The sequence below is a fragment of the Mauremys reevesii genome, linkage group 5, assembly GCF_016161935.1.
Source record: "Mauremys reevesii isolate NIE-2019 linkage group 5, ASM1616193v1, whole genome shotgun sequence".
Classification (NCBI taxonomy): Eukaryota; Metazoa; Chordata; order Testudines; family Geoemydidae; genus Mauremys; species Mauremys reevesii.
This window is the reverse complement of record NC_052627.1, coordinates 102,582,084-102,654,172: the sequence shown is the minus strand read 5'-3', so window position 1 is coordinate 102,654,172 and position 72,089 is coordinate 102,582,084. Positions and strand designations below refer to the sequence as shown.

At 40.2% G+C, this 72,089-nt stretch overlaps 1 long non-coding RNA gene across 2 annotated transcripts; it reads left to right on the top strand.

Moving 5' to 3' along the window:
- The first annotated feature begins 31,175 nt into the window (after window positions 1-31,175).
- Window positions 31,176-42,408, top strand: LOC120405759. Of its 2 annotated transcripts, none has more exons than XR_005598831.1 (3): window positions 31,176-31,232; window positions 41,061-41,147; window positions 42,289-42,408. It is a non-coding gene; the product is annotated as an uncharacterized LOC120405759 (long non-coding RNA). The 2 variants fall into 2 exon arrangements; XR_005598830.1 differs by having other exon boundaries at window positions 31,182-31,240.
- The last annotated feature ends 29,681 nt before the right edge of the window (window positions 42,409-72,089 follow it).

Genomic DNA, 72,089 nt, shown 5'->3' with positions numbered 1-72,089 from the left:
CTCCTTTTGCCCTAGTTAGCCAGAGGGGGGTACTGAGGGAGGGGTAGAGTAAGCCACCATACCTCAGTGAGGAGAGAGATAGGACAAGGATACACCATCTGCTTGTACAGGGAGCTCACTTACATAAGTGCCCGCCCCTCCTGAGAAGTCCTACAACTCCCAACCATGTAGCAGATGCAACTTCTCTCTTCCATACATTATGTGTACCCTACTGATGAGTGTGTGTTATAGGTCCCCCTTTGTGCAATCCACAGAGGGTATGAATTGTTACAGTCCTCAGCTACAGTGCCTTAGCTATTTAGCTCAAACTTATGTTTGCCAATGAACCAGGGACTGAACCAGGGATTTCCAAGCTAAACACATCAGCTACTAAATCTTTATCTAAAGCCCTGTATGTGGGTGTTATAACAGCTCACATGGATTGGAACAAGGGGACAGGGACCTGAAATACACACTCACCAGTGAGTTACATACATCCTCTGCTCAAAGGTTCCATTTGAATCCTGGACAACTTGCACTTATGTGATGGCTACCATCTTGGCTAACATACTGTGGATTGAACTGGGGCTTCCAGGGCTAAAAGCATGAGTTGCTGCAGCTTGAGCTAAAAAAACCCAACCTTTTATAGCTGGAGGCTGTAATAACTCATATCCTCTGTGGATCGTCACAGATGGAGACCTGTAATACATACTCATTGATGGGTTACAGATGCACCAAGTCCAGTTTTCCTTATGGTCAGACAATCAGGTGAACAGACATACTAATGCAGCCTTCTTAGTTTGACACAATTACAAGGAGAAGAAAGGATTCCTCAGAATTCAACCCTATGTAAATTAGAGAATTAGTATAAATCTTGCCAAATGTAAAGTATATACTAACTTCTGTGTACAAAGTTGTTTCAGGTTATGTTAATGTTCTTTTAATTATATGTGTAATATGCTTGCTTTAAGTACAACAACAATTTGAAAAGTAAAACATATTAGTTGAGTTGAATATAATATTCTTGTTAAGGGACACCCCTCCTCCCCAACATGAATAAAGCCTATTCCCAAGCCAGTCCTTCTCACCCTTTGTATCCCTACTATATTATCTCCAGTCTCTTATGCATTTTATATAACCTGGATTCTGAGATTTTTATCTGTCCAATATTAAACAGCAAAACACACATTAAAGCAAGAATTGAGTACCATCAGCTATCGCTACTGAATGTGGTATTAGGGAAAATCAAAGAGGAGTCACCATGCTGGATTCCCTTCTCCCTATTATCTATGCATGGTTGCTACATTTTTGCAACTGGCTAACTGTTTTGAACTATTTTTCCCAATAGAGTGGCAGTGAGTTGTATTAGAACAAAGTACTGGATGTGTAGTGAAGAAAATAAATCTTGCTAATGATTTAGAATAATCTAAATTCAGAAATTATTTTAGTCCAGTGGAGAGTAAAATTATAGGGTGTTATACTCTTTCCAATTAGAAGAATTGGAATGTATGAGATATGGAGATTAAGTTCAAAATATTGCATAGATTCCATATAGTGCATACATATACACAAAAAATGAGTGGGTAAAGGAATAAGGGAATTCTGGGAAATTATTTTAAAGAAAGACTACTATCTCATTAACTCCAAAGCTGCACACAAGTAAGATATTTTATAAATGTAAAGCATTGAATTATCAACGATGACCCCAATTAAGTGACAAAATTGAAAACTACTGCACCCACAAATAGCCAACTCAATCTATTAGAATGCACAATTATACAATTTGCATATATGTTGGCAATAACTGCACACCCAATTTCATATATTATTCAGGACAGTGGACCCTCTAACAGCAGGAGACATCTCTGCTCCTGCTGCATGACCCAGTTCTTCATTTTTATTTGAGAACAGCACACACAATGCTACCACCAAAGCTGCTTAACAGAGTTGCTTTGTTACAGCAGCTGTGATACATGGACTGAAGTCTCAGTTGCTGTGTTTTGCTATCGCCATGGTGCTGCAAAATGGAAAATTTATCATGAGTCTGTTCCAGAGCCCAGTGAAGAAAAACAGAGAGACTCCCTTTGATTTCACTGGGTTTTAGGTCAGGCTTTACCAAAGTCCAAGCTACAGGACACTTTGCCACAACACACAATCTGCCCCCAATTATTATTGCTATATAATAATCACTTATGTGACACTATTAGTTTTCATGTCACTTTTCAAAAACGGTGGAAAACACTCATTCCTGAACAGAGAGGGGTTTCTTCAGATCTAGTCTGTCTGAAGTAAGAGTCAAGGCTACAAAAAATTTGACTATCCCATAAACTGTAGGTGTACAGAGCCTCAGCATGTGCTTTCCTTTCTTTCTCCACACCACACTCCCACTTCACCCCTCAGGGGTCTGCTTGTCCTGGGACTACTGATCAAAAATGTATGCTGCATGCCAACTAGCTGTGCAGTAGAATAGGCTAACCTGATATAGAGACAATATTTGTCACTGTATCGGTTGGGTCACCCCACTCTGGCCCTGAAGGGGTTAAAACAGCCTTGGGAGAGGGATGCTCTGGGGAGCCAATAGTAAAAGCGGCCCTGGAGAGGGCTTTGGTTGGGGAAAAGGGGTTAAAAAAAGCCAAGCTAGGCTGATTGGAGTAGGAGCCACAGCTGTGGCCAGTTCAATTAGGGCCCAGCTAGCCCTGATAAGAGGGCTGTGGGCCAGTTTCTAGTTTAACTTTTAAGTAAGAAGCTGGAGGAGTCTCTCTCCAGCCCTGGAGAGAGAGAGCACCTAGCTGCTGGAGAACATAAGTACCTGAAACTGGAGCAGTGCTGGGGAATAGGGCAAGGGAGTTGGGGAGCTCCAGCCTGGTAAACCCCCAGGCTTTGGTGAAGGCCTACACAGGTACTGGGGTTGCAGAGGTGTAGCCCGGGGTTAGGCAGAGGCAGCAGGTTCTAACCCCTTGCTAATGATGAGTGGCCAGCAGACTTCGGTCTGCCCCAGTGATCAGGGGCTAGATGATGACTGGCAGTAGCCACTGAGGCAAGGTGGGTGAGAGGGTTGGGGGTTTCCCTGAGAGGGGAGACCCAGTGTGCGGGGGTACTGTTGGGGCAGAACCCCAAGTTAAAGGGGCACCAGGGTCCGGGAGAGACATGGGGCCAGCGTCAGGTGACACACTGGCCAGCAGAGGATGCTCTGAAGCTGGAGTTGAGCTAATTCTCTGGATGACCTTCAGGAGCGCTGCACTGCTGAGTCGTCCCATCACTATAGTCACCTTTTATGGCCTTGCACAGAACACACAGGTTCAGATATGTTTCAGTTTAAATGACTCCTACTGGGCTCAGCAGAGAGTTTCTAGTTTAACTTTTAAGTAAGAAGTAATTTTTTATCTTTTCAGAACTATTTCCATTAAAAATATCTTGGGAGATCATTATTTAGCCAATAGTGGTTATCCAATCTGGAGTTTATTTTACACATACAGCTAATGCTACTAAAGAATTATTACTAATAGTACTAAAGTTCTAATACTACTTCATTGAACTTAGTTTTAAAAAAATTGCTTCCGGTAATTAATATCATTTTATATAGTTTTAGCATCTTTCCTGAACTATGAAATTATTTTTAGTGCAATGATATATATATATATAGAGAGAGAGAGAGAGAGAGAGAGAGAGGTAAACTAAAACTAAATATCAGTTTCAGCAACATAATCATCATAAAGAAGATTATTATATCTAAAATGATATCTTGAATCTCTCTTGCTACCATGACAGTAATATGTTTTTTATCTCTGGCTACCTGTCACATACTTGCTGTAAACTGCATGCAGTTTTAAAATATTTCAAAATCTGATGAAATGAACTATTAGTAAATTGCAACTTGATGATGATTAGGCAGGTGGAAAACTTATGACTCTACTGATGGCTAAGAATATTTATTTCTTATCCCATCACTCCCATTCTACCTTAACCTACTTGTTTATGTCATAGATCTATTTTATCTTTTCTTTTAGATGGCAAGCCCTCTGAGGGACAGGAATTGTCTTTTTGTGTATGTTTATACAGCATCTAGTACAATGGGGCCTCAGAACCTGGTTGTGGCCTATGAACTGTACCACAATATAAATGTTAAATAACAAATAATACTGTTTATGTAAATTAAATTACCATATATACTCATTCATTAACCTGTTCGTTTATAAGCTGACCCCCCAAGATGGATAGGTAAAAACAGCAAAAACTGTATGACCCTTTCAAAAACTGACCCTATATTTCAGGGGTTGGCAAACTTTGGCTCCTGGCCCATTAGAGTAAGCTGCTAGTGGGCCTGGATGTTTTGTTTACCTGGAGCATTCACAGGCATGGAGCCCCTCAGCTCCCAGTGCCTGTGGTTTGCCATTGGTTGGGAATGGTGAACCGCAGCCACAGGGAGCTGCGGGACTCCATGCCTGCAGACACTCCAGGTAAACAAAACAACAATATATTAGATATTCAATTCAGTGATTCCATAGAGTTGAAAATCATCAAATGTTGGTGTAGACCCATTTATAAGACGACCTCCGCTCTTTGATGCATCACTTTTTTACCAAAAATATTTGGCTTACGAACAAGTATATATGGTACTATACACACACCATTTTTTTTTAAGCACACTAGTTTGCCAAATTGACTTCACTGAGAAATTTTACTTGATTCTGGTCCTAACTAACATGATGATTCCTAAAAATAGACAGACACTTAAAAAGAAATCACATTTCTAATTCAGTATATCTTTTTATTGTTAAAAGTTAAGAAATCAGTCTCATGAACAGCAGAACTTTAAATAACTGCTTAAATACTAATAATAGTTCATAACTTGTAACACATTAGAACCTTAGAGCCCCCAACCAAGGACAGGGACCAATTGAGCTACATGCTTTAAAGAGATATAGAAACCCAATCCTTCCCCCCGAGACCTTAGAGTCTACATAGACAAGATGAAGAAAGTGTGGAAGAAATGCTTTGATTATCCGTATTCTATAGATTGGAAACTAGAGAGATTAAGTGACTTGCCCAAGGTCACACAGAAAGTTATAAAGATTCTACTTCCTGTCTATTCTTGCCATTATGAATTTCCCATGTACAATAAGAGAATACAGAATACCTCTCCAAAATTGTGATGCCTGATTTTAAGCTGTTTCATGAATGGAAAATATGAAATCTAAATACATTTAGAACTTGTATGAATGTTTCTAACACATTTATAATATCCCACAGGCATATTAGATTAGACTGAAAAGTGTTTGCTTGATCTTTATAGTCCAGTTTTCATATATGGAGCAATTTAACACTCCCCACAACTTTGCTCCCTTCCAAAACTAGAAAAATGTATTAGATATAAATGGAGCTCTCTTCGTGTTGCTGCAGAACTCTGTGGGAGTTACAGGTGCTTAGTCCCTCTCAAGATCAGCATCGTAAAGCAGACAAAATAACAATAAATGAGGGAGGTTTCCTGGTAAAAACTGTACAGAAAACTGAAATCAAAGTTATAGAATGGGGTCTAGCCTCATGAAAGGGAGGAAGAATTTCAATCATATATTCTGAGAAACATTCAATAAAGGACCCATTAGAAGAAGTGTGAAAATTTCAGTTGCAGAGCTCAGTGGATGGGCTGAAATGATTGTATGTTTTTTCAGGAGCCTAGAGCAATAAGAAGTTACCCATTTTCTACTCTCCTCCCCATTCTTTCAAACACCCATCTCAACAATGGGTCCAGGATCACATCCTTCCTTTCCCTCCACCCCCAATATGCAATAAATATTGCCAAATCCCATCAATCAAAATTCCTGAATTGAGCTACACAAAATCATGACCCTTTACAAATATTAAATTCGGACTTATTTTCATTTGCCTTTGGGCGCTGAAACATTTAGGGTTCATTTTTCAAGCTTTTCTGTTCAGACATAAGGGCTAGAAAGTTGCAGAAAGAAAGAAAATGATGATATCATGAGAGCTGGCAACAATGTTTAAATGTTCCCTCTCCTGTTCCCTTCTGGATCTGGGTTGCCCCCTTCTCAGTGTTCAAGAGACACCAAATGATCACTTCTCCTTAGAGACAGAATAAGGCAATCCAGGATCCTACCTACCCCTCACATATGATAGTTTTTGCCAGTTTTCTAAAACTCCAGATACAGCTATATGGAGTTCTCATGTGGTAGAAAGTATAAATATATGCTTTCAAATTCTTCTTCGGTGCAACACTTTTAAAGAACCCAATCTCACTTGGATAATTCCCATAGAAATAAAATGATGGTGTAATATTGTGATGGGGTATACAAACCCTACACTGGGCAACACGTGGTTAAGGGATTATTTTGGGCTCAGCCTGCCATGCTGCCACACTTGCAGCAAATGATTCATCTGCTGGAGGAATTAAAAGACAGGGAATTTGCTCATTTAGGTGGTAGACCTGCAGGTGAGCAGACCTGCAGCCCACAGCTCCAGCAGCAGAGAGAATCCTAAGACTCTGATATAGCTGCTCAAAGGGGCCATCCCTGAGGAGGGCCACCCCAGAGGAAATCAGAGAGGGAAGTATCCTGTGGATCTTGGACATGGGTAACCCCCTCTTATTTATTGCGGTTTTGATTTTTCCACCGGGGAAAGCCTTGCACTAAGCTGACCTGGGGTGAGGACGAGAGGAAGAGGCCCAGGGAGGACAGCCTTGGTTGCCAGATTACTGATAACACAAAGGGCCCTGGGTTGGAGCACGTTGGAGTAGGAGGGCCCAGCAACTCTCCCCACAACCCCCTTGACAGTCAGAAGTTGTGGCTGTGACCACTAAGCCATGCTCCCTAACCAGATGCCAAAAGGGGATTGTTACAAATATAGATAAATAAAAGGAAAAAGTCACATGGCTTATCTGCCTCACTGCTCTTTTTTCTTGTTTTTCCTCTTTGATTTCTCTACTGATTCCTGATGTTAACTTTCCTCACCTCTGTGTTATCAATTAACTGAATGCCTTGATACATCTTTCAACAGCACACTCATTTTACCCATGTTGAATCTTCTTTATGATAACTATGGGGCTGAGACTGATTTTTTTTTCTTTTTTAATGATTCCTGTCTCTTGTTTTTTCTAGTGGGATATATATTTTTTTAAATCAATGTGATAACATTTATTTATAATTTTACACTAAACAGTCCAAAGCAATTGAAATGAAATATTAGGCCAAATTTTTAAAATTTGTCTAACTATAATTAGCCACTGAAATCTATATTTAGGAACCTGATTTTCAACAGCTGCAGCTCCTGATTAGCTTTAAAATACGCCCCCCATCCCTGCATTTGGAGGTCTAAATCTGTAAGAGTGATCATTCCAGAGAATTGAATATTTTGGACATTGTCTTATTTCTTTGAATGCACTAATTTTCTTGGCTACCTGTGAAAGTGCCATCTTGTATGAGCATCGAAGTGAAACCAGACCTAAACATTTCAAAGTTGTCTTTTTACAACTTAATTTTTGTTCTGTCAAAATACATGGGTTCAATTAGCATTTACAGTCATATGGGTAGTTATTACAATGTAAAATATACATTAATGGGAGCATAACATCACAGCCCAAAGTTTCCTAACTAAAATTAACTAGTTGGCACTCTGCAAAAGTTTGCAATTCTTTCACACTTAGGCCTTTATATTACTTCAGTGGGCTTTGGATCAAGCCCATAATGATTAATGGTGAATATTGTGTTATTCTAAATGTTATCTTTCCTCTGTAAATAGTTTGTCTTATTTTAGAGTTCCTTGGTCCGTTAGATGTAAACATGTATTCTCACAGCATGATAGGAGATAGGCTACCCTTTTAAAATTAGGTAGCCTATCTCATAACTAATTCAGTTTGATTCAGAAGAATCATTTATGAAGAGTTTAAATCTAACCCCAGCTCTGAAGCTGCCTTGCACAGGGATATATGTGTCAACCTATATTTACATAATCACCAAGAGATGGGAAATATACATGTGACATAAAAAGTTACATCCAACACATTGCAATAGTAAAGGAACCACCAAAAATATAAATAGCAACTAAAATTTACCCATTTTAACATGCTGCAGCAAGAGGCTTACATGCATTCATTTTCCATTGATGCTAGTTATCTTAGCAGGAAAATGGCTGTTTTGGCATTATTGCTACATAAGGAGACATAGTCTTATCACTTTACATTACAATTTACTACAAAAAAAAAGCATTCAGAACGCCTACCTACATACAATGCTCAATGCCCAGCTGCACTGGAGGGTACACTTTGTCTAACTGAAGAGGAGGGTCAAGGTGGTCCTAAGTCCTGTGTCCACTTCCCGTATCCAAGGCCTTTAAGTTAAGTGGCTGACCACAGCCAGTCTTATAGACAAAATGTCTGGTCTTGCACACCCACCATCATATGGTGAGAGGGGAACCAACCTTGCAAGCTTTTCCTTAAAGCGTCAGGCTGCACTTTATCTCATAACACACAGCACTTAATAAAGTGCATGACACTTTGTTTGACCATTATAAACAAGTAAGTATTATAGATTCAAATCATATTAAATAATTTTTATGGCAATAACATAAGCATCCAAGTTTGACATTTTGATGTATAGCTTTAAATGGAAATAGGGCCACCTCTCAATTTTTGACAGTTCAGGTTTCCTTTCTGTAGTGCAGAAGCAAGCAAATTTTCCATTGCCTTCAGTAGGGATTTTGCCAGTGTGAAAACTACAGGATTAGACTCATATTGTGTACAGTTCTGTTGCCATTTTATTGCCTTGGTCACAGCAAGTGAAGGTTAAACAACATCCAGAAAATGAAATGGCAACAAAAAAGTATATGGGGAAGAAGGTATCAACAGAAAAGTTTACCTAGCTGCCTATCTTCTAGGAAGAAACAACTAAATTTTAGAAGGGATTGACATTTTGAGGTATTCTACCTAATTAAATGTAGAGGAAACTTTTAAAAAAAAAGTTAAGAAAATAACTTTAAAGTTAGATTTAATAAGGTTTGGCTTTCTATAGGCTTTGAAGAAAGGAAAGCACTTTGAAAAGGCAGCTTCCTATTATTGCTTTTATCGTTAGTAGGGGGTCTGAATTTGAAGTGTTACCAAATTGATTTTTTTCATGACAAAAACTGCAGCAGATTCCAACTCTAATGAATAAGCTCCAATAATAAAATGTCCCCCTTTCCAACCACTGCTCACTCAAAAAATATAGGCCCATGTCTCTGCTCACTTTCAAGCCTTGGACTGAGCCCACAAGCCACTGAAATAACAGTGATTGAAACTGGCATTGCTAGAAGACAGCTGCCTTCATGATTACTTTCCAGTGAAAAGACAGAAACCAGGACTGATACTGTTGGTGAAGAGAGATGTAGGGAAAATACTGTTGCAGATGCAGGATGAATTGGGTGTGGGGGATGAAGAAGCCAAACTGGGCCTGAAGAGCCACTACATATGGGTGAAGCTTATTTTGGGGCATATGAGGATTAAAGAATGGAATAAACTGTCAGGTTTATTGACAAGTAAAGGTCAGAAGTTTCAGAGATTTAATGTGGGAATGAAATTAGATTCATAGTTTTGAAGGAGGCAAAAGCATCAAAACCTGATGAAAAAAGTCCACTCAAGTTTAGGACCAGGGGAAAATGTCAGCCATTTGTTGTCAACCATGTGTTTTCTTGATCCAAGTCTCCCTTCCCCATTTTATAAATTCAGCCACATGTATTTGTATAAATATACCAGGATGAAGTATTGGGAACATCTCACTTGCTAGGTTATTTAGTCTATCTTCTGCTAACAGGTCATTCCATCTTTGATTTCAATGATCCTATAAAATGTATTCCTGTGAGATGCATTTGTTAAATCTAGATTATATCTCATCATTTTTTTCCAAAGACTTCTTCTGACTGAGATCACCTATTTTTGTTCAGGTGATCTCATAGTACAGCTGGACCAAGATTTTTATTGTCTTCACATTGCCCTTTCCCCCCAAAACGAGAGAGTCAAATATACATGCCTTAGATATGCTGCACAAAGGGTCATTTGCTTCTTTCTGAACACAAGACATGAAAACTTTCATTGCTAGTAAAATACTATCATGGGATAAAGCATGGGGAAGTTTTCCTTCATTGGGAGGAAGGAGGTCATTCTGTCTTTGATTATGATGATCTTATATTTGTAAAATCTACATAATACACATTGTTTTATAAAGGACATTGATGCTCCTAGAATTTATTGAACCTAATAAAATTAAAGCCCATTCCAGTAGAGCAACTTCTTAGTTAAATGGGAAGAAATCTCTTTATGAATAATAATAAAATAGAAGTTTTATATAAGGGATAGGTCATTGACTTTAATATTTCCACTGATCAGTTTACACAAGCTGATGATCTGATCAATGGTATAGACAACAGTTACAGGGCACTACTTGGACACAAGGTCATCCTTGGGCATGTTTCTGAGAGAACCGGTCTCCTGGTGCTGACTTTTCCACTCCTTTCTTAATTTCTGACTACTCATGATACCCTACAGTCCCTAACTGCTGCAAAGGACCATGCAGAAAATCAAACTGGTCTTTAGAGAACTTGGAGAAAATATGAGAAAGTAAACAAATTTGTAATCACCCACACACCTTCCCCCACCTGCTTACACAAACTCCTTTACTCTTTCAACCGCTCATCAATTCTCCTTTGAAATATTCCCTACTACAATTAGGCTCAGAAAACAGATTAAAGCCAATTTACTTAAGGGAGAAAGTTTAGCATCTTCCCCTGTTAGTATGGAGAGAATCTTCCACTATGAATTAAGCACAAATGTGCCTTTATGCTCATGTAAGAAAATATGGGATTAACTGACTGACTGCTATTAAATAATTGATATTTAATAGCAGTACTTTACTGCCCCTTGCCCAGAAAATCTTTCTGCTATGCTAGTCATTATTCAATTAACTGTAGGCATTGGCTAAATGGTATTTGTCCTGTAGACTCATGTAATTCATATTTTAATGTCCACAACATCTAAACTACTTGATCCATAATAAAAATATAAATTGTAGACCATAAAAATGTAAATAACATTCTGATGCCTCAGTAGTTTGGTTTAACATCTTTTCATAATATTGTAATAGCGATAAACAAATGTTTAGTCCTGTTTATTTCCTTCAATGAATACATTGTGGTTCATTACTGCCATTTTTCCTTGAGTTTTTATGTTCTTTATAAAATACATTGTGATGTTATGTCTCCAAAGCAAATTTTAACCTATTTCTAAGAGAAAATGAACATCTCTTCCCAAGGATACTATAATTTAAAAACGTGGTCTACTGTCTTATTTTAATACCTGTTTGTTCTGCAGCTACTAAAAATTGGAAGAAAGTTGTTCTTGTACCAGCAAAACAATTTTTGTAACCACAGAATGTATTTTATCTTTCCTCGGTTCAAAAAATACCCGCTCAAATCCAATGCCCGTCCAATAACACCTTCATTTTCTTCTGTTGGACCAGAAAGATGGATTTTAGACAATTGATTATCACATGAGAAAGTAAAAATTAGAAAAAATTGAAAAATAATACAGGACTGAAATGCAGGTATTAGAATTGGAGCTGGTTAGGATTTTTTTCTGTCAGAAAATGCTATTTTGTCAATCTAAACTTCACATGTAGCACAGATTTGGGGGGGGGGCGGGGATTTGGATAGAATTGGAGTATTTTAGATTATTTGTTTAAAATAACTGTCTAAATGTATGTTGATATAATATAAAATACAAATTGAAATTGGAACAAAATATTTTGACTGATCTGTAATATGTTTTTGAAAAGTTTGAAGGAAATGTTGACATTTGTGTTTGTTTCAATTACAAGTTCTGATTTTTTTTTTGAAATGTCAGAATATCTCGGAGCATAATTTTAGAATTTTAACATTGTCTTCAGATTATTGCTTTTCTGATTAATGACTTCACATGTTTGATGGTACTTCAAAATCAGAGGTAAGAGGAAATCTTAGCAGCAAAGTTTCTTAACTCTTTGCCAAGAGTGGCAGTTTCCTGGTGGTTTGGAATATGTTAGTTGCTTGGTGGAACAGTATTTAGTGACAAAGAGGCTCATGATATTTCCTAATTAGTATATTCATGATACATACACAAGTCCTCTTTGCCATAAACGGAGATGGTAATCCATTGTGAAGATACACAGTCAATTCCACTTCAGAAACCCCAACTAAAATAGTAAATATTAAACAAATTCTGAAAATATGTAATTTACATATTTTCTTTCAAAATATGAATTTTCCCCATTTTGAAAGTGAACCCTGCTGATCTCACAGGTGATATTTAGAGTGATTCAAAACAAGGCATTCACTACTTCTCTCATCTCTGATGTGAAAATTCTGCCTTCTCTAAGCCTGAAGCTTTACCACAGCAACTCATGCAAAAGTGAGTAAAATTACACTGGTTTAAGGGCAGGGGGGAACAAATCTGATTAGCATCTAACAACATTTTGCATTGCTCTGTTTAGAGACCAATGATAGTTTGTCTATAAAACCTAGAAATAATACTAGAACAACAAAATTAGAATCTACATAAAAAAAAACCCTCTTTGCTCAATCATTACTCTAATGTAACTTTGAGGCTTCTATATTCATAGTAGGCTACATGCCTTCTAGACCATAAGCAGATGAAGTTCTCACTCTACTCTGAACAGAACATAGGTATAAATTATGTAAGACTTGTTTATGACCCTTCCTTGGTTCAGGCCTTAACATCAGTCTGAATTTTTTCTACAAGCTTGGCTGTTTCTAGGGGGTTTATTAATTATAATCATTTAGTATTACAGTAGCAGATCTGGGCCCCAAATAACTGGCAGGCCTCACTTTTCTAGGAACTGTAAAAAGCAGATGAGAGAGACATTTCCTGCCCTAGAGAGCTCAAAGCCTGCAATTATAATAAGAAGCAACTGAACATATAATGGGGTCTGGAGTAAAGCAAACAGTTTTGCTTAAGGATTTTCTCAGCTCGCCACCTGCCTAGCCATTGCCAAATAGCCATGTTCTGTAGGCACCATGGCAGAGTTAATTCTTATGGAAGTTTTTAAAGGAGGACAGGTTGGTGGCCAGGTCTGGTCAAAATTCCCTCAAAACTGTATTATGATGAATGAGTTTTTGATTATTTTTTTCACAAAAAGTTTCTGCTTTCTGCAGAAATTGAAATATTTCATTGAACTATTTCAGCTGAAAACAAAACTTTTTCAGCCCAAACTGGGAGCTGTCACATCTCATGAAATTTGTACTTTGTTCCTCATGTCTCCATTTTCCACTATTGGCTGGGATCCCTCATCTTGACTGCATCACCCATAATGCACCATAGCTAGGGACTCCAGGTTACTCAGTTTTCCCTCACCAAAGGTTTCACCTTTGGTGCTAGAGGGGGAAGCAGGCTAGAGGATAATAAAGTCACTGGTAGAGCAGAGGCTACAACTTTCCCTTTGTCCCAACTCCCCTCTACAACAGAGATGTTCCAATTCATCTTGTATTCTAGTTGGAAGTAAAAGAGTAACTGCCACTGCCAATATGTATCAGCACCAGTTATTATTTATCTTTAGTCAGCTTTCTAGCACTTGAAATTAGGATAATTTAATGGTAGAGCTGTGCATTCCATTACAGGGAGCCAAAACCTACTATCCCGTTAAACAAAATTGATACAGAATTTAATTTGGCAGAATCATTGTTGGTTGAGAGTTGTAATCCATTGCAGTACCAGTCATTCCCAGGTAGACAGCCACCTCTGAGGATGTTGCTTGACAACCCACTAGTCCAGCACTGAATTGTAGGGATGCATGAAAGTAAAAGATATTATAGAAATAGGATTTTCAATACAGGATCTACTCACTGGACAATCATGTATAATGTCTCCTGCAGCAGCCAGCATCTGAGAATGCAACGAATAAAAGATATAATGTATGTAATCAATACAGGGAGGAGGGTTGCTATCATACACACACACACACACACTTCATGCCTTGAAGCACAAGTTGATTGACTTTAGGGGTTGGGGAGGAATCATGTATTTTCTTTAGCCTGTGGAGGAGTGTTAAACTGTTTTCATGATATGTCAAATTTATCTGCTGTATCATGTATAAAATTAAATATTGTCAGATAATCAACAACATTTGTAATGTATTAGCTATGTGTTAAGGGTGACCAGACAGCAAGTGTGAAAAATTGGGATGGGGGTGGGGAGTAATAGGAGCCTATATAAGAGAGCCCCAAATATCGGGACTGTCCCTATAAAATCGGGACATCTGGTCACTCTAGAAGGCAATTAATTATGTAAGGACCCTAGTTTCATGCCTCTTTAGAGGACTTTCCCCCCATAATGCTGGCACCTGTACTACAGTATGTTAATTTTCTTGGTGTATATTTTTCTTTATATTTATGTAGAGCAAATTTTAAATGAACGGCAAAAGAAATGCGAAATGAAATATCGACACAGAGTATGCTAGCAGCTGCATAGAAAGAAGTAGAAAATAAGCAAAGACTCTCAATAGATGAAGCAAAGCTGGAATACTAGCACTGAACGTTTTGTAAGACTCATACTTTTTGAGCGAAATGCATTGGAAATGTTCCACAATGGGAACATAGGAAATAAAGGCAGATCATGAAAAGTTCAAGATCAAAGCCTGAATCTGTAATGCATTTTCTCAGAGTAGACATATGAATCTCTTATTTTAGTATTTCACTTCCAGTTGAAGAGGTATATAAATAGGTCATCACTGTACTTGAAAGGCGACTCAAACAGGATACTGAAACATCGTTACTAATGGGCCAAATCCTGGACTCCTGGAGTGCATTTCACATAAAATAAATAGAAATATAAGTCTGGAAGGGACATCAACAGGTCATCTGGTCCAGTCCCCTGCACTGAGACAGGAGTCAGTATTATCTAGACCATCCTTGACAGGTGTTTGTCTAACCTGTTCTTAAAAACCTCCAATGATGGAGATTATACAACCTCCCTAGGCAATTTGTTCCAGTCCTTAACTACTTTTATGCTTAGGAAGTTTTCCCTAATGTCTAACCTAAATCTCACTTACTGCAATTTAAGCCCATTGTTTCTTGTCCTTTCCTCAGTGGATAAGGAGAACAGTTTATCACCCTCCTCTTTAAAACAATTGTTTTCATACTTGGATTTATGTTCCCCCTCAGTCTTTTCCAGACTAAACAAACCCAGGTTTTTTTCAACCTTTTCTCTTCTTTAATCATCTTCATTGATCTACTCTGGATATTCTTCAATTTATCCATATCTTTCATGAAGTGTGGTGCCTGAAGTGGACACAATACTCCAGTTGTGGTCTTTTCAGTACTCAGTAGAGTGGAAGAATTACTTTAAATTTCTCGCTTATGACACTTTTACTAATACATCCCGGAATGATGTTCACTTTTTTTGCAACAGTATTGACTCCTATTTAGTTTCTGATCCATTATAACCCCAAGATACTTTTCTACCATATTCCTTCCTAGGCAATTTTCCTTTTTGTATTTGTGCAACTGATATTCCTTCTTAAATGTAATACTTTGCAGTTGTCCTTATTGAATTTAATCCTATTTATTTCAGACTATATTTCCAGTTTGTCAAGCTCATTTTGAATTTGAATCCTGTCCTCCAAAGTATTTACAACCCCTCTCAGCTTGCTATAGTCCACAAAGTTTGTAACGGTATTCTCTGTGCCATTAACCAATTCATTTATTAAGATTCATCCATGTGGGAGTCCCCTCAGTATGTCCTCTCTTGCTTGACTGTGAACCACTGATAACTTCTCTGATTATGCTTTTCCAAGCAGTTGTACAACCACCTTATTAGATTTGTTTAGGCTATATTTCCTTAGTTTGCTTATGAAAAGTCACATGAACAGGGCCGGTGCAAGGATGTTTCGCGCCCTAGGTGAAATGTGCGCCCTCCCCCGCCCTGAGGCGCCCCCCCCCGCAGCAGCTCCCCATCCCCCACCCTCCACCCTGAGTCACCCTCCCCGCCCCAGCTCACCCCTACCCCGAGCACACCGCCACTGCTTCACTTCTCCTGCCTCCCAGGCTTGTGGATCCTAAGCTGATTGGCGCCGGAAGCCTGGGAGGTGGGAGAAGTGAAGCAGCTCACCCCTGCCCTGCCTCCTCCCCAAGCACGCCGTGGCTGTTTCACTTCTCCCACCTCCCAGGCTTGCAGCATCAATCAGCTTAGGTGCTGCAAGCCTGGGAGGCGGGAGAAGTGAAGCAGCCACGGTGTGCTCGGGGAGGAGGCGGAGCAGGGGTGAGCTGAGGCAGGGAGTTCCCCTGCGTGCCACCCCCCGAACCCTACTTGCTGCAGGCGGCCCTCCCCACAATCTCCTGCCCCAGCTGCCTCCGCCTAAATGCCGGCGGTGACCGGGGCGGCCGAAGAACTGGCCGCTGCGATCGTTGCCGAAGAAAATTGCGCCCCACCAAATCCTAGCGCCCTAGGCAACTGCCTAGGTCGCCTAAATGGTTGCATCGGCCCTGCACATGAGAGCATCAAAAGCCTTACCAAAGTTGAGATATAGAATATCTAATGCTTGCCCCTAAATCCACAATATTTGTCACCATCAAAGAAGCATATTAGCTTGGTTTGACATGATTTGTTCTTGACAAATCCGTGTTGACTGTCACTGCCTTATTATCTTCAAGGTGATTGTTTGATTATTTTCTCCATTATCTTTCCGAGCACCGAAGCTAAGCTGACTGGTCTTTAATTCCCTGGGTTGTCCTTACTCACCTTTTTATAGATAAGTACTATATTTGCCCTTTTCCAGTCCTCTGGTATCTCTCCCATTCTCTGAGTTCTCAAAAATAATTGCTAATGGCTCAGCGATCTCTTCAGCCAGCTTGTTAAGTATTCTAGGATGTATTAAGTGAGTCCCTGCCAACTTGAAGACATCTAGCTTGTCTAAGGGCATGTCTATATTTAAAATGCTGCATAAGTGCAACTGCACCAATGCAGCTCTGCTGCTGGAGCTCTTAAGTAAACACGCTCCTATGCTGACAGGAGAGTTTCTCCTGTCAGTGTAGTTAATCCACCTCCCAGAGAGGCAGCAGCCATGTTGATGGGAGAAGCTCTCCTGTCAACCGAGCACTGCCTATACGGGAAGTTAGGTCACTGTCACTACATCTCTTTGAGGTGTAGATTTTTCACTATCTTGATCAATGTAGTTATACTGATATAGTGTAGACCTGGCCTAAGTAATTTTTAGCTTGTTCTTTCCATAATTTAGCCTGAGAACCTACCCCATTTACACCAATGTTCACTGTGTTATAGTCTAATCACTGCTAGCCTTTTTGGTGAAAATAGGAACAAACAAGGTTTAACACTTTGGCGATTGCTGTGTTTTCTGTTATCTTTTCCTCCTTGAGTAATTGGCCTACCCTGTCCTTTGTCTTCCTCTTGCTTCTAATGTATTTGTAAAATGTTTTCTTCTTACCTCTTATGTCCCTAGCTATTTTATCGCATTTTGTGCCATGGTCTTTCTAATTTTGTCCCCATATGTTTGAGATTATATATAATTATTATCATCCTGAATAATTTGACCTAGTTTCCATTTTTTGGAATGACTCTTATTTAATTAAACCCAGGTTTACAATACTTCCTATATTTCCTATGCTTTGGGATAGTTTGCTCTTGTACCCTTAGTAATGTGTCTTTTTTTAAAAACTGCCGAATGTCCTGAACTCTTTTTTTTCCCCTTAGACTTGCTTCCCATGGGATCTTACCTTCCAAATCTGAGTCTGATAAAGTCTGCTTCTTGAAGTCTATTTTCTTTATTCCGCTCTTTTCCCTCCTACTATTCCTTAGAATCATGAACTATGTTTCATGATCACTTTCACCCAAGCTGTCTTTCACCTTCAAATTCTCAACCAGTTCCTCTGTCAGAATCAAATCTAGAAAAACCTCTCCCCTAGTTTCTCTCTCCAACTTCTGTAATAAAGTTGTTTCCAATATATTCAAAGAACTTGTTTGATAACGATGCCCTACTGTATTATGTCTGGGTAGTTGATGTCCTGTGCTTTGGATAATTGTGTAGGTTGCTTTTAAAAAAAAGATTCACTCACCTCTTCTTTCTGGTTAGGTGGTGTATAGTAGATGGCTATCATGACATGAGGCCTGTTTGTGTGGTTTTTTTTGTTTTTTTTTTTACTCCTTTTATCCATACCCAGAGACTTTCAACACGTCAGCTTCCCACTTCTATCTCAATCTCATTGCAAGTGTATCTTTGATATACAAGGCAACACCTCCTATGGTAATGGTAAGTGTCCCAATATCGGAAGAGTAGATATTATATATTAGGTGGTTTAATATTTCATTCCTTTGATTTCAAGGGTTTGTGCCACGTGTTGTCAGGAATCAGGTCCTGCAGCAGAGCCAATCTCTGGGCAGCCTAAGGCACACAGCTGGCCTGCAGTAGGGTGCCTGAGTGGCTACATCTTCTCATTGGCTGAAAGTCATCCCCCTCTTAAACCCAGCAGCAGCAACAGTTCAGCTGCTACTCTAAGCATTTGCTGATAGATGTGATAGCTCCTGTGCTTGGTTGTACCCAGCCTTGACTCACTTTGGGCTCTGATTCCTGATCTCTGACTTCGGTTCTGACCCTTGATTTGGCATCTGGCCTCTGACCTTGGGCTCCAATTTCTGGGTACTGACTCCTGATCCAACCAGTAGGCACAACTACCCATATCTTTGTCATGTGACAGGTGTTTTTTGTGTGTAACAACCTTAATTACTTCATAGTGAATATTTTTGAATTTTAATTCATATTTCTTAATGATTTAAGTGCTCACATTGTGTCCAGCACACTCCAAGATAATAAGAATAGTTGTTGCCTCAAGGAGCTGATCCTTCACAGAGAGATGTAGAAAAAGGACATGCTTGGAAATCCAAAGGAGGAAACAACTTACATTTTAGAAAGCTCATTAATTCTGTGACTCTGTCTCCATAGTTATTAATAATATTATGGACTCTCATATTGTGGATTAAGTGCATTCCTGGAGGGATTTGAATGAAAAACTATAGTGGGTTTGTGTAGCAGGATCTGTGAAACTGGGAGTTCTGCCATTGTTTTCAAATCCACTGAACAGTAGAAATGCCACTGCATGTGATTAACTCCCAGTATCTGATCAGATTAATAATCATTTTAATGATGGAATCAATTTATATCCACCCTGAGTGTCCTGTAAGCATAAAGTGTGTATGTATGTATATCAGAGTAAGGTGGATTTTGTTTTGTTTTAAAAGTCAAACATAGTGCTATATTAAGATGCTAAACAACTAACATCCCTTTAGGTGTCCTGAAGTCCTGGCATTTATACGTGACATGCAATCACAGTCATGCATGAGAACTACATCAACACATCTCAGATGATTTACAAAATTTTCATCTCCTGAAAAATTATTTTGCAATCAATTCACTTTCACAACTCCCCACCCCCACCTTTTTCTGTGTGCTACTACTTAACAAGCTTCTGGAAAAGGCAAAGCACTTTTTTTTTTTAAAGCTATCTGTCACACTGTAGCTGCACAGTTAGGAGTCTTAAGATAGTTATTTCAAGTTATGTCTACTGTTCTTATGTTCATTCTTTTTGAGTCTCACTTTTTTGTATTCCTCTATTAAACTTAATGATATTTGCTTTTAGAAATAAAGAAAAACTCTTATTTTTTAAAAAGAGAACCATAGAATTTTGATGATAGTAATAAAACTAAGTAGTAATTTTAAATCTCTACCCTGCACTGCTTACTCAGATAATGAATTTAGTTTTCATGATTACAATACTCAAATGACTTCAGTGAGAGTATTGGTAGTACCATTGTGCCTGAGAGCCCCTAGCCATGGACCAGGACCTCTCTGTGGTAGGCATTATACAATCTCAGAACAAAAAGACAGCCGCTCTATGTGACAACGACTGCCGTGTTTATTATTATAAACCTGTTTTTGACCATGTTAGTTATGAAGCCTAAGGAATTAGCAAATCAGAAAATGTTTGGTTATTACTATAATTTATTAGTATTATGGTATCACTTAGGGTCCCATTGGACTAGGCCCTGTACATACTCATAGCAAGACACAGTCCCTGCCCCAAAGGGCTTGCAAACTAAATGAGAACTTACAATCTAATAATTAGTGAGAAAATAAATTTGTCTAGCTGTCTAGTAAAAGACCCTGATTCTATCAACCTTATTAACATACAAATAGTTCCACGGAAGTCAGTAGTGAGTAAGGAATTGTATAAAATGAGTTTGGGGGGCAGATTCTGGCCTTTGGCTGTTCATATAGTTACAATAATAAATACAAAGAATAAAATCTTCAAAAAACACTTGAACAAAAACCCTATTAAACTGCCCACATAATATCACACTAGCTGCCCACCATAATAACTCAACGTCTGACCACTTATATCACTCAACACAACTCAGCCCCAAATTCCGGAAAACAAATTAGTTTTGCAGAATAGCAGGAAGGGTAATAAATCTGGGCTTTGAGGCAGCAAGAAGGGAAATAAGTTCCAAAATGGAAGGTTCTCTATGAAATATGCCCTGCCTACACTCAACACACAATGCAGCAGACATTCAGTAAGTTACCTGAAATCACTGCAGTTGCCTTTATCTTTAATATAGAGCACTGGACTGGGAGTAATAGACCGAATAATTTATTTTAGGCTTTTCTATGGAGCAATACACTAACTAATCTTAATTTCATCTGATCACCTTCATCCTACCGTGTTAGTTGGAGCAGTGCTCACGTAAAGAAGAGTGAGTGTGGGGCAGTAACCATAGACTGCTCCATTTAAACCATGGATTTTTAATAACCTTTCCAAATCTGACAATTTGTTGATGTCATAACCATGTTAGGTACAATCCTTTAGAATATTGCACAATATCTTTAGACCACTAAAAGCAGGTACTGTGAATTATGCGTTTGCAGAAAGAAAAATATGTCACCTGGTACAACCAGGAAGAGCTAAGGCAGGAGCTCTCCAGGTTCCTGTACCCAGTATACAAAGAAGCAATTAAATCATCTCTGGATCTAGCAAATTAATAGTAATAATTAGGGTTGTCAAGCAATTAAAAAAATCATGAATAATTGCATAATTAAAAATGTGTGATTAATTGCACTGTTAAACAATAATAGAATACCATTTATTTAAATATCCTTGAATGTTTTCTACATTTTCAAATATTGATTTCAATTACACACAATATACAAAGTGTACAGTGCTCACTTTATTTTTGATGACAAATATTTGCACTGTAAAAAAACAAAAGAAATAGTATTTTTCAATTCACTTGGTGATGATGGGCGATCACTCCTTACCGAGTATGCTCATCTTCCATGGGAGTTATGGGTCCTCAGGTGGCTACAAAGGCCAATCCTTGAACCAAAAGTTCTATTACAATGAGGGCAGATGTTTTCAGGCTCAGAGGGAGGCTGTTGACCATTACTGGACACCAGTATCTCCTTCCTCCTGCGCCTCTTGTCCTCTTCGGCTTGTTGGCGAACAAGTTCAAAAGGCAGGGGACCATCACGTAGGAATTCACTCCATTTTAATGGATCCTGGGAAAGTGTCTCCCAAGTATCAATGTCAATATTATATATTTTTAGGTTGTCCTTCAGCAAGTCCTTATAACGCTTCCGTTGTCCACCCACATTACGGTACCCTTCTTTCAGCTGAGAAAACAGGGAGGTGATGGTCTGGCATCTGAACAACGTTACCAGTCCAGCAGAATTGCTGATGGATGATCATTGCCTCGATACTGGTGGTCTTTGCCTCTTCCAGAACACTAATATTGGTGCTCCTGTGTTCCCATTTGATCTTCAGAATCTTACAAAAGCAGTGTTGATGGTACCTCTCAAGGACTTTCAAGTGGTGTCTACAGGTTATCCAAGTTTCAGGCCCAAACAACAGTGTTGGGAGAATAACAGCTTGATAAACAAGAAGCTTGGTGTCTGTTCAAATGTTGTGATCTTCAAAGACCCTGTGCTGTAAATGAGAAAAAGCTACACTGGCACAGCTCAGATTATGTTGAATTTCTGCATCAATATCTGCCTCAGATGAAAGATGACTTCCAAGATAGAGGAAATGATCAAAATTCTCCAGTGCCACTCCATTGATTTTGATAGATGGGGCATGTAATACCTCATTTGGAGAGGGCTTACAGAGCACTTTTGTCATCTTGATATTAAGAGAGACCAAGACATGTGTAAGCATTGGCAAATGCATTCAAGATCATTTGAAGATCCTTCTCAGAGTGAGGAAAGATTGCGTTGCATCAGCATAATAAAGTTCCACAAATAGATGTGGTGGAAATCTTACTCTTGGCTTTCAGCCTGCTAACCTTGAACAGTTTTCCATCCATTCTGTAAGTGATTTCAACACCAGCTGTAAACTTCTCAGCAATTAGATAAAGAATGACAGCAATAAAAACTGCAAACATGGTTGGAGCAATGATACAGCTCTGTTTGACTCCTGTTTGTACTTTAAAAGGTTCACTCTGGGAGCCAGTGCTGCTCAGAACAGTCACCTTCATGTTATCATGAAGCAATTTGAGGACATTGGATGTCCTGATAAATACATCAATCTTAGAAAGTAAAGTCCAGAGGGCACAGCGAATCATTGAATCAAAGGCTTTAGTTAGATCAATAAAAGCCATGTACAGTGGTTGAGTTTTCTCCCGACACTTTTCTGGCAGCTACCGTACTGTGAAGATCATACCTACAGTTCCATGACATAGTCGGAAACCACTCTGACTCCGGTAAAATTTCTTCTCACGAGGCAGAAAGCAGGTTGCAAGGATCCACGCCATAACTTTGCCTGCAAAGGCAAAGAAGGAGATACAGTACTTTCCACAGTCCACTTTATCCCCTTTCTTGAAGAGGGTGACAATCAAGGTATCCTTCATTTCACTGGGTATCTCCTCCTTTACCCAGATTTGAAGGATAAGCATATAAAGCTGCTGAATTAGTTCTGGTCCACCATTTGTAATGATTTCAGCAGGGATCCCATCTAGACCTGCTGCCTTGTTGTTCTGCATCTGCATAGTGGCATTGTGTAGCTCATACAAATTGGGAGGGTCTCTGAGCTCATCACGAAATTGTCGTTGAGGGATTTGCTCAAGGACTTCATCTACAACCATAGAATCATGGTTAAGCAGCTATTCAAAATGTTCTTTCCAGCAAGAACTGATGGCTTCGTTGTCTTTCAGAAGTGTGGTTCTGTCCTTAGAGCAAAGATGACAAATTGGCCCATTAGTGCCATCAAGGCTGTTTAAGAAACCACATGTATTGAGGATATCCGAGATGTTGGAGTTCTTGCACTTTCTCAGTCCATCATTTCAGTTATCTGGTTTTATGTTGTGCTTCCGCCCTCAACTTGGCATGGGTTTCTCTCTTTTCATATTACAATTTGTCATTCTGCCAAGCACAAAATGCCATTCTCTTATCGAGTTGCTCAATTTCAGCATCAATTCACCTATACAAGTACTGTAGTACAATCTCTGCCATGAAAGTTGAACTTACAAAAGTAGAATTATGCACAAAAAACCCTGCATTCAAAAATAAAACGATGTAAAACTTTAGCACCCACATGTCCAATCAGTCATAGTTCTTGTTCAGCCAATTGCTCAGACAAATAAGTTTGTTTACATTTAGAGGAGATAACGCTACCTGCTTCTCATTTACAGTGTCACTTGAAAGTGAGAACAGGCATTTGCATGGCACTGTTGTAGCTAGTGTTGCACAATATTTGCATACCAGATGCACTAAAGATTCATATGTCTCTTCATGCTTCAACCACCATTCCAGGGGACATGCATGATGATCGGTTCTGCTTGATAACCATCCATAGCAGTGTAGACTGATGCTTGTTCATTTTCATCCTCACGAGTCAGATGCTACCAACAAAGTTGATTTTCTTTTTTGGTGGTTTGGGTTCTGTAGTTTCCGCCTCAGAGTGTTGCTCTTTTAAGACTTCTGAAAGCATGCTCTACACCTCATGCTCTACACCTCATACCTTTCAGATTTTGGAAGGCACTTCAGATTCTTAAACTTTGGGTTGAGTGCTGTAGCTATCTTTCAGAATTTCACATATCTTTGCATTTTGTCAAATTTGCAGTGAAAGTGTTCTTTAAATGAACAACGTGTGCTGGGTCATCATCCGAGACTGCTATAACATGAAATATAAGGCAGATTGTGGGTAAAACAGAGCAGGAGACATACAATTATCCCCCAAGGAGTTCAGTCACAAATTTAATCAATACTTTTTTTTTTTTAAACAAGCATCATCAGTATGGAAGCATGTCCTCTGAAACGATGGCCAAAGCATGAAGAGGCATATGAATCTTTAATGCATCTGGCACATAAATATCTTGTGACACCAGCTACAACATTGCCATGCAAATGCCTGTTCTCACTTTCAGGTGACATTGTAATTAAGAAGTGGGCAGCATTATCTCCCCATAAATGTAAACAAACTTATTTCTCTTAGTGATTGGCTGAACAAGAAGTAGGACTGAGTGAACATGTAGGCGCTAAAGTTTTACATTGTTTTTGAGTGCAGTTATGTAACAAAAAACCCTACATTTGTAACTTGCACTTTCATGAGAAAAAGATTGCACTACAGTACTTGTATAAGATGAATTGAAAAATACTATTTTTATAGCACAAATATTTGCAATAAAATATAAAGTGAGCACTGTACACTTTGTATTCGTAGTTGAAATAGATATATTTGAAAATGTAGAAAAACATCCAACATATTTAATAAATTTCAGTTTCTATTCTATTGTTTAACAGTGCGATTAATCACAATTTTTTTAATCATGATTAATTTTTTGTTTATCTCATGAGTTCACTGTGATTAATTGACAACCCTAATAATAATTTGCAGTCATTCAAGGCCCGTTATAAACATATTATAAGGGATCAGAAAAAGAAGCCTGATAGAGTTAAGTGTGACATTCAAGTTTTGTTATCATGAAGCACAAGTTTTGCAATGATCCAGCATTGGCATAGTCCTGATTTCACCCAGCCTTTTACTGTCCACACTGATGTATCAGAAGCAGGCCTTGGAGCTGTATTGAGCCAGGAAGTAAGAGGAAAAAAGCACCCCATAATTTACATTAGTCAAAAATTTTCATTCAGAATTAAATTATTCAACTATTGAAAAAAGTGTGTGGCATAAAATGGGCTTTGGAAGCCATCAGATATTATTTAATGGGAACAGGATTTTTCCTACTGACTGATCATCGCCCTTTGGCATGTATTAATCAGATGTGGAAAAGGAAAGCCTGTATGACAAGATGATACTTAGCTCTGCAACCTTTGAAATTCACAATTAGTCATTGGACTGGTACCATGATTATCAATACAGATGATTTATTCTGATGAGGATAGTTAGTTTCGTTCAATAAAGAGGAAATGGGATGTTTGTGGTACAGTAAGTTAGGAGGATTTTTTGATTTGCCATAATTAGGAAAAAAAGGTCTAGTGCTTACTCTCAGGGAGTCTGTGTGTTTGATGCAGTACAAGTCAAGGCCTTGAGGATCTGCTTCTTTTGTGTTTTACATGGACCCTGAAATGATGCCCCTGAATGAAGTGGGACTTAGGTAAGAGGGACTCTCACACTTATGTTTAGAGAAAACAAGAGCCTTCCAGCAGTGTAAGGGGAAAGCTACCCCATGGCTGTGTGTGGCAAAGCAGACTCTCTTCCATTGGTGGCCCCTGAAGACAATCTCTTCAGCCCTACATTAGTATGACACTTCTTTTGACTCAGTCCTCCAGTCAGGTCACTTGTAGTCCTACCGCTTTGAGATAAATACACTAATAAATCTGGAAGCATCATACAGGAGCTTCAGTCCAACTTTGAGCTCTGTAAGCCTTCCAGCCCGCGGCTCCAGGTTCTTTACACCACTGTCTCCAGTGTACCTTTAGAGGAACCCAGGCCCACCCTCTACTTGGGGTTCAAGCCCAAAGACTCTGTATGAAGCAAAGAAGGACTGGTTGTTCTGAGATGAAGTATCCCTGGGCTGCTTCCTACTGTGGCCCATACATTGAGTATTTCTCACAGGCTCTTCCCAGGATCACTTTCTGAATGTCCCAAAAAAGGGAACCAAACTAGTTATGGGGAACAAAAGAAACAGAAAAGGGCCCACACAGCCCCAAGAAGGATCTGACATTTAGAATTCTCTGGCCCCATCCAGGCCCTTCTTTTCAGGGCTACATCAAGAGGTCCACTCCCTCTCCCCATCAGCAACTACAGAGCTGGACTTTTCCTCTTCTAACTCCTCCCTTCAGACTTGACCCCTCACAGAGGCTCAACGGTGTGTCTGATGCAGCCCATGGTCTTTCATTATCCTCTTTTTGGCCAGCATGGCATTTCAATGTAACTACATCACAGTGATCATGGCCAAAGTTTGGCTGCTCTATGACCCCTAGGAGAGAGGCAGAAACTTACTACTTCATAAAGTTAAGAACTCTTGGAATTCCCCCTTTTTTCACCACCCCCCCACCCCTGAGACTGATTGGTTGTCATCTTCTCCTCCTGCCCCTTTCCACCATATCTTATCTCCAGGTTGCTCCCTGAATTAAACCTTTGTTCTTCCCCAGATGGAGACTACAGAGTGGAAGACAAAGGAATAAAACTGTGTCATGTATCCTTATTGAGTATGAGGTTAAGAATATAAGGGTGAGTAAATAAGCAGGTTTAAAAGAAAACACAATCCTTTTACCTATTGAATGGGTAGAGTCAAATTCAGCCTAGAGGCCTGTTTGGGGCGTGCTTGTGCACATACAAGTAGATAGAGCAATGGACTGAGGGTGTCGGAGACTCGGGTTCTAATTCTGGCTTTGCTAGTGGTCTGCTGGGCATCTGTGGGCAAGTCTCTTCATAGCTCGGTGCCTCAGTTTCCCTACATGTAACCATGGTTGATACTCCTTTTGTAAAGCACTTTGAGATTTATAGAAGAATAGCTCTAGATAAGGATTAGGCCTTATTAATATGTGTGGTCCTTCTGTGGAATTAATGTGAAGAAGGTGATTGGTCAAATGATATATAAACGCCTGACTTGAAGGAGTCAGTCTGAAGATAGATGAAGGGAACTGGATGCTCCCTGCTTGTACCTTAATTCTATTCTAATAAATGCTGCAATTTCTTAATGAATTAGTGCAACTCTTTTAAACCATTCAGATTGGCTTCTGCACGTATTTTCCCCAACAGAACAATCCAGAAACCACAGAGTGAGAACTTATTGAATTTCCTGCCTCCTGTTTTGGTTTTCCCCTGTAGATCTGGCCGAAAAGAGCCCTCACTAATAAATAATCTGTGTGCCCCTCCCCCCATATATATAAAACAGTATAAAGCATTCAAGGAAGCTTGATGGTTACATACACTTTGTTGGGTACTCTGCAGCAAATTTATTAAGCAGAAAAAAAAAGTTGCATTAATTTCATTAGTAAAAAGCCAGACCCTAAAAGGTCTCACCTATGCTTCTATTTTTCTCTTGCTGTCTAAGAAAAAAAGAAAGAGGTATGTTCTAAATTTGTTAAATATAAATTGCTTTTAGTTATTCTTTGTCATAAATAGATCATATATTCTAGTGTCTATGTATCTATTACTCTAATTACAGTATGTACAAATTTAAAGTTATCACCACATCAAAAACACTGACCAAAAAGAAAGAAAGAAGCAAGGTCTTTGGAGATTTTGTTTGAACTGAACCAGTCAACCTAGGTTTGAGGTTCAAAAAACTTCTCTACTTAAATCCACATTGCAGATCACTTGCCCACAGTATGTGTCCTCTCCGTGTATTCTGCATTCATTCCATGTGCGGAGCTCCCATCAACAACAGTCCAAATACATAGCATATACAATTAAAGTTGGTCAAAATTTTTCTGGACAAAGTTTCCATGGAAAATGATTGATTAACCTGAAAAGTTTCACAGAAATAATTCAGGTTTGATGATTTTGGGGAAAATCTCTGTCTTGTACTGCCCCAAGTAAGGGGCAGTTTTTAAACTTACAGTCTGGCCCGCACTTGGAGTACTTTTCATTTTCTGTTTAATTATGATCATTTTAAATGTGTGGCTATAGCATTTGTGGATAACACATCTTCTATAGCTGGTAAGAAATTGAGTACTTTTTTACAAAATGATAGTTACTTGTTTATGGCTCTAAATGTGAGACCTGATATTAAAATGACTAATAAATCAGATGTTTTTATCTCCAGTTCTTGCATTACTATTTTACAAGGCAATCCTAATGTCTCCTGCCTAATGAGTAGAGAACAGGTATAAAATGTGGTTGTATTAAAATCTGATAAAAACCCTTTCATTTAGCTCTATTTGAAACAGAGAATTATCACAGCGTGCATATCCATCAGCCTTTGATGTGCTATATAACATGCACACGTACACTTAAAAAAAAGAACAACTTATTCCTGTGAATGAGATGCCTTAAGTTAACATTTAAGTTTTAAAGTTATTTTGTCCCTGATCTTACACCAAATATTGAATTTTAACTAGCAACACATGGAGACCAAAGCTACTTTTCATGTCTTGTAAATAAATCATTCTAAAATGAACCATCTTTTTTATTCCTAAAATATGGTAGGAGAGAAAAGTACATTAAATCACAGCTGTCAAATGTACATGCATCACTCGGAATGCAACTTTATAGTCTCTATTAATAGTCAAATTCTGTAACCTTATGCAGATAAAACTAATGAAAGCAAGCACTAGTACTTCTTTGCAGATTATACAATCTAATATTTAAATTGATTTTAAAAACTTTGAATTTAAATCTTCATTCATATCTAACCATAACTTCTATGGGCTACTGTTCCATCACTGATTAACCCCTCTGTCTATTTCCAAAGTCCTGCCTATTCCTTTACTTGTATTACAACTGTCCAGCTTATATTGTAAGGGTTTTCATGTCAGGGACAAATGTAACGTATACATTCTGTAATGGGCTGAGCACGCCTATGATCATTCAGAAATAATGGTAAACGAGGATGGAATTTCCCAAGGAGGTAGGAGAGGTGCATCTCTAAATTGTTGTCTCCCTTCAGTGAAATCAATATGGGATCTTTTCTTCTAACGCTGCGGGTCATGAAAGAATATTGTGGCAGGAGAGCAATCTCTAACATTGCCTGGTTATAGTTTTGAGAGCAGGGCAGGAAGGAACAGAACTGGGGAGTAGCTATTCTACATTGCGTGGTCTCCTCCAAACCTAGTGGTATTTCAGCCAGAAATCATTGTGAGTTTAATAGATATAGCAGCAGCATTTACTTCCACTTCACATTGTCCACACACCACAAAAGGGAACCAGGATGCAAGACTCTAACCATACTCTGACTGAGATAAAAACAAACTTAAAGGGCTAAATCTTGCTCCCAATTATCAGCAAAACCTATCTCAGCCACCCTATTCACCCCCATCCAACGTACATCACAACTTTAAAGGTCATTGTGATGTTTCACTCCATAGTCTTTATAAAATATGCTTATGATATGAATGACATAACTGTCATGATATGAATGACATAACTTCCATACTTTATGGAAGATGGCTCATGTAATATCATTGGAGAGGTTATGATATGTGATTGGTTACTGGAAAGGTTACTGAATGTGCTTATCCAATTTGTATGCCTATATCATTTTTGTATCTGAAGTTAAAAATATTGACCATGTATCTGCATTTCAAATGTGTTACTTTGGGTGTCACCCTCAACTAGCCCTTCAGCAGTAGTTCTCAAACTTCTGTACTGGTGACCCCTTTCACATAGCAAGCCTCTTAGTGCGACCCCCCCCTTATAAATTAAACACTTTTTTATATATTTAACACCATTATAAATGCTAGAGGCGACCTGGAGTTTGGGGTGGAGGCTGGCAGCTCGCGACCCCCCATGTAATAACCTCACAACCCCCGAGGGATCCTGACTCCCAGTTTGAGAACCCCTGCCCTTCAGGTACAACAATGGAAAAGCCAGAGAGGGCTAATGGCCCATGAGCAAGGACAATGGACTGTGAAAGAACTTAGTCTTCCTGTGGCCGCTCCAGGTAGCCTATGAGTAATGGCTGCCACAGCCCTGCAGAGACATGGGTCTGAGTCACCAGTACTGGACCCACCCCTTGCAATGCCAGTGTTCTTCCACTGGGAGACAAAGGGCTCCCGCAATATACAAGATATATATATATGGCAGGGGAGTGACATCAGCTGGATTCTCCTCTACCTCCCCACCCAAAGAGACAGTGAAAAACACCTGCAATCAAGAACCGAACTGGGGGGAGATGGGTTGAGCTCAAGCTGGAAGGGTGTCTAGCTTGTGAGTAACAATACCTGAGGTCTCAAGCTGGAGACCTGTGTAGCTGCCTTTCAAGACTTTTTGTAATCTGCCTACAACAATATCTAGGGTGAGAAACTATTATTTGTAACCAAATTTCTTTGCGTGTTGGTTTTATTTGTTTAGTAATCTGCTTTGTTCTCTCTGTTATCTCTTGTATTCACTTTAAATCTGCCTTTTGTAGTTAATAAACTGACAGGGTCAGGCCAGATGGCTACAGGAGAGTGATTTTTTTTTCTATTTTAAACAAAATGTTTTATTAACTTCTGTAGCAAACGTTTAGTCAAATAGGCTAAATCTCATCTCATTGTCAGATTTCTCAGACTCCTCCTCCTTCTGCTCTTTCTTCTCCTCAGGAGCAGCAGAACATGGTTCACTTGAGACTGCTACAACTCCACCAGGTGGCATGCTGTCAAGTTTGCTGTTACCCTAAGCAATGACATCCTCTATATTTTTTCCATTTAGTTCACCAATAACCTTGTTCAGGCATTCATCATCAATTTCAATGCCTACACTGTCAAGAATCTTCTTCAAGTCCTTTTGAAGGGGGGTACTTGTTGCCCCCAAGGACGGCCAGAAGAGTGATAGAAGGCAGATATATTAGCCCCAGATTAAGCAGGTTCCTTTTCCCTGGGTAAGGTAACAGGGGCTGTTCTGGGAATCAGGAACTTGCTGGAACCAATTAAGGCAGGCAGGCTAATTAGGACACCTGGAGCCAATTAAGAAGCTGCTAGAATCCATTAAGACAGGCTGGCTAATCAGGGCATCTGGTTTAAAAAGGACCTCACTTCAGTCAGTGAGGGATGCGCAAGGAGCTGAGAGTGAGAGGGCGTGCTGCTAGAGGACTGTGGAGTACAAACATCAGGAGGAAGGTCGTGTGGTGAGGATAAAGAGGGTGTTGGGAGGAGGCCATGGGGAAGTAGCCCAGGGAGTTGTAGCTGTCACACAGCTGTTACAAGAAACTCTATAGACAGCTGTGATCCACAGGGCCCTGGGCTGAAACACAGAGTAGAGTGTGGGCCTGGGTTCCCTCCCATTCCCCTGCCCCCTACTGGATATAAGAGGAGTTGACCTGGACTGTGGGTCCCACCAGAAGGGAAGGTAGCTGGCCTGCCCCCCGACCCACTAGGTGGATCAGCAGAGACTGTGGGATTGTTGTTCTTCCTTTTCCCCATGCTGGTCAGTGATGAGGTTAACTGAATAGCAGGTGTGAGCCACCAGCAAAAGTGGCCAAACTGAGGTCTGCCATGAATCTCTGAGGGGAGCAAATCTGCCACTAAGCACAGGACCCACCAAGGCAGAGGAGGGACTTTGTCACAAAACATTTTTCTCGTTTATAATATAACCCAGTTTATGCAATTCATAATTGGGGGTGGGGGGAATATAGGCTGTGCATACCTTCCTCCCTCCTCCATGTTGAGGGAGGAGGTGGAGTTAATAATATACATTTGGGTCTGCGCTCCAAGGGAGGTGGACACCTGAATGCTGGGGCAAGTCTCTTAAGCGGAATCTTCCCGGAGCTGATCTCAGTGTCAGTTTTGTTCTGCAGTTGGGTGTGTCCCTGCCTGTGTGTTTGCTGGAGGAAGTTTAATAGCCTAGCTCAGCAAGACAGGTAAAAAGGGTGCCCAGGCTGGCATAAGTGGCAGGTTCAGTGATCTCTCAGCACATCAGGTGGCACCTTAAGGGGTCCAACCCATCACAGTCATATATGGACAAAAGCCTACCTCTCAGTCTAAACACCATGGATTCCAGAGGCCACAGGTAGCAGTGGAAGAGTCTGAAAATAAATAAGGATCTTGCAACACATTCTAAACTTGTGACCAAGTTCCTTACAGATATTTATGGCAGAAACACAATATCAAGGTGGCCCTGAACCCATCTCAAGTTAACTTCATGGTTGGATGGCTTAAGTGTGCCTGATGTATGCAGGTGTAATAGCAGTCTGAAAGGGAGATATGGCCTCAGGTAACTTGGACCAAGGCAGTTTAGGATTCTGCAGAGTGTAAGCAGCTCCTTGAGTTCCACCTAGAAATGGATTACAAAGTGTGGAAAACTAGCATATCTCTCACTGATCTGCTTCACTCAGAAGACAGATGCATTTTGTATAAGGCAAAAACTTCAAAATCAGCCCCAGGGAGAATGTTTTGCAGTAGTGTAGCTTGAAAAAAACAAAGACATGGATAACTATGGTCCACTTCTGAGAGGCATACTTTCCTAGCCAGACTAATATGTTAAAATCATTATTTTCCACAGAGGAAATGAGTGTCTAGGATCAATGATTAAACTAGTAAGAAACCAAGAAGTCACTGTGATAATAGGCAGGAGTATAAAATATTGCTCAGGCATACAGGAGTGAAATCAGGAAGGCCAAATCACACTTAGAATTGCAGGTAGCAAGAGATGTTAAGAGTAACAAGAAGGGTTTCTTCAGGTATGTTAGCAACAAGAAGGTGGTCAAGGAAAGTGTGGTCCCCTTACTAAATGATGGAGGCAAACTAGTGACAGAGGATGTGGAAAAAGCTAATGTATTCAATGCTTTTTTTGCCTCTGTCTTCATGAACAAGGTCAGCTCTCAGACTACTGCACTGGTCAGCACAGCATGGGGAGGAGGTGACCAGCCCTCTTTGGAAAAAGAAGTGGTTCGGGACTATCTAGAAAAGCTGGATGAGTACAAATCTATGGGGCTGGATGCGTTGCATCCAGGGGTGCTAAAGGAGTTGGCAGATGTGATTGCAGAGCCATTATCTTTGAAAACTCATGGTGATCAGGGGAGGTCCCGGATGACTGGAAAAAAGCTAATGTAGTGCTCATCTTTAAAAAGGGAAGGAGGAGGATCCAGGAAGCTAATCAGCTTCACCTCAGTCCCTGGAAAAATCATGGAGCAGGTTCTCAAGGAATCCATTCTGAAGCACTTAGAGGAGAGGAAAGTGATCAGGAACAGTCAGCATGGACAAGGGCAAGTCATGCCTGACTAACCTAATTGCCCTCTATGATGAGATAACTGGGTCTGTGGATGAGGGGAAAGCAGTGGATGTGTTATTCCTTGACTTTAGCAAAGCTTTTGATACAGTCTCCCACAGTATTCTTGCAGGCAAGTTAAAGAAGTATGGGCTGGATGAATGGACTATCAGGTGGATAGAAAGCTGGCTAGATCGTTGGGCTCAATGGGTAGTGATCAATGGCTCCATGTCTAGTTGGCAGCCAGTATCAAGTGGAGTGCCCCAATGGTCAATATTTTTGTTCAATATCTTCATTAATGATCTGGAGGATGGCGTGGACTGCACTCTCAACAAGTTTGCAGATGACACTAAACTGGGAGGAGTGGTAGATATGCTAGAGGGTAGGGATAGGATACAGAGGGACCTAGACAAATTAGAGGATTGGGCCAAAAGAAACCTGATGAGGTTCAACAAGGACAAGTGCAGAGTCCTGCACTTAGGACGGGAGAATCCCATTCACTGTTACAGACTAGGGACCAAATGGCTAGGCAGCAGTTCTGCAGAAAAGGATATAGGGGTTACAGAGGACGAGAAGCTGGATATGAGTTGACAGTGTGCCCTTGTTGCCAAAAAGGCCAACGCCATATTGGGCTGTATAAGTAGGGGCATTGCCAGATTGAGGGATGTGATTATTCCCCTCCATTTGACATTGGTGAGGCTTCATCTGGAGTATTGTGTCCAGTTTTGGTCCCCACACCATAAGAAGGATGTGAAGAAATTAGAGTCCAGAGGAGGGCAACAAAAATGATTAGGGGGCTGGAGCACGTGACTTATGAGGAGAGGCTGAGGGAACTGGCATTGTTTAGTCTGCAGAAGAGAAGAATGAGGAGGGGATTTGATATAGCTGCTTTCAACTACCTGAAAGGGGGTTCCAAAGAGGATGGATCTAGACTGTGGTAGCAGATGACAGAACTAGGCGTAATGGTCTCAAGTTGCAATGGGGGAGGTTTAGGTTGGATATTATGAAAAAAATTCACTAGTGAAGCACTGGAATGGGTTATCTAGAGAGGTGGTGGAATCTTATTCTTCAGCGGTTTTTAAGGTTAGGCTTGACAAAGCCCTGGCTGGGATGATTTAGTTGGGAATTGGTCCTGCTTTGAGCAGGGGGTAGGACTAGATAACCTCCTGAGGTCCCTTCCAACCCTGATATTCTATGATTCAGAGCTCTTCTGAAGAAGAAAGTAGTAATGATCTGAAGAAGCGCTCTGGCTAGCTTGAAAGCTTGTCTCTTTCACCAACAGGAGTTAGTCTAATAAAAGATATTACTCAACCAGCTTGTATCTCTCATATTGTGGGACCAACATGGCAACCACCGTACTACTTCTTAAGATGATCTAAGTCTTTTTTTAAATTGAGTTTTAGCCCAGTAGCTTGACTTTAGGAAGGTACAGAGAAGGGTATACCTGGGTCTTATAAAGAGGAGCTGTTGGGCTTGATTCACAGGATACTGGCACAGAATTACAGACTTCCCACAATCCCTTGTCCAACAGGAGGGTGGAGCTGGTTGCAGTGGGGGCAGGCAGGGCTGGATTTACACCTTACATGCCCCTAGGTACAGCATTTTCAGGCCCCTACCCCTGCCTACATCTGACCTTTATGTTCCACAGTTTTAGAGAGGTAAGGTGACCCTAGAACACCAGTGCCCCTAGACACATACCTACTGTGCATAATTGGAAATCCGTCCCTGGGGGCAGGTACTGGGCTCTAAAAGATACACAGATTTCTTTGTTTCAATTCTTCTGGGCACCTTGAACTGGCAACCTGAGAGGAAATCAGAAGTCACACTTCCCTAACAAAGTGTTGTGGTGATACCACTGTCTGCCCTTACCCTGTGGTGGAGCCTTGCTTGGGCATTCTTCCCTTGGGGTATACATGGGTGTACAGATTGTATCCTCCTGTTCTCAGATGGGTGATTCAAGCCTTTAGAATTTATCATGCTCAGTCATAGAGAAAGCTTGAATATATTTACATTTTCTTTTATGAAAAAAACCAAAAAACTGTTAGATGTTTTTGACCTTGAGAGCTGAAGAAAACAGATGTTATGATAATAGGGGGTGCTACTGTCTGGCTGAGCAATTGTGTAGGATCAGAAAGACAATGGAACAAAACACAGTCAAATACTTAATGGAAATGGTGAAATCATGGATGAGCAAATTCTGCTCACCTTGTTTATGCAAGTGTCCCATTGACTACAATGGTGTATTTATGTTAATGGGACTACTGGTGTGAGTCATGAAAACAGAATAAAAATCTTACTGCTGTTGCTACTCACTTAATCTCTGCAGGTGCTAAAGAAAATTAGATACCCATAACTGGAGCAGTGCCCAACGTATGGGAGAACAAGATGATCATGCAGTAGTAAATAAAGTGTGTCGTCTTCTTTTACTTTACCAAATGAATGTCTTATAACTTTGAACATGTTCTCCTCACACAGCCTGATCTGGTTACAGTAGCACACTTTCAGTGGTAACCTTAAATCTCTGTCTGCACTAATATTGCATTGAATCAATATCAGGCTAATTCAGGCCTTTACAATTTTTGAAACACATCCTTTAAAAATGAACTGTAACTTGGTAACCTGAAGGTGAACATCAGGCTTATCCACATCAGGTTACTAAGTTCAGAGATCTGATTTATTTTAGCTGGATGTACTTAAACTGTTCAGCAGCAGCCATATGTCTAGACAGATACCACAGCAGTGGAGTGGGTGTTGTATAAAAATCCAAGTAGAATAATTGTGAAGATGAGAAAATAAGGATGAGAAATGTAATAGAAATAGCCACTACCACATCTACTGCCCCAAACAATGGCCTGGTGTTTAAAGCACAGGACTAGGAGTCAGCTGGTCTGGTTTTGTTGCTGGTTCTTCTGTAGACTTCTTGTGTGATGTTGCTAAGTCATTTGACAACTTTCCCTGTCAATAAAAGGGTGATGATAATGCGGATCAAGTATCAGGGGGTAGCCGTGTTAGTCTGTAGCTACAAAAACAATGAGGAGTCCGGTGGCACCTTAAAGACTAACAGATTTGTTTGACCATAAGCTTTTGTGGGTAAAAACCCACTTCCTCAGATGCATGAAGTGAAAATTACAGATGCAGGCATAAATATACTGACACATGAAGAGAAGGGAGTTACCTTACAAACTTACAAAATAATGCTGATGTATCTCATGGAAGTGCTATGAAGATTAATTGAGCTCCTCAAATGGAAGGTATTGCTGAAGTGCAAAGTATTATCTATATACAGCAAACAAATACTTGCTTTAAGTAGCACTGACTGTTAATTACCTGCAAACTGTGTTTGGAAAACATTTGATCTAAAACTTGGTAGATAAGATTATGGGTTAGTTTCTTCCCCATCCTTTTTTCTATTCTTTATCCCCTCACTTACAGTAAAGCACAGCAATTTTTAATGCAAACCTTAATTTTTTGCATAACTTTAAATTAATTTTTAATTAGATTGGATATTGACCTTGTGACTATTCTGTACTTTAATAATCTTTGCATGTAATCTGCTAAACATTCATAAATGTCATGTAGGTGATACAACACAGTTTAATTTAGAGTTCTATGAATGGGCTGATGAAAGTTCAGATGTGTAAAGTATGGTTTAATCATCAAATTAGGTTGAGTGTTAAGACAAGTTCCTTAATGAGTGTAGGGAAAAGTCGTTACATTGGGAGTATTACTAGACAACTGAATATATCAGTAAATGTTTGGTTTTAGTATTTGGGATAATTTATTTGATTTATCTGTAGGTTTTGAATTTGACTAGTGATTTTAGGGTTCCTCAGTTTTAGGGTACCCAATTTTGGATTTCTTAAGGGGGCAAAATTTACAGAAAGTGCTGAAAACCTGATACCTTAAAAGGGAAAAAAACCTGACTGCTAGTGGCAGACATGCCTATTAAAGAGGTAAAACGCTTCAGCCCATTCCTATCTGAGGACCAATTGTAGTTTGGCTCAATATAAATTTAAAGTATTAATATGAATTAATACAATCTACAGCATTTTCCAAACACTTATAAGGTGTACATCCTATGCCCCAAATCTAGAGGAAGTCTTGCAAAATACAGTTTAATTTAATAAAACATTTCAAAGAGAAAACCCAAAGCAATATGATAGGTAAAGAAATGTGGAAGTTGGTGGTCATCTTGAAGTTAGGCTTTTTTTTCCCCCAGCAGGCTGCCCACGGCCCTAATTCAGCAAATATTTTAGCAGGTTTGTAACATTAGGCACAAGAATAGTCTCATTTAAGTCAATGGGACTACTTGTGCTGAAGTGCATTGTTGAATCAGAGTCCACATCCAATAAAGTGTAAAAATCTAGACAGCCATACCTGCATATTGCCACTCAACTGGCAGAGTGGAGTGGCATTTAATACAATTGTTGTGTACTGTTTGCATAGACAGCCACAAGAATACCACCACCCTTTCGACCACAGAACCATATCTGTTCTGTTTCCAAGCCAGCCTCTGTGGATGCAGGACAGAAAAACAAACAATTTACCCCATTATTTACCTCTTTTGGATGCTGAAAGAGAGGTGGGCAGGAAGCAACTATGAACTTTGAATTGTTAGTAATACCCCTACTTGAAATGGGTAAACATGAAGGAGTAGGAAAAAATATTTATTTTGGTTTAAGGTGCACAAATGTGAAGTTAAGGAAAGGGAAATTTAGGCTGAACATCAAGGAAAATATCCCAATGTATAAATCTCAGATGAAAATGCATTTTCCATCCTAGTTATTTTTCCATATCTGAAAGTACAACAATATCCACTTTTCAGTATGGAACACTGAAGAGTCCTTCTTACATCAGGCATAGAGAAATATAGAAACTAGAATACTTCCAACAATACTGAAACAGACCTATAGAAATTATTGTTCAGAGCTCTATAATATGATGTTGAAAATGAAGAAACACTTCATGGACTGTACACATTCTAGTACCACCTCTGCAAAGAATTATTCCTCAAAATTAATACTGAAGCTTTTCATTATCCAATCAAAGGTTTTCTATCAATAATGCATTGTATATAGAAGCCTTTTGTGTTGAAACACTCCTTACATAATAGTCACTGAAGTACAATATTCCTTTAGCAGTTTCTATTCATTCTCATAAGTCTCTAAAATTGTTTAGTTGTCACTCAGATCTCACTGGATAGTGAAGTTTTCTCAGTGATCCTTGAGACTTCTGGACATTATACAAGATGGCAGACGTATCAGCAGTTCTTTAAAGAATTCTACAAAGAATTATAGTGTTAAAACAGCTGCCTTGGATTTCTTACAACACTGCGTAGCCCTCAATCTGATAATACAAAAGATCTCAGAGTGTATATCACTGGAACAGATAAATTTCCCCTTTTAAAATTGGGAGGGATATATCACTTAGGCACTTTAATTGAGTTACAATCTCCCAGGATGTCCAGGAAGTCCTGCCTGAGCCTAGGTTATTTAGGGAATCTTATTAAGTTTGTTTTTGCCCTGAAATGTGGTTAAACACCAGGGTGCAGTTGGAGAACTGAGTGGCAGTCAATGTATAGATCTTTAACTCTGGAAAGGATTCCTTGCCCATGTCTGTCCATCGTGCTAATTGTACAGTTGTTCTCATCCCCCTGAGAAAAAGGCTTATATTTTAGTTAGCACCACTGAAAACTAGACTGGGCTAGTATCGAACAATATTCTATATAGGCAATCTTGCATTGACAAGGGAATAAACAAGATAATCTTTCCTCTCTACAGGGCTGATTCAGAGGCATGGATGTCAATATGAGTCTTCTTATTGACTTCAATGGGCTTTGGATCAGGCTCTATGACTTGTATAATTATCTAATATTTTAAATGTTTCTCCACTCAGTTTGGTCTTTATCCTTCAAGTAGTTGTTTGTTTTAGACTTGTTTTAGACTGTACCTGTGCCCCTACTTGCCATACTATATCATATTACGTTTTATGGGAAAAGTATCTTCATCATATTTATTTCCTCCTGTATCTGAAAGTGTAACAATATCCACTTTAAGCAACTGAACACTGAAGAGTCCTTCTTTCATCAGGCATAGCAAAATATAGAAAGTAGAATACTTCCAACAATACTGAAAGTTCAGAGCTATAGAAACTTTTGTCCAGAACTCACTAATATAATGTGAAAATGAAGAAAAGCTTTTCATTGACTGTACACATTCTTCTCCTTTTTGAACAAGAATTATTCCTCCAAATTCATACTAAGGCTCTTCACTATCCAATCAAAGGTGTTCTATCAGTAATGCATTGCGTATGGAAGCCTCTTGAGTTGAAACACTCCTTATATAATCCTCACAGAAGTACAGTACTTTAGCAGTATATTGCTGTTCTCATGAGTCCCAAAAATATCAGTTATAGTGCAGACTTCACTTGCTAACAACATTTTCTAAATGATCCCTGAAACTTCTGAAAATTGTACAGAATAGAGAGCAAATCAGAACAGTTCTTTAAACCATTTTACAAAGCATTAGAGGGTTAATACAGCTGCCTTGCATGGCTCACGAGATTGCTTTGTTTTTTTTCCTGAAGCTGCCCTGTTAGCTTTTGTAGTGACCCTCCTACTGCTCAGGGGCTTCTTTATAGGTTGCAATTTGGAAATATTTATATGTAAAAGTGGAATAGCAGTTTATTTGTCAGAGTGCAAGAACAAATGTAATTGCTACTTAGTAAAATGACAGAGAACCATCAGACCTGTTTGCTTGTGAATGGAGATGTAATGACAAATTCAGACACTCAGCTGCCACATTCAGAAAGCTGAGTGATGGGAAAGAGGAGTTGGACTAGAAATAGTTCAGGTTGCTTAAGTTTGGCAAATAATAAGTAGCAATTATACACTATGGACTTGCTTATGGATCCACTTGCTTATGCACTAGCCTAACCTGGACTTGAGTTAAAACAGCCATGGAGCTACAGTAATATATGCTTCTGAAGGCTTGTCATAGCAGAGAGGAGCTTCACCAAATCCATACCTCATGCCTGTTACAGCCCTATTACACTCGGCATGCCTCCTATGCCAGGAGTGGGGGAAACAGTTGGCTGTATCCCCTACCTTTTCCATAAGTGGGGAGTTCCCCTTCACTATAGGAATTCTCCATTACCCATTTATGGTCAAAATCAGCTCCTTTGCTCTGCCTCAAATTGCTGGAGAGCAATGTGAGCTGTATCTAATATTGATGGCACAACATTAAAGGTTCCATCGTTAAGGTACTGAGCACTGCTGTGAAATGCTAATTGCCCCCACCACTGACTTCAATGGCCATTGGAAGCTCTCAACATCTTCCAGGACTGAATATTAAGGTTTCAGGGGAAATGTCTTTTTTCAATCCAAAAGACATGTTGGAGGCCATATTTTAAATGATAGTACTGTGATAATGTCCTATTAACTGGGAAAATTAATAAAGGTGCATAGCCCTCACGCGCTATCTGTAGCCTCTTACACTATCAGTATCACTGGAACAAATACATTTATTTTTATAAAACTGGGAGGGATCTATCACTTGGGCACTTGGAGTCACTTACATTCCCACAGGATGTCCTTATCATCCTTGCCTGAGCCCAGATGATTTAGAAAATCTTAGTAATTCCACCCCACCTCCTCAAAAAAAATCCTGAAACTTGAAGTTATACAACAGGGCACAACTGGAAAACTGAGTTTCAGTCAATGAATAGATCTTTATCCATTACAGGATTCCCTGCCTACCTACCTTCTCTCTGGCTGTTTAGAACCTAATTATGCCCTGATTGTACAGTTTCTCATCTCAATTCACTTTTATGTAAGTATTCTTTCACTATTACAACTCTTGGTGATATGTGCTGATTCTAAAACCCAGTATTCAGTACCACAAATTTAGGCACATGAGCAGGAACACAGGAAAGTATTTGGGTTGTTTTTTCACTGTACTCTGTTTTCCCCCAATTTGCATTGATTTAAATTTAACCCTGGGCCCAAATAGTCTGTAAAACCAGCACCTGCTCTTTTGGAGGGGGGTGGGGAAGTGAGGGAGAAGATTGGGAAAGGGTTTTGTACCATATTCATTACTTAATTCAATGTCTGCCAAAACCCAGACTTTGCTTGCAAGCTAGGGGCTAACACCAGATTCCTCATTTAAATTTTAACTCTGTCAATACCCAGTATCTGCACCCCTGAAGGGTGTTGACAGTTGAAGCATCCTCCCCTCCCCCGTCTTGTAACTCTGCCAAGACCTAGCATCTGCTTGCGCAGAGGTGTTGTCAGTTTGAGCTTTAGCACTTTCCCATTGTACAGTTACTCTGCCGAAATCTGGCATCTGCTCACACATAGAGGTGTTGACAGCTTAAGTTAGTCTAAAACTATGTTCCTATGAGATTGGCAGACACAAGCGGACAATGGGTGGTGGGGAAGTTTTTCCTCTCCTAATGCCAAGTCCTTGGGAGATAGGGAGACAAGGTGGGATACTAAGGGTTGAACAATTCTCCCTTTATAAGCAAATCTCTCAGAGATTGGCAGACACAGTGTGTCACTGGGTTACGTGGAGAATTCACCCCTCAGAACAACAAGCATTGGTGTGATTTTGGTCACTAGTCTAGAACATCTCTGTCTCTGTCATATTATGGCCTCATCTCCTTGTCACAAAAATGTAATCTCAGGATAACAAGTGGCCAGTAGGATGGAAGAAGCTTTCAATGTCAAGCTATGCAGTTTGGGCATAACCCAATGTGAAATTATAGCCTTCCAGCAGAACTTTAATGTCCTGCATTTCTCAAGGCTGTGTTAAATCTTTGCAGACACACTGGCACCCTAAGGTTGGTTGGAGGAAAGGAAACTTGTGATGGGGCCAGACCTCTTCTGGAATTGTACTACTTCTAGCTAATAAATGGCAAAACACAATGGAGGCAAGGGCTAGTTGTAAGAAAAAGTCTCATCCTCTCTCTTAGTGTTGGGAATCAATGAAGAAACCAGAAGATGAGCAAACAAAGACCAAATCCAGGATGAGAAACACCTTAGCTTGCGATTCAATAGACTTTACACACTTTGTTCTGGATCATGGTGTAGTGTAACACTCGCATAGCTACCATAGTACAGGTATAAGTAGCAGTGTACATGGTGAGACATGGCTTAGGCAAGTAAAGATACACCTGAAGAGTGTCAGTATGTACCTGAGTGCATATCCTACATGGCTCTCTACTCACCCAAGTTGTGCCACCCCAATAGCCTCCTAACACAAGCACTCCGCTCTACGCCTCGCAGGCCTTGCTGTCATTCTATACGTTAGTGATTGGCACACTCCAACCCTTGAGCCCTCTAAGCACCCTTGTGGAGGGGGAGTCACTGGTCAGCTGGACCCTCTCAGAATTCATCATTCCACTGCTTCCAAGAAAGAGTACATTCCAGCTCACCAGTTTCACCTCAGATCACCACTCTGCTTAACACACAGCACTTAGATATATTTATTGTGACATTAAGTCTATGCTTATTTAACAAAGTGTAGAGATTCAAGTAATAGTAAGAAACAAATGGTTACATATAAAATCATTAAAAGCATTGTAGAGTCTAGACTTAATTAATAAAACACTCACATCTAATAAAGTGTTGCTCACCCAAAATCCATTCAGAGCTTTACAGCCAGACTAGTTGTGAGCATTCTTTCTTGAGATAAAGACAGTGTCTGTTTACCTCCTAAGTGAAGGATTCAGTGTCTCTGAACTCCAACATATACCAGACCAATCCTTTGTATTTATTCATAACAGGACACCCCCTGCGGTTTGTTTCTTCCTGTAGATTTCATACAGTCTCTCAATTTACATCTTGCTGTGTATGCAGATAAGCATACAATACACCAGGGATCAGCAACTTTTGGCATGTGGCCCATCAGGGAAATCCGCTGGTGGGATGGGAAGGTTTGTTTACTGAAATATCTGCAGGTTCAGCTGATCGCAGCTCCACTGGCCGCAGTTCGCCATTCCAGGCCAATGGGGGCTGCGGGACGTGGCGGCCAGCACATTTCTTAACGCCAAGGTGTTAAGGCCTGTTTTTAAAAAAAGTTTCTAATGGACTGCTACAATTTGATGTCATTTTACCAATAACAATATTCCTAGGTACTTTCAGTTTTGTACGACAACTTCTTCCTTAAAGAACTTGCTTATTTTTTTCCTGATGTTCTTCAAAAATCCAGCCTTTTCGTCTTGGTTCTGTCTTTTTTCTAATGAACTGTCATGTCCAGCAACAGTTTTATTTTTTCCCTTTTGCCTATTTTTGCCAATGAATCTTCACTTGCACTCTGATTCAACAACTTTTTCCTCTTTCCCTTTTGTAACTCCATCAATTTGTTCCTTCAGCTTCTATAGTTCTTTTTCAAATACAATCTTTTCAAGACTTCAGGCATTTGTACGCTGAATTTGAAGCACCTTCCAGCTTCTTTGCTTCGCTTCTAGTTTTTTCTTCACAGCATAGCTTTTTTTGTCTATTCTTTTACACAAGTGTATTCCAACAACACTGCTGTTGTTCCTTGACAGATCTCTCCCCTTCTTCTACTTTCAGATCACTGTAGATCAATCAGGATATAAGCTGTCCTCGCATCATATGAATGTGTTCAGCTCAGTCAATATTGACTTCTCTCATGCCCCTGGCCTAACTAGGAGCTTTGTCACATTGCCTGTATGTCTGCATTGTCCATAGTAGGTGGCTCTCAATTTTCCTGACTTGTGTTTGAATGTTATCATTTGGGATAGATGATAACATTTTTTCTTGCACATTTTCAGCTCTTTTACAAATGTTTGGCAAGCTGAGTATGGTTTGGGTAAAGGTATGATCCATCTCAAATTCTGCAAGTGCTTTGAAACTGAGTCATACTTCTTGGGACTGACGTTATTTGCCTTTGGCATGCATACAATTTTTAAATTATCCTTCATCCTACTGCCCCCAGGGTGCTCTGAGCTTGTAACTCATCTACATAGCTCATCTACTGTCATCAAATATGTCTGGCATGAACTCTGGTTCACTAAGAACCTGTCCAGAGTCTCATTAATAATGCACAATTTGCATTTGATCTGAAGGTCCAATGCAACATATTCCTGTGTGCTTACCAATTGGTATAAGCCAAGAGGAAAGCTTCTCAGTGTTTCTCCTGGTTCTTGGCTCACTTACCTGAAGATTACTGTTTCATAAGCCATATTCTTTTCTGAAGAGAAATGGTCAGCCAGAACATACAGGGCATTTTCAAGTGCATCTTTATCTCTGCCACATTTTGATGCTTGACAGTGAATCAGATGTCTTTTACATCATTGCCCATATAGTACTGCTGAACACAGACTTGTCATGTTGAATTTTGAATATATCCAACATACTTCTGAATCTGCTTATCTATTGCTGCCATCATTCTGCAACATCTGTAGCCTGATAGATAGGCCAAACTGGGAATGAAGGCAATGCAAATACCATGGTGCTTTTTATATTTTTCCTAGTTGTGCCTTTATTTCCTCCCCACTCCCAGACATCATTTCAATTGAACTTATTACTGGCTTGTTCTCATTAGTTTCCTGTAATTTTGTTACTGCAGGCTTTATGAATTGTTCCCCATTAAGTACTTCCAAGAGCTTGAATGTGTGAACTATTGCCCATACCAAAGATGAACACAATGTAATTACTATTAGCTCTTTGGCTGCACCAAAGATACCCAATCTCCCTTCAGAAAACAACTTTAATTTCACAGTTGTAAAAGAATAAAGATTTTCCCCTTTCTTCATTGTAACCTGAATGAGCTTGTTCTCTTGCTAGTCCTGTTGTCCAATTGCAGATTTGTAGTATCTCATTACACTGGACTCATTTTACTTGGCTTTCTACTTTCTCTTTCCTTCCAGATCTATACCTTCACAAACACAGATTCGTTAGCCTTCAGCCAGTTATAAAAACTTTTGGAAAACACCCTAAGCCATATGAATGTATTATATTGGGTACACTGAGGCTGCAGTGGCAGGTTATTGCTAGTGTAGATTTGATTAACTTCCAGCAATGCTGAGTTCATTTGGCAGCATTTGGCTGTTAGGATATAGCTCAGTTTCACAGTTTGACTAAACATTTACAGCAATGAGAAATGATCTTTATTGAGAGCAGGCTGGAAGGTCTGTCTAAATGTAGCTTCTGCAGGTGTGTGTTACCATACTTTCTATGATTTATCATCGACAATCCTGTCACCTTTTTGTTTACTGCATACAGGTCATGAAATTCATGCTAGTGCAGAAGATTTCTCAAGGGTCAGAATTCTCTCCCCACTCTGAACTCTAGGGTACAGATGTGGGGACCCACATGAAAGACCCCTAATCTTATTTCTACCAGCTTAGGTTAAAAACTTCCCGCTTCCCCAAGGCACAAATTCTTCCTTGCCCTTGGACGTATTCCTGCCACCACCAAGTGAGTTAGACAAAGATCCGGGAAAAGAGGGATGCTACCCTTAGCTCTATGTTTATGACAGGGTCTTTATGCCACTTACCACCACTATTAAGGGATGATGTGAAGCATAAATTGTGTTATTTCCTTCAAAAGTGACTGTAGAACTGGCACCTCACTTAAAATAACTCTCTCATGACTGTATTAAGAGTCAAATCTTCTAATTTTACTGACTAGGAGACACTTACTGCTTTTTAATCCTGTGAGCACTACAAAACCAACTGATCTAAAATTGACTGAGCAGAATTCTATTCCTCCTTGTGCATCATCATTGGAATCTTTGTCCTGGACCTTGCTGGAAGAAAGACAAGAATCCAGGAATGCAATTTCACTAGTCTGCAATGCTGTTAAGTAACTCTTCTGGAAACTATACAGCAGTAACTCATGCAGTGCAGCTCATCTTTCCTTTGTAGTCCATACCACCTGGTGGAGGGCTGCTGTCAATTGTCCACCTAGTTACCTTTTCCCAGAAACATTGTTGGGACTACATCACCCTCCCCTTCTATGAGGGTTAAGGGGGTGAGGAAGAGGGCAATGTCTCCTTGCTGTGCCAGGCTTCAGGAGCCACAACCCTGTTCCTCTAGGAGATGCTTTCTCGTAATCTCACTTCCAGTTTTTTGGTTTATCAGGGAACTGGACCTGTTCTTGAACAAGTACCCACACTGGGCACCTGTCAAATTGGAATATTATAAATTTTACAACCTAACCTAACCACTGGGTCCCTGGGTTGCTGAGAGGAAAAGTAAACAAACAAATACATGCACCCACTCACCCCCTGCTCAGGCAGTTAGGGAAAAATTCCTTCCCAATCCCCAAAAGGGGACTGGCATGATGTCCACAAGACCCACCAAAATTCCATCCTATCCTAGTCCCAAAGTCTGTGGGGATGGGGGGTGGGGGTGAGATTTTTTTCTTCCCAATGCTGTAAAACATCCCAGGTAGGGGGAAGAGTGTATAGCTATTCCATTTATATGTGTGAGAGACAGTAGGCTTTTTATGCTGCACCTGGCTGATTGGATGAGCAGAAGAATTCCCCCCCACCCACTCCCAAAGTTGCTCAAGACAATTTCCCACTCAATGGGTCCCTCCTCACTCCCTTTACACAGTGTGCACCCAGCATGCATTAACAATTCCTTAACATATACACTGGGTCTGTAAGACTTTTGGTGGGACCCTGGGGTCAAAGTCCTCAGCAGATATGCAAGGTGGAGATCTCCCTATAGTCTGGTCCACATAAACTAGATCAAACTGTGGTGCTAAACCTAGCTAATGCCCTAGCCTGGGTAGGTAAGTGACCACTCTCCTCATGTCCCGAATCTCGTATAAAGACGAAGTGGGTATCCACTCACGAAAGCTCATGCTCCAATACGTCTCTTAGTCTATAAGGTGCCACAGGACTCTTTGCTGCTTTTATGGGAACTAAGTGACTCCTTGGGAATGGCAGCCACATTTCAAAGGAGATGGCCCATGCAGACAGGACTGACATACACCCCCCCCCCATGACTTCCTGATTGTCCCCTGAAAAAAAAAAAAAGGTGTACTGACCTGGAGTGGGGGCTGAGAGGCCTCATGCTCCTACATAAACAGGCTTCCCTGGAAGGACCCCACTGGGGGTCCCACTCCTCGAGGAGCCAGCAGCCCTGCCCAGATCCCCATTGGGGGAAATCTATCCTTAAGAGCACCAAGTGCTGGGACTCCTGGTGTGGGCCCCCACTCCTGCTAAACTCTCCTAAGGAACCCCCTCTTGGTGTCAATCTGAAGGGCATCCTAGAGTGCAGGGGGAGATGCACCAAGCTAGAGGGCATCCTCCACATGAGGCTGGGGGTGTGCAATACATAAGTGGAACAATGTGTGTGTGTGTGTAGGGGGGGAATACTGGGGACAGTCTGCACACAGGATGGGAATGGAAGCCAGGACCCAGAGGGAGATCAGGACACAGGGGATAGCTGGGGAAGACAATACAGAAGGGTTGTTAGCACTGGGAGGTCAGGACCCTAGGGGGTAGGAGGATTGGGGAAATGGAACAGACCCCTGGGCAGGAGGTCAGGGTGCATTCAGGTGAGAGATGGATGGGAGGATAGGACCCCAGGTGGGAAACGGGCTAGGACATGGGGGCAATAAGGCTAAAACATGGAAGTTAGGACATAGGGAAAAATGGGGGGCAGGACTCTGGGGAGGCAGGGGCAGCTGGGGTGAGGGTATAGAAAAGCAGAAGGACTGAGGCAAGGTGCCATTAACATACTCAGTTCCCACCCTGGGAGCCACTCATGCTCAGGCTCTTCCAAGGAAAGTCTGCTGGGGGCTAGGCTACAGCTGGGCTCCCCATGGGCTGCCGTCACTGGGCTGGGACCTCCATCTGCATGGTAAGTCAAAAACATGGAGATATGGAAGAAGGATTGGAATCTGGGGCGGGAGGAGCAGAGGCTGTTATAGCAGGGATAAGGGAGAGACCAGAGAGAACACAGGGGGAAATCAAGTCAGATCTTAGACTAATGAGAGAAGTATCGAGAATAAGCAGGAAGAACTTGAAATGCTAGTTAATAAACACAAATGATTCAGGTAGTTTTATTTACTATGATGCACATGCCTAGTTTAAGGACAACCTCAGAAAAGTTACAGCTCTAAAATCTTGTGCAGAATAGAAGCCCAGTGTAGCCGAGACATATTTTTATGTTGAATCTGATGCTGCAAAGTCTATTCAAACATATGAATTAGAGAACTCAGAGTGCCATCATATTTACATTCCAGTTTGAAGATGAATGTGAACAGAATAATTTCTAAATAAACAAATATGGTACTATTTTTCTATACACTTTAAGCGGCTTGCCAATGGACCAATCCATTCTGCAGAGTGGCTGATTTAAAGCTGAAAGCTGTATATTACAAGAAAATCGTGTTTAGAGATCTCCCAGCGTACAATTAAGAACTGCTTATGGCTCCAAACATAAAACTGAACTTATGGGAGTCAAAGGCCAAGTCTACACCTACACATAAAAAGCTTTACTGGCATAACTGTGTCAGTTAGGTATTTACTAACATAGTTATGCCAGTCAAATCCCTAGTTGTCCTGATACAACTGTGTTGGCACCAAGGCTTTTTGCCACTTTAACTATGACAGCACAGTTCATATAGCAAAACTTAAGTATAGACAAGGTCAAACTAATCAAATATTTTTCTTGGTAAATAGTGAATACTTATTTCTGCTGTGCATAGATGTTTAAAGGGTCCCCAAAAGGGAGACAAAGGCTCGTCCTCTCAAAAAATCTCAGAAGGAGAAAGGGATAGGGAGGCTTTCAGGCTCAGATCGTCAGCAATATATAGTCACCTATCTCCCTTCATTCCAATGGGAGTTAGGCACATAAATATCTTTGAAGATCTGGGCCTTAGTCTCTAAAGCAGGCCTGCACAACATGCTGCCAGCGGACCCTCACTGTGCGGCCTGCGAGGGGATTCTAAATCCCCCGCACACGGCACTCTGCGGGCACCCCAGAGCCCTTTGAATCCCGGCTGCGTCAGGGAAGCAGAGAGCTCTGGGCTGCTGGCAACCGCGGGGAGCCCAGAGCCCTTTAAATCTCAGCCACGGCTGGGAGTCAGAGGGCTCTGGGTTGCCCACAGCCGCAGGGAGCCCAGAGCCCTTTAAATCCCAGCTGCAACAGGGAGTCAGAGGGCTCTGGGCTGCCCGCAGAGATTCCCAGCCGCGGCTGGGATTTAAAGGGCTCAGGGCTCCCCGTGGCTGTGGGCAGCCCAGAGCCGTGTGAATCCCGGCACGCGGCCGCTGTTTGCCCCCTCCCCAGACCCCTGCCCCAACGGCCCCCCAGGACCCCACCCCCTATCTAAATGCTGCTGCTCCTTGTCCCCCGATTGCCCCCTCCCAAGACCCCTGCCCCAACTTCCCCTTGGAACCCCAACCCCTATCTAAGCCTCCCTTCTCCTTGTCCCCAACTGCCCCCTCCTGAGACCCCCAACTTTCCCCAGGACCCCACCCCTACCTGTCCCCTGATAAACCCCTGGGACTCCCATGCCTATCCTACTGCTGCCTGTTCCCTGACTGCCCCCCTGAACCTCTGCCCCATCCAACCACCCCTGCTCCCTGTCCCTTGACTGCCCCCTGGAACTCCCTTCTCAAACCCCCAGCCTCCTTACCGTGCCACTCAGACCAGCATGTCTGGCTCCATGCAGCTACAGACACATTGCTGCCATGCTCCCCCGTGGAGCCCACATGCCCCCCCCCAGCACCTGCCTTCCAGATTTGAACACCTCAAAATTCAGGAGTACTCAAGCTCAGTTTGGGCAGCTGTTACTTCATTTCTCCCAAATCAAATATACTGATCCACTGTAACTTGCTGTAGAAAAAGCAGGATAAAATTGAGCAAGAAATGCTTATTAGCACTGGAATTGCTATTTTCAACAGCCATTGCCTTTTTGTTTGTTTAAAAGGAAGACAGTGATATTGCATTGGCAAATTCCCCATAGAAAGAAAGAGTGGAACAAAAGAATAATAAAGGCACCTCAACTTTTCCTCATTTATGGAGGACAGTCTTATAATATGCATCCAGATATCCTCCAATCACACAAGCTGAAAATTGTTCCACTTTACTGCAGCTCTGTAACCATATGGGAACCAATCCTGTCTGTGTTTTGTGCACATCCAAAATTCCTGCTGGATGACCTGCCCTGGGAGCGTTACCAGTGACCCAGGGCTGGGAAGGCAAGAGGTGTGTGTGGGGGGAGGCTCTGCAGGGGGGGAGCCCAGGGCTGGGGCAGCAGCAGGGTGGGGGGGGGGCACTGATGGGGAGGAAAGGGGGAAGCCCAGCGCTGGGGCAGCAGGGGGTGCGGGTCAGTGGGGGGAGAGCCCAGGATTGGGGCAGCAGGAGGGTACAGGGGGGAGCCCAGGGCTGGGGCAGCAGGGGGTGCGGGTCAGTGGGGGGAGAGCCCAGGATTGGGGCAGCAGGAGGGTACAGGGGGGAGCCCAGGGCTGGGATGGGGGGCAGCCAAATTTTTTTTTGCTTGGGGCAGCAAAAAACCTAGAGCCGGCCCTGCTGGGTTCCCCCAGCCGCCGGAGCCCGGAGCCCTTTAATTTAACCCTGAGGGCTCCCAGCCACCTCTTCAGCTGGGAGCCCCCGGTTGATTTAAAATAAAGTATCACCTCCCCACCCCCAACCTTCTTTTTTGGCCCACAGCTGTTTTGGTGGGGCGGCGCTGGGGAAGGAGGGTTTGTTTCTGCAGGGCTGGACGGCCCTGGGGCGGGGTGTTTCTGCGGGGCCGGGAGGTTTCGGCCCTCAGCTGTTTTCTTTGGAGTAATGTGGCCCTTGCCACTTTACGAGTTGTGCAGGCCTGCTCTAAAGCGATCAATCATAACATTCTTAACCTTTGACATTAAATAAACTCCATGTCCTCGGACACATTTATTGGATAGAATTATGCACATTAGCCCTTTAAAATATATTTGCCATTTAGCCAAAATTGTCATGCTGCTGTAAGCTTCTCCATCTGAAGACCATATGGTTGGCAGTTGAACAGGGTTTAGAGTTTAAATCTAGGCTAGAGGTATAGTGGCACATGAAGCATTCTACCTGGTAAACAGATGGCAATGACAGGACATTTACACTGCTCTATGCAGATTTAACTTCATCCCTAAAAGAATGCTCATTGACTTCAATGCAGGTTAAATCAGGGGTTAACTCTTCTAAGACTCTCTTGCAGAGAGGACAGCTAAGGCACAAGGCTGGTGGGTGGAACAATGGAAATAGAGCACTTATTTGTATCAGTGCCCCAGGGAACAACATAAAGATGCCTATAGTCTCAAGGTAAGAAAGATTACATTTTCATTTTCAGCCTCTTCACATTTTAATTAGAGTGAGCCCTCCTGTATACCATTTACCAGAGCTACAGCAATAAACATTAAAGCACACAGACCTCTAGAAAGAGAAAAAGAACAAAGAGAAAGAAAGAACAATAGAATGAATTCCATCTCTACTTGGAAGTCAGGTTTCTACATCCTTCAACTAATTCTTTCTCCTTTTGGATATCACTCTAAGCAGTAGCTCTGACAAGGATTGACAGGCTAGCAAAGACCAGTTAGTACTTCAAGTCTATTAATATCTATTTGTTTTCATCATTAATTCTAGGAAATTATGAATAAAGCCAATCATAACATTTAATAAGTAGTTCATAAAAAAACTCCAGAATTTTTCATGTAATATATCTTGGAGGCCAAATTCACTACACATGTAAGCCAATACAACCCTGCTGATTACAATGGAGTTGAATCCACTCATGCCAATGGTGAAATTGGGAGCCTTCACTTTAAATCCATACAATAAACATCTTTCTATGGATCCATAGTCAAAAGAAAGTTTTATAATTGAGCATTCTTATGGGCCACAAACCTGGTTTCTTTGTTGAGAAAAAAAGTGACTCACCAGCTGGCATGCTAGACATGCTGTAGCAGATTCTCCTCCCATGGAGCCCCCTGCCATCAGCTGCTCCAGACCCACAGTGGTCAGCTTCATCCCATGACTTAGACCTTTGTCCAGATCACTTATAGTTCTTCCATCCCAATCCCACTTCCAAAGTAACAGGCTCATGCCAGGTCTTAAGCCCATTTCTGGACTCAATAGTTCTTAGACCCATTGTATCAGGGGCTTTCACACACCCTTCCTTAGTGGCCAGTAGGGAAACTCCAGCCTTGCCTTTAGTCTGAATTTGAACTTAGGAACCCTATAAACAAGCTCCTAAGGTCTGCTCCCTAAAACTCCTTGTTGCTTCCCCACACCACTTCCTAATTCAGTACATCTCTAAGCCCTTCTCCCACTGCTGTTTCTAGGGCTCACTACTCTGCAAGTTCTTCACCCCTTCCCATACTCTGCAGAGTTCTTTCCTGCTCTTGTACAGAGCAATGCCTCCCAGAGCTTTCTCCTTGGAGGTCCAGCTTCTTGTCTACTTCTTCCCAAAGGAGTGGGGGGGCATCCCCATCCCAGGGCTGCCTTCCTGGTAGCTGGTGCTTTTATCAAGGCTCAAAGAGGAACTTACATCATACCTGTCTTTTTTCAGTATCTCTCCTATTTCTTTGCCAAAATTCTCATCTCAGAAGAAGATCCCATGCCTTCTAGCTTCCTTGTACTCCCGTGAAGTGCTTCCTCTATTAGTCACTCCACTTCTGTCAGCTGGAACTCATCCTTAATTCACTAACCCAGTTCCTCCCCAACTGGGACTAGCCTATCATCCAGGTATACTAATTACTCTCATCTCCAGTTAATTCTTTCTGTGCAAGAAACACCCCGTCACACCTGGATTTTAATTAGAGAGAGATCCAGACTTTGCATTTGTTTACTATCTAATACAAAATAATACATGGAGATATACCTATCTCATAGAGCTGAAACATCATTGAGTCCAGCCCCCTTCCTTCACTAGCAGGATCAAGTACTGATTTTGCCCTAGATCCCCTCAGGGCTTGAACTCACAACCCTGAATTTAGCAGGCCAATGCTTAAACCATTGAGCTATCCCTCCCCACTAGAGTCAAGAATGCCAATATTTTTGGCAATCTTGGAGCTAACATTTTTGTTCACATCCTTTCTAAACTTTTGGTTTACTTGCCATCACATCTATTATTTTTAATGATCTGAATATTGGACCTGGACCTGGAACTATCCTCTTAGTTCTAGAACTTAGGGTTTAGTGCTCAGATCCTCAAAGGTATTTTGGAGCCTAAATTCCCATTGACTGAGAGTTAAGCTCCCTACCTTTAGTACTATGCATTGATGGTGTTGGGTGTGAGCCTACACTGCTCCCTCAACTGCACCTGTATATATGGATAGGGAGGCTTTCAGGCTCAGATCGTCAGCAATATCTAGGCACCTAACTCCCTTTATTCCAATGGGAGTTAAGCATGTAAATATCTTTGAAGATCTGGGCCTCAGTTTCCAAAGTGATCAATCATAACTTTCTTGACCTTTGACATTAAATAAACTCCATGTCCTCGGACACATTTATTGGATAGAATTATGCACATTAACCCTTTAAAAATATTTGCCATTTAGCCAAAATTGTCAGAACTATAACAAATATTCTGAAATTCAGGTAGAAATTTCACAGTGGGTCAAAGTTCAAAACAAGAGCAATTAAAAGGCCTTTAAATAACAGGAAATGAGCATGATATGGTTTACCTGTGCATAAAGTGTATGTATGGGGGGGGGAAGAATTCATAACCTAGAAAATCAACGCTAATAAGAATAGAACATAAGCTTTTAAAATTATAATAAACAGCTAATATAAAACTGCTGCAGAGCTTCATTATCGAAAAAGGGTGATCTGCTGTGACAAGAGAGAGAATTCTGGAGACAGCAAAGGAGCTGAAAAGTAGCTTTGCTAATTTGCATGATTTTATCACAAGTCTCATATTTGGTCCTCTTCCTAAAGCTTCAACACCTAGAACTATATGAATAGCTGAAAGTCTCAGCTTTCATAAAAAATAAAGAAGAAATCTTGATTTGTTGGGCTGATTTGTGACTTTTTATTGTTAGGGATTAACAATATTGGGAAAACATAAATGGAGTTCTCAGCCAAGATGACAGATGTGTATGGGCCAGACTACCGCTCACCTTATCCATGAATAATAGTTTACCCCAGATGTCCCAATCCCCTGATTAAGGTAGCAGTAGTCTCTGTTGATCCAATCACAAACACAAGAGGGATCCCCAGTCTCCAACCTATTGTACAGCTCTGTCAAGCTGCTGCAGAGCCACTCCATGTCCCCTTAACCACTAACCTGACTATCCTAGGTATCAGTCAGGCTGTTGCAGACTCCCCATACATGTAAGGGGTTAAGGATTTGGCTATTCATTTCTCTGTTTCTATTTCTCCATCTGTTATCTCTAGGAGGAGGACTTCAGTGCCCCTTCAGTCTCTGACTTTTCTGCTGTCATCTCTAGGAGGAGGGGGAGTTCAGTGCTCCTTCAATCTCTGGCTTCTCTGCTGCTATTACTGATGAGTGTCAATTAGGGTCATTTACAGTGGTGGTTCTCTCTGATGTGCAATTTTGTTCACTAGACTGACGCCAGCTATGGGAAATTTACTGCTTCTAAATTTTTACTGCAAAAGAAGACAAATGAGAAGCAACAAATATTAATCTCAAATATACACAACAAAACAAACTTTCTTGAAAATGCTGTAATACATACCATGCACGAGACACTAAAATCTTTTTGTTATAGATGTCTTAATAGATGCTATATAATGTGTGCAGTCGGGACACTGTGAAATAAGAATTTGATTGTTGTGGCCGAGATCACAACACCGAAGACTGCTCTGGCATGAAACATTAAGGAAACCAGAAAGGATGCCATTTTCAAACCCACATGCCTAAAGTGAGGCACCTAAGTACATATTTAAGTGCCTAAGTAACTGTGTTTTCCACTGAAGTCAAATGTGCAGAACTTGTATGTAAGTCAGTGGCCTCTGTGCTTGTGCACCTGTTAAGAAACTTGAGCTACCTCCCTACATGCCTAAATATGGATTCAAGTACCTAGATTCAGGTATTCGTCTGAAAAAATTGCCTTAAATAAGAAAAAATATTTTTAAGTCTCAATTATGGAAACAAATAGGAATTAGTCACCCTTTATTTACATAGATTTAGACCAATCTCCATACATAGTCCTGGCCTTAAAAGGCTTGCATTCTAATGACTCAATCCTATGCCCACTAAAGTCAATATCAAAGTTCCCATTTACTTTAGTGGTTCTGACTCAAGTCTAGATTCAGACACAACAATAAAACTTCAATCCTGCAAATCACCTGAGCATGTCTAACTTTAAGCATGAATGATCCCACTTAATTCAATAGGACATACTCATATGCTTAAAGCTATCCATGTGCTTAGCTGCATTGCTGGATCAGGACCCAAGTGAGGGGTTATCAACAGACAGAAAATGAGGAAAAAGTACCCAATGATGAGATCTGGCAAAAAAGGTAAATAGCCAATTAGTTTTCTCAATCACCTTGGTTTGTTTGGAGAGGTTTGGTGCCAAAAGTAGATTTAGAAAGGAAAAAAAAGGACTTTTCGTTCTGAGAAACTTAGTATCCTGATGTTTTGTACACCATCTGTGAAATTAAATTATACAAAAATTTAACTTGAAAAATTATAATATAAAGCCAATCCATAGCAGGTTGGATCATATGGTCTATAATTCAGAGAACACTAGTGTATTCCTGAAATGTGAGGTCATGCAAGAGTCCAATTTCAACCTTGTCTCTCAGGTCTTAAAATCATTTTGTGCATTCTTATGGAAAGCTAACTTTTAGGGATCCAATAAGAATATATTTTCAGTGATGGACTAAAAAGAAATATGCGCAGAAAATATTTTCTGTTCTTTTCATAATCTAAGACACTTGACTTATTTCACAGTTCACTTCAGAATCCCAGTTTTGCTTTAACATTCATGATCTTTCTTCTGTTTGCAGCATGGCATGCCAACTTCCCCATTATAACCATTAATTTTAGAAAATCAATACTCTGATAAAATACTCTTTATTTCCACCTTTATCTTGTACATTTATCTTCTTGTAAATAAACTTCAAATGATTCAAAAGCACTGTTAATTAATTCTTTGATATTCATTTGCTCCTTTCAACCAGATCTGAAATTAGAATCCAGACTAAAATTAAAAGGATACTTAGTCCACATATATTTAGGGAAGAGGTAATATTGTGGTTTTCTGAAATGGATACATCATCAATAAGAATACAATACATAGTATTATAAATTCTAGTTGTATGTATTGAATTATGGTGTTATGTGAGACATATTAATTGATAATTGATTGATAATTAATTGATAATTGATTCCTGGGCAGGTAACAATTGTATTGCAAATTTAACCATGGGCATTGTGGTCATTTGTCTTCTATTGTAATGAAAAAGGAAAGTCTGTAATTGTTTTGTTCTACTGTTTTCAATAATTATTGTAACTGTTTATGTGTGAAATGACTAAAAGGATATTATTGTAAGTTCTTATAATGTAGTTTAGTCTATTCAACATCTGATTCAAAGACTCCAATTGACCTCGATGACCTTTAGATAAGGTCCTCAAAACACTGACTTTTCTGACTTGTTGATAAGATATAAATGAGACCAATGATTTCAAAAAATCTATGAAAATCATTTATAAATATAATGTTTTGCCAGAGAAAAAGGGATAAAAAGTGTATACAATAACAGCAGTGATCATTATTAACATTTACAGATATTGTGAGGTCAGGTGCAATGTGTGTCATAATCTTGTGCAATTCCTACAAAGGGTGAACAGTGCATATTTTGTGAACTGGTCCCTTATCTGTTTTGATATTTTATTATTTACTTTTTGGGGGATTGCAGTAGCCTCCTGAGCAGAGCTGGTCAGAAAATATTTGTTGAAACAGTTTTCTGTTGGAAAATGTCATTTGGCCAAAAACATTTTTTTTTGGTAAAATCCTATATATTTCAATGACATTTTCCATAGAAAAAAAGTTTTTGAGATAACAAAAAAAGAGTGATTTTTTACATTTAGGAAAAGTTTCAAAACATTTGTTTTTTGTTTTTATTTTTGTAAACATTTTTATATTTTATTATTTTTACATTATGTCATGACATGTCAGTAGTGCATAATATGACATGCTCATGTCTTTTAATGACAATATGGTATGTTAAATCATGTCAAGATATGTTATTCACTACTACCTCAGATGTCATCACAATGTAAAAACAATAAAAGTAATGTAAAAACCAGGGGCGGCTCCAGGCACCAGCACTCCAAGTGCGTGCCTGGGGCGGCAAGCCACGGGGGGCACTCTGCCAGTCGCCGTGAGGGTGGCAGGTAGGGTGCCTTCGGTGGCTTGCCTGTGGAGGGTCCACTGGTCCTGTGGCTTCAGTGGACCTCCCGCAGGACCAGCGGACCCTCTGTGCTTGGGGTGGCAAAATGTCTAGAGCCACCCCTGGTAAAAACAATACAATTAACATAAAAAGAAAATTAAAAATTACATAACATTGAAATAAAATTTTCATTTTGAAATTTAATTTTGAAATTGTCCTATATTAAATTTTCCAAAATTGATTTTTTTCAGAATTTCCATTTTCATGGAAAAAAATTGGGAAAATATTTATTTGCAATGAAAATAGGGAGATGGGGATATAGATCAGTATGTTAAATGTAATTGTGCTTTTTCAAATAAATATGAGAGAAAAGAGTCCATTGTATCTGACATAATGAGCTAAATGTCATGTATGGACAGTCTTTGAGGTCAAATTTAGGCTATAATGGAAGTAGAAGTGTTAAAAAATCAATGAAAATGTGAAATCCAAATAAAGGTCAAGACCAGCCAGGTCACTATGAGCAATCCAATTACCATTTTTCACACAGTGGGCCAAATTCTCAGTTAAACTGATGTAGATTCCTTGAAACTCTGATATGGACACCAAGGAAAATCAATGGTAAGATCAAAGGAGCTACTTCAGGTTTATACTTTTGCAAGTGTGTGTAAATGTTGGCCTATTGTGTATTATGAGTACCTGATATTTGATAAAATTGAGAAAAAAATTTCATCAGTTTAAATAATTTGTTTAGCTAGTGTATCTGCCATGTTTGTTTTTGCTGTCACTTGCAATGATTAAAGGGATGAAAAACACTGTAAGAGAAGAAGTGACCAGGGAAGCCGAGGTGGAAAGCGGATTAAATGGACTCAGAAAATGATGTTGTGAAGCAGTGCTGTTACAATGCCTTTCTTATTCTTGTTAAAAAATAAGGACAAGGTAATCCCCTACAGTGCTTAAATGGCATTCCTAACAATGAAATTTGATGCCTTATGGTGAGGTTTGATGTCTCAGATTTTAGTAACTCAGTGTGATGTTATGAGACAGAAGGGGCCATCATGATCATTTAGGCTGACCTCCTGCACATGACAGGGCACAAAACTTCACCCATCAACTACTTTAATAGACTCATAATATAAGGCTGAATTACTAAAATCCTCAACTCTTCATTTAAAGAATCCTCCACTTACTCTAATTCAAACCAACAAGTAACCCTTGCCCCAGGCTGAAGAGGAAGATAAAAAAAATCAAGGTCTCTGACCGGGGAAAAATTCCTTCCCAATCCCAAATATGGTGATCAGTTAGGACTGTGAGCATGTGGGTGAGACCCACCAGCTCTCCCCATCCAGTGTGCCATTTGCAGCAATTGGATATATTTGTCAAATAACAGTCACAGCCGGCCTATATGCCATTGTAGGCAATCTCATTATTGCCATCCCCTCCATGAAATTATCAAGCTCAGTCTTAAAACAAGTTAGTATTTTGCCCCTACTACTCCCCTTGGAAGTCTGATCCAGCACTTCACTCCTCTGATGGTTAGAAATCATTGTCTAATGTGGACACAAGAACAAATGAAAGATGGAAGAACAGGGTAAGAGCTATTTAGAAAAGCTGGACATGCACAAGTCCATGGGGCCGGATCTAATGCATCTGAGAGTGCTGAGAGAGTTGGCTGTTGTGATTGCAGAGCCATTGGTCATTATTTTTGAAAACTTGTGGCAATCGGTGGAGGTCCCAGATGACAGGAAAAAGGCAAATATAGTGCCCATCTTTAAAAAAGGGAAGAAGGAGAAGCTGGGGAACTACAGAGCAATCAGCCTCACCTCTGTTTCTGGAAAAATCATGGAGCAGGTCTTCAAGGAGTCCATTTTGAAGCACATGGAGGAGAGGAAGGTGATCAGGAACAGTCAACATGGATTCACCAAGGGCAAGTCATGCCTGACCAAACTGATTGCCTTCTATGATGAGATAACTGGCTCTGTGGACATGGGGAAAGTGGTGGACATGATATACCTTGACTTTAGAAAAGCATTTGATATGGTCTCCCACAATTTTTTTGCCAGCAAGTTAAAGAACTGAATTGGATGAATGGCTTATAAGGTGGCTAGAAAGCTGGCTAGCTCATCAGACTTAACAAGTAGTGATCAATGGCTCAATGTCTATTTGGCAGCCAGTATCAAGCAGAGTGCCCCAAGGCTCGGTCCTGGGGCTGGTTTTGTTCAGCATCTTCATTAATTATCTGGATGATGGAATGGATTGCACCCGCAGTTGGATGGTTAGGATAGGGTCCAGAATGACCTAGATAAATTGGAGGATTGGACCAAAAGAAATCTGAAGAGGTTCAACAAGGAGAACTGCAGAGTCATGCACTTAGGACAGAAGAATCCCATGCACTGCTATAGTCTGGGGACCGACTGGCTACGCGGCAGTTCTGCAGTTCTGCAGAAAAGGACCTGGGGATTACAGTGGATGAGAAGCTGGATATGAATCAGCAGTGTGCACTGTTGAGGCCACATCTGGAGTATTGTATCCAGTTTTGGGCCCCCTACTCCAGAAAGGATGTGGACAAATGGGATAGAGTCCATCTGAAGGCAATGAAAATGATTGGCGGTCAGGGGCACATGACTTATGAGGAGCGGCTGAGGGAACTTGGCTTATTTAGTCTGCAGAAGAGAAGAGTGAGGGGGGATTTAATAGCAGCCTTCAACTACCTGAAGGGGGGTCCAAAAAGGATGGAGCTCAGCTGTTCTCAGTGGTGGCAGATAACAGAACAAAGAGCAATGGTCTCAAGAAGCAGTGCAGGAGGTCTAGGTTGGATATTAGGAGAGTGGTGAAGCACTGGAATGGGTTACTTAGGGAGATGTCTCTTCCCCTGTTGTTGTAGGACTGGCCATTCTTCTGTTCTTCCTTGCTCTCACATCTTCTGTTACTGCCTGCCTCTCCCCTTCATTTCTCAACTCAGTGAACCTTTTCTTCATCTCTGTCTTTCCTTCACTAGCCAGTCTTTTCCTCTGCCTTGTTCTCAGTCTCGTGATTCCATAGGCCACTTTCCTCATCCAACAGTCTACCCTCACAGTTCTCTATTCCATCATGCATCTTCAGTCTTGATGTTTCCTTTCAGTCTCTTCTCTCCTTCCCGCCATCATCCACTCAACTCCCCGTGGAAACTCAACCATAGTTTCTGGCTGCATCTCCAAACCTCAGATCTTCTCTTCCATCAGATCTATGAGGCAGCACTTCATACAAACAAAACACCTTTCTAATATCCTTAAACAAAGATTGTAAATGGCTAGCCAACTACAAAAGCAGTTTCTCCTCCCTTGGAGTTTACACCTCAACTGCTAGAAGAGGGCCTTATCCTCTCATATTGAACTAACCTCGTTATCTCCAGACTGATTCTGGCCTGCATATTTATACCTGCCTCTGGAAATGTGCATTACATGTCTGATGAAGTGGATATTCACCCACGAAAGCTTATGCTCCAATACATCTGTTAGTCTATAAGATGCCACAGGACTCTTTGTTGCTTTTTACAGATCCAGACTAACATGGCTACCCCTCTGATACTTTCTACACTAATGTATATCTTGCAGCTTCCGCATTTAGTCATCTCTATTGTCTCTTCCATTCTACAGGTCAATGGCACTGCTGTCGCTGTAGTTGTCAGAGCCTTCCCTCCTAAGCTTCTGCCAAGAAGGGGGAAAAAAAAACAACAAACACCACACACACACACACACACCTTCCTCCCAGCTTACAAACTTCCACTTAAACTCTTGTTTTCAGCTCTGTTTGCTGACTCTAGGACCAGTAGCTGGCTGCCTTTATAGGCCTCCTGATTAGGGAATTGCTTCCATCTATTCAAGGTTCAGCTGTGCCCAAAGGCTCTGCTTCTCTTACAACAGACTGTCCACTACTGACATTCTTTTCCACTATATTTAATCCATACATTGGCATTTGAACTCCTGCTTATGGTCAAGATCCTGCAATTCTTCTATATGCAATATTCACATTAAAGTAAATGGAAACTCAGTTTGAGTTCAGTTACTTTGTAAAATATAGGTTGTACTATCTTTCTCCCTTTCTCTTCAAGGGTAGATTTAGCTAGGTAAGGACTTTAGATGCACCCTACTCTTAGTATCCTGGGAGTATATTTTACTGACAATGGGAATATAGTCTCTGATTCATCAAAGAATTTAAGCATATATGTGACTTTATTTAATGAATCATGCTTAAAATGTTTTACTGGATCAGCGCATAATGTCCTATACTAAAATACTGCTTTTTTTTGGCCCTGATCCTGCAAAATTTTATGCATATGCTTAACTTCTAATAACACAAGTAGTACCATTGAGTTCACTGGGACTACTCACAGGTTCCAAGTAAAGCATATGCATAAGTCTTTGAAGAATCAGGGTCTTAGCTGCCACATACATCCGGTCAATGAGAATTGCTTCTGAATCTCAGAAGAATATGTAGTGTCTAACTGTGAGGCTGTCTGAACTCACTGATTAATTCAAAACAATTCTGTTTTAATCAACACTGAAATCCTGATGTGAAATGTTGTATGTATGGGAATTATAATGTGAGAAATGATCACATTTTAGGTTCCATATTGAGTACAGATGGCTACAGATTCTTTAATATATGTATCCATTTGGCATTTGCACATTTGTGTATAGCAGTCTCCTTCTCATTTATGTTTAATGATGGATTGAATCCAAACATTGCAAGATGTTCTCCAGCATGTTAAGCTTCTGTTAAGTGGACTGATAGTAGGAGCCTTCTGCATGGGATCCTTTGTGCTCTCAGCATGCTTGCATTCCAAGACATTCCAGCTTCATTTTTTACAGAGTTTAATTGACAGTATGTCATATATAAACAAATAATGGCATAAAGAGCCTCCTTGGTTATACAGGGAGATGCCTGACCTGACACGAATGCAGTAGGGACACATTGTCATATCCCAACTAACCTCTCAATTTTATTTGAACTCAGACCCAGTCCTGTAAATATTTGAAAGAAAATTAGAGCTTTGCTATAATATTAGTTGTCAAACTGCATTTGCTCCTGCACCATAGCTGCGATTTTCAATAAGCATGAATTACTCAAGATCATTTATATTTTGTGGGGTGAATAGAATTCCAGACACTCATTCCATCATTATGATATGTTTCTGTCTTCTTGCCTCTGTTCCCCCCAGCCCAAATAATGTGTGTTTCTTTACTGCTGGAAAGTAGGAGAATAATTAAATGAATTCCCACTAAATAATTCAATTCACTGAGATAAAAGCTTGTTCTCAGGTCAGGTCCAGTGAGTTAGCCATTTGAACATTACTTTTCTAATGGAAGAAATAGCATGTTCATTAGGAATAGACTTGAAATTTGCTGATAGTCATAATATGGGAAATTCTAAGTGGCTGCCTTTGTGTGCGTATGCATGTTAATACTATGAAAAATAGGAGGCACTGGAGCTGTTGAGGGTTTACTGTAGCTTAGGAGTACTCTTAGATTCCTTGCTGACTTTGCAGTGTCCTCAAGTAACACTTTCTATCTTTTTTACTTAGCTAGAAGTCTGTCCCATGGCCTGGTTTCAGTTATACATTCTTTTGTCACCTCCTCGTTGGACTACAGCAATATGATACATGTGGGCATGAAGCTGTCAGTTCTTAGGAAATTCCAATTAGTACAGAACACTGCAGTGTATCTTATCAGTAATCCAGGCTACTGCAAGCACATAAACGTGTGCTTTACTCACTATGCTGGCTTTCCATATAATATTGAGTCACGTTCAAGGTGTCAGTCTTTATCTTCAAGGCGCTTAATGATCTTGGCCTAAGATATCTAGAAGTTCAGGTGATCTTTTAAAAGGAGACAATGGTCTGGCACATCAGACACAAAGAAAGTTCATGTAATCGCTATATAATATAATATAAAAGAGTAGCTGTTATTAATTAATGAACTATTGCCTCATTTCTCTAGCCATTCTTTCTCACCTGTAAAATGTGTTCTTGCAGTTTCTCATACAAAGATTCTTCCACAGCCAGCCCCTCTCTTGGCCTGTTAAATTGGCTCTGCTGGAAGCATCATTGAGAAGTCACTGCTTATCAAAGACCCAATTTATTTCTGCAATGAACAGGTGGGCTGGAAATAGCGAGCAGTAGCTTTTAAAATCTAACTTTATTTGACAGTTTTTGAAGAGTAATAAAGTTGTTAGCAAGTCTGTTTGCAGAATGAAGTGGCAATTAACCTTGAGTTGATTCCTTGATCCATTCAAGAAAGTGGCAAAATTCCTACTGATTTCCATGGTGTCAAGATTTCTCCCCTTGACTTTAACAGTGTCTATTTATGTCCAATACTGGCCATTACCTCATATTTATTTTAATACAGGTATATACATAACACTGAGAGCTGTGTATGGAACAAATATTTTAAATTGGAAAGACAGTTAATATTGTGACAAAGGGTTTGGTATCTGTCGGTAAGTAATTGTGGAGTATAATTGCGTTAAGATTGAATTATGAAAGTCTCTGGACTGCATTTGTAAACACCAAGAAAATGATGTGTAATGTATCTCACTCGGTAGGCCAGGAACTGTCTCTTTAGCCTGGAAGTTAAGCACTTGAAAGGAGGTCAATTAGCACCCCTTAAAGACCTTGCTCCCACAAGGGAAAATTATCTTGAGTGTGGAAGGATGCAAATGTTTACAGGCACTTTAAAGGAGTGTTTGGGGGCAAACCCCAGGCTGGGGGTAGCGGAGGAGTTCTCAGTCAGGATCCAGGCAGGAGCTGATACCAAGGGTCAGAGTCTGAGTCAGGTTTCAGGGTCCAAGTCAGGAGGTGAATTCAAATCAAGCTAAAGTAAAAGCCAAACATCCAGGGCCAGGAATAGTCATGGTAACTAGAGAAGATCCATGCTGTGACCTGGACACTTCCTGGAATGCCCCTTGGGTTTATATAGGGAGGGAATTAGGAGCCATGGGAGGAAGCAAAGAAAAAGAGTTTGTTTTGAGAAGAGCACTGGCTGGGAAGGCAGACTTGAAAACTGTAAGTAAGGAAATTGCTTCCTGTTGTTTGTTCCTAGGTGGTCAGGGAAATAGGATTTTGTGTACATTCTTTGTCAGTAAAACAAGATCACACCAACAAAATATATGACTCATTTAATCAATTCTACCTCCTAATAGAAAACAGCCGACATGGCCCTGAATGTTAGCTAACAGTTCAGGCCAAAGGGGCAACAAGAGACCCTGGAAGACAGGAAGAGGCGATAAATTTCTGTCAGTCTCTGACAAAAGTAGGCCAGTTGCCCTCTAGAAATGTCATGTGTTTGTTTTTTATTATAAGAGAGCTTTATCTCAACCACATGGAAACTGTGGACATGAACTTAAAGGTTTCAAGTTCACACTAATGCAGCCTTCTTCGTAGTTTGCACTTGCAGCTTCCACATGGGAGAAATACAGTGCATCATTTTGGTGCACACTGCTATTCAATTCTCCTTAGTCATGCCCTAACACCCAATATGCATTCCTTCCTTAATACTCTCATTTAGCTGGAAAGCATCTAAGCGTTGTCATTTCATATTTTGCTTGACATACTTGTATCTCAGCTTCAAAAGGAATTCTTCCTGATATTTGAATTGTTTTGTGTCATGGCACTGAGACAGAGCGAAGGATTTCTGGACAAGAGGGGAGAAGTAAGGGGTTTCAGTGAACAGAACATTTGACAAGGTGCAGTGCTAGTTATCAAACGTGGAGTCCTGCTGTTCCCACATAGTATGAAACACAACACAAAAGAAAAAAGATGTAAGGAAAAACCTGCTAACTTAGTGGAATGCAAGGTACACTTAAGCATCCTCATCTATGCACAATGGTCCATGCTCAGAGGCTTCATTAGGTATCTTCAACAGCAGCCCTCCACATTCAAAGTCAGAGTCTGCACAGCTATAACAGCCTCTCTTTTATGTCAATCCTCCGGATAACGGGGGGGGGGGGGAAGGAAGGGTGACATCATGAAGAGAACAGCACTGAGGAGGGAATCTCTATATTACTTAAGCAAAGCATGTTTTGGCTGCATGAGAGTGGAACCTGCTAGGCACAGCAATCTCCAGCTGCCATAATGGCTATCTGGGCTACTGGCAGTTAGGGGAAATTAAAATAGCCTTGATGCCCCAGAATCAGAGGAACACAAAATTGGCCTACACCCATATTTGCATATTTATCCCTGAGCTGCAGCAAGGAATCTTCATCAGCTGATCTAAGGACTCCTCAGCTGCAAAGCTAAACTTCTCGCTCAGGCATTCTGGAGGCATTCTGGAGGTGGGCCATGCCACTACCTAGATAGCTAGCCAGATCATTCTGATCATCATCTTGCTTTCTCATCCCAGTTCAGTTTCAATAATCAATATTCTCATTAACTTCTAGGGCTAAATATTAGTGGTTTGATGCCATTTGAAAGGTGGGATTACCCAGCTTTTAGATGCTGTATAAGGTTTATCTTTACCAGGTCTTGAGATAGCAGCCACTAAAATAAACTGAAATAAAATGAACAGAAAGAGGAAAATCTCAATGATGTGGCTTTAGAGACTGATATTTTACAAATCACAAGGCTATTTAAGGGGAAGATGAAATTCCCTGCTTTCCAGCGGTGGATGTGTAGCATTAAAGCCAATTTTTTCAAACTTGGGTGTCTATAGTTACATTCCCAACTCCATATTTAGAGGTGCCGAGGAAACTAGGGTGCTCAGCATCTCTGGCAATCAGGTCATTTTTATTTAGGTGCTTAACTATAGGCATCCAAGCTTGAGATACAGGCCTTAGTTTTTGCTATCCCTGTTGTGTAATAAGATTTCATGGTTGCTAGTACCTCAGACTAGGAAAAAATATAGGTTATTAGAAGACATTTATTAGACTGGCCAGGATGCTTTTAGCACCTCAGGAGTCCATCAAAGAAGGCATGGGAAAAAATGGCAAAATAATCCTTTGTGTTTCTTGTGAATGTGGTTCACAGAAAACTGAATTAGAAGCAGACTGCTTTACTATGCAGGCAAGAAATTATCTTTATATGATGAGAAAAAAAATCAGTCTTTTTTTTTTACAGTATCTGAAAAGTTTGTCTTGTGTTGCACATCTCTGGTGTCATGCCACCTGAATGTTATCAAATAACAATATCAAGATAGATGAACAAGTAGACACTGGATACTCCAGCTGCAACTGAATAGCTGGAACAAGAGAAATTATTTATCTGCCATTTCACATTTTGCTGCAGCTACATTATCTGGTTCAAGGCAAGCAACAAAGTCTGAAACATTACAGAAGAAAGGCTGCTTTACCATCAATCACTCTGACATCTGAGATAACTAGAGGAAGTGCAAGAAATCATAGGGCTTTAATCATTCCCTGTTAGACAACAGAGGTTTTAATAAGTCTACTCATTAAAGGTTTCAGGCTGCTTAAAATATTGAACTCTAAAAAAAATAATAAACCACTATTTTAAAATTACATGAAGGGGCTAACTTAACCCATCAACATCCAATAAACTAAGATAACATATTTTTCACTCATGCAATAATGCAGATTATTGTACCTAAAATTGCAGAATTATTGTAATTGGAGATGCACCATCCTGGCAATGTTTGTTATAATGAATGTGGAGAATTGAAATTACAAGCTTCTAGTAATTTAAAACCTCACTGCAGCCACTGACACTACATCTTTGCCAAGAAATGGAGTACAAATGGGTGAGGTGCAGAATGTACAGGTTCTAGTTAGAACTGACTGTGAAATTTTTTTTTTCTGTGAAAAATGTCAATGAAATCTAATCTTAGTTTCAGATATGAGGAAAGTCTTCATTTTAAAAAAATATTTAATTTTAATAAAAATCCAGAAATTTTCTACACAATCAGATTGGGCACCTAATTCCCGAAGTAACCTTTGAAAATCCAGTCTTAGCTGCTTAAATTTAGGCACCGCCTTTTGAAACAGTGGTCCAGAAACCTTTATCATGTGCAGCATTGCAACAATGGGTATGAAGGAGTAAATGGTTACACAGGAGTCCTTAATGTAGGTACCATTGACATCCCAGATCACAGCTCAGGTCCTCTTTTTAATTATCCAAAGTCACAAATTCATAATATAGATTAAAAGTCAGAAAGTTTTTAAAGACAGAATATCTTTTTGAATTCTTGTTATAGAAAACAGCATCTGTCTCACTAACAGACCCCAGCTATCAGAATCAAACCTGGGCTCTTTGAAGCTTAATGTATGAGCCTTTACTGTATGAGCTATATACTACATGACTCTGACCTAAGGCTGTAGCAGACTCATCAAACTTTAGCTGGGCTAGGTACCACTTGAGAGGGACAGAGCACCACACCAAGCAGGCATGTGTTACACATCTACGAAACTTTGCTCCATATCCTGCAAATATGCCCAATACACATGAAGTAAATAATGTGACTCACTTCTAGGCTAAGATATTTTATCTCAGAAACACAGTTCTATTAACTTTCTAAAACTGGGATTTGTAATAGAAACACAGACAGAGACTTAACTAAAGAAGCTCTAGTGGAAAACACAGTAAATAATAACATAATTTATCCTCTCAATTCTTCTTTGTTGATTCTTCAAATTTCAGCCTGCAGCTTCCTGGAAGGGGAGGAGAGGGGGAAGAAGAAGAAGAAGAAAGTTTTAAATTCAGAGCTTGGTGACAAATATTAGATAATAGTATAATAAATGGCAGGTGCTGCTCCTATCTGCATTTTTGACCTTTGGGCTTTACTGTATGGAGCACATTCTTCAAAATACAAAGGGGAACAACAGATTTTCACTGGAAAGAAGCAACAGAGAGTCCTGTGGCACCTTTAAGACTAACAGACTAACTGGAAAGAAGAAAGATTCAGAGAGCTTTCTGAAGGCATTCTTTATTAGGCAAAATAAGCAGAATGAGCAAGTATATTTCCTGCAGCCTCTCTCTCTTGGGTTGTAATTTCATCACATTTTTCAAGCCTGGCAGAATCAAGCTTTATCAGTACTTAGACCCCAAGGAAAACCCATTGTGCTACAAGAACAAGCACTGATGTTTCAGTAGGTGGCTCTTTTCTTTCTTAGTAGTGGTCCAGTGCCTTAGATGGATGTGGCATCTTTAGGATTAAGTGCAAGGTGAGACACTGAGCTATAATTATTGATCATTTATACATTGCCATGAACATAAGTGAAACTTTACAACAGATAAAGCAGGCGATACAAAGAACAAAAACCCTGAAAGGAAAGCTTTTTGGTTTTTTTTTTAGTTTTGGTCTCTGCTGAAAGGTGACTTTCTTTATAGAACTATATTTTACTCACTCTTTGAATTCAGAAACATCTGAACTATTTTTCCTCAACTTATCAAAACAAAAACATTCTTAAGTAGAGACCTCATCAAAGGTGAGACTTTCAGAAAGTTATGAGCAACTGGGGAAAAAAAAGGTTTAGAAAAAGAAACTATTATGTAGCCATTACTCTTGTGTTCAGTGCCACTCTTGCTGGAATGGAGAACCTCATTGAAATTGTGGGGTAACTGAAATAGGCAGAATATAATTTAATCAATTTTTAAATTGAAGAGCTAAATGTGGCTAAAATCAATATTTTTACCAAACTGACATGGAGCCAGTTATTAAAAAAAGCCAAAGGATATTCATCTTATATGGCTTTCCATGAAGAATCTAGTATTTTATACTAAAAATAACAAGGGTGAGATTTCGAAAACACAGTTAGTGCCAGCTTAAGTCTTCCCCCACTGCAGTCAACTGGAGTTTTACCATTGCGACCTATGGGAGCAGAATTCAGCTACCAAAATGAGATTTTCAAAAGCTTTCATTAAGATTCTTAATTGAAACAAACCTGTCCCGAAACCTAAATGAGATGATTATATGAACAAATACTGTTGCTTCTGCACTAGATATCTCTGCAGCTGAATTTTGAGGGGGGACATTGTTCCAACTACACTTTACTTAATAGTCAGAGAACCGAGAACCCAGCAGCAATGAGCTGTCCCAGTACCAATACTGTAGCACTGTGAAACCAGGTCTCAGTGATGATGGTGAGTTTCACAGCATACCCACAGAAGTTGGATAAAAAAAACCCGTAAAATATGCTTGCAGAAGGATGCACCATAACAATACTATTTCTTATCATTCAGAACCCTAACACACAAGGTCCCAAACACAGAAAGTGACAAAGCAGGCTGTTTCGTAAACAGAAAAGCACAACTCTTCCACCTAACTATAGCTTGTCTGTCTGTAGACTGACTGAACAAGATCCAGATTGCAGACTTCCTTAGAGAGGCCCCTTCTTGCAAGCAGGTCCAGGAAACCCTTTACATATATTCTACATCTACACTTGGAGGTAGGTGTCTGATTCCCAGCTTACATAGACATACACATAGCTTTCATTAAGCTAATGCTCTAAAAATAGTAGTGTATCTGCAGTAGCACAGGCAGCAGCAAATGGCAGCACAGGCTAGCTGCCCTGAGTACAAACCCGCCTGGACCCCATGGATATGCACTTGAGGCAGCTAGCCCATATTACTGTTCACTATTGCCCATCCTACACTATTTTTAGCATGCTAACTCGATGAAAGCTAGCACAAGTATGTCCATGTGACCTGGGAATCACCCCCGCCACCTTAGCTCTAAGATACAATGCAACCTCAGAGTGATAGCCTGCAATTTTAACACAGTTTTCAATACACCACATGTGGCACATGCTAATTTATTATTCCATTGTTCCCTAAAGATCTTCCATCCACATAATGGCTCAACTCACCCTTGCAAAAACTATAGTATTTACGGTTTTTTTAGAACAAAGAGGAAAGACCACTTATTGACATAGTAAGTTGACAGTGAAATATAATCCCACACTTTTTCAGTGGAAACCTGCCTCCCCCGCAAAAAAAGGCAACAATATAAATTTGATGTTGATTAATTGTGAGAAGTGTAACTCTTTAATCATCCTGTAATAATGAGTTAAAATTGTGATAATCATCTAGCATAGAATTTGATGTGAGCTATATGAGATTCATGGTATAAATATATCTAATTTCTTATGTACAGGAGAGAAACAGCAAGGAAGAAGTATTCCCAATGTCAAACGGTAACCACTCAGGCTTTGCTCATGTATGTAATAGTAGAGATGAAGTTTTAATAGACAGCTTCTATTCCCATCACAGAATGGTGGATGGGTAGAGAAGTGATGACAGCAAAGAGAGGTTGTTGAAATTTTCTGGTGAAACTTTTTTCTCAAAGAAAAATGGCCTTTCATTTTTTTTTTCAAAAGCACCATTTCCATAGAAAACTTTTGTTTCATTAAAACAATGAAAACTGGAAAAAAGTTGAAAATCAAATGATTTGATATTCATTTTTGTTTAAAAAAGAAAAGAAAATTCCCTTGAAATTCTAGAAAAAGAATTTAACTTTATTATTATTATTATTATTATTATTATTGTGTTTCTTTGAAGATTTATCAGGGAAAATCTTTACCATTTTCTGACCAGCTGTAACTTGAGGCAACCATATTGCCCTGGGATCTGTGGTTTTGGAGATTGCTTTGTCTATGTATTCTTGGGATCACATTGGTGCCTCCTTCACCAGGCCACAAATCTTTCCCATGTCGAATCTCATTGAATATTGTGAGTTCTTTCTTTCTTTCTTTCTTTCTTTCTTTCTTTCTTTCCCTACAATTTGACCCTGTGCAAATAATTATACACCATTGGAAATACACATGGTATAATATGAATTCCATTAAATAGCAATGCTGTACATTTTTTAAAGCTCCATTGTTTTGAAGAAGGAAAAAAAATCCCAAAGGATGTGAATATGTCCACATTTTTGTGACTTTTCCCTCTTTTATAATTTTGGTTTCCTTCTGTTTGGGAGACTCCTATGATGATCAGCACAATTACAGTTTAGCCCTCTCTTCAACAAACTAAAGTACAAAGTTCAGTACGTCTTATGGACTTCAGAGTGAGTCAATCTTTGACACAAATGATTGTCCCTGATCATATTCAGTATCATTGTAGCCCTATCAGTTCCAGTATATTAGAGAGACAAGGTCAGTGAGGTAGTATCTTTTATTGGGACAATTTAACTTGTCTCTGATTGGTTCATTTGTACGACTACTACCTATCTGATCATTTTCCAGGTTCAGATTTCCAAAAATTACTAGTTATTTGAGGACCCTAATGTTTGGGGCCCAATTTGAGACTTTTTCAGAGGGCAAGTTTGCCTTAAAATCTTAAAATCAGACCCTTTTCAAGTGACTCAAGTTAAGCACCCAGTACTCAAAGTACCTCAAATCACTAGTGACTTTTGAAAGTAATGTGTTTTTTATTTAAGGGGAAAACAAAGACAAGATGCTTGCAATGATCATACTCTTTATATTTTAAAGAAAGTTGATTTCTAAGCATTTCCATCCAGACC